Source organism: Anastrepha ludens, chromosome 5 (assembly GCF_028408465.1).
Source record: "Anastrepha ludens isolate Willacy chromosome 5, idAnaLude1.1, whole genome shotgun sequence".
Lineage (NCBI taxonomy): Eukaryota > Metazoa > Arthropoda > Insecta > Diptera > Tephritidae > Anastrepha > Anastrepha ludens.
The window spans coordinates 31206868-31278956 of record NC_071501.1 but is presented as its reverse complement, the minus strand read 5'-3'; the positions used below and the strand labels follow the sequence as shown (position 1 = coordinate 31278956).

The following is a 72089-nucleotide window of genomic DNA, read 5'->3' as shown; positions in this document are numbered from 1 at the left end:
CGTTGAAGCAGTACCGCAGGGTGAGTGATGGAGGAGACGAAGTTCAGGATTTAGTATGTAAGAGTACTTCTTTGCAAGTGCAGCACTGTAAGATAATTACTGATTGGGCGTGGTGCCGAACGAGGTGTATCTTGGTATGTAGTATGAATCGTGCATGCCATCTTTGTGATGGTATCTATGTATGAAAAATTCCCCATTCGAAAAACTAAAGTTAAAAAAGTTAAATAAAAAAATATATAAATGAGGCCAACTCCATTCAAATGTTAAAAAATAATATTCAAAAACTGTCGAAACCCCACTGTGCGCTGTAGATATTTTACGCGTAAATTTTCCGCTGATGATGTGCTCGGTTTAACTGATAAGCGTTGCACATTATACGAGTACGCACACATATGCCGGCGCATGCACCGACATATATACACATATATACATGCATACATACATATATACAATATATATATATATATACACATTACTCCTTTATGCATATGAATTTGAGCGCGGCGAATGCCTGCATATGCATATTCCGCACACGAGTGTCCTAATTGCCGCAAGGACATGAGGGCGACACACTCACTATGTGAACACACAGACTATGTGCGTGCTAGGATATGCAGGACGTATCGTATTTCGTTTAAATTTCAGTGTTTTTACGAAAGTTAGACCTAACACTTCTCTGGAGTTAAATTTATGTGTATGTACCTTACAAGGCATTGCCTGTTCAGTACATCTTTTAGAAATAATAAAAACCGTCACTAGTGGAAGTTGATAAAATTTTACTGCATTGCTCTGCGTAAAATAATCAGTATAGTCAGTTAATAATACACTTAAAAAAAATAAAAAAAAAATAGTCGTAACAACTACCCTAACCAGTCATTGTAAAAATAACATACGAGTATATACCAGTGATGGTAAATGTAGGGAAAATTCACTACATGTAGGGATTTTCGTCGAAAAATGTGGGTGTAGGGAAAAGGACAGATTTTTTTAAATTCTGTAAATGTAGGGAATTTTCAAGAAGGACGGAAAACATTTTAGAATAGCGGGAAAATTTAAAAAAGTTCATTTAAAATAAAAATCTGCAGAAAGATTTCATGTCAGACTTTTTTTGAAGTGAAAACTTCTTTAGAATCGTTTGGAGTGATTTGAGACTCGATGAAACGAAAAGGCGACACTAAAAAGAGACATACATATAGATCTTATAGTATATAGCCTGCGAGAGAATGAGATAGAACACAGTTATACAGCGTTCCCTATTCTCCGTCTCCTCTTTGTGCGGTGCTTCGTAGCCTCCCCACTCTTGGCTACGAAGCGTTATATGTTGATATACGTATATGTGTGTGGCTGCGTACTGCTGATCCACGGGAGTATAGTGAGTATTGTACCCAGCAAAACCTGAGTGACCGAAACTCTAACACAATTACACTTTTTTATTTGTTACAAACACATATGCACGCAGGTTTTGCTGGGGCGTGACCGAAACTCTAACACAATCGACTTTTTTTTGATTCTCCGTCACCTTTGGAAAATGTGTAAGCAGTAAGCAAACTTCATTCAAATATTTTTCCTCATTTTTGCATCAGTCAAAGTAAACAAACGCCGTAGCCGAATGGGTTGGTGCGTGACTACTATTCAGAATTCACAGAGAGAACGTCAGTTCGAATCTCGGTGAAAGCAAAATTAATAAAAACATTTTTCTAATAGCGGTCGCCCATCAGCAGGCAATGGCAAAACACCGAGTGTATTTCTGCCATGAAAAAATTCTCCTCATAAACATATCATAAAACAAAATAAAATAAATGTATAAAAAAATTTTTTTTTTTGTGATTCGAACCAAGGATTTTGGACCGGAAGCCCACATTGCTAGCGGCTAGGCTATCGCGCTGTGCTGCCGGCGCTGGCCTAAAAGTTATTTTGTTCGTCGCTACGTTTATATGAAACTGGCACTGGCAAACGAATCCATATGTATGAAAGGGATAGAAAATCACACGTACTCAAAGTTTTTGGCACGATTTTCCCAACGCGTTTAACAACGTGATTGTAAAGGGGCGTGGTTAGTGACCGCTTAACGGTCACGCGTGCAGGTTACGTGAAGGGTAACGTGACCGCCACTCTTCTTGCTGGGGTCATACGTATGTATGTTTGTATGTATGCTAGTACGTATGTGTGCGCGGTATTTCAAAGATATGTTGACAATATCGAAACCAAAGCATTTGTATCATATTTTAGCTATCACAAGCCACTCGTATCATTTGTTGAAATTGAAAACATTGAGGATGAATAATAATAAAATGAAGAAAATAAAATATGAACTTTATAGCAATATTATAATGAACCTATAATTATCTTGCTCCTAATGCTGCTTTCGTCTTATTCTCTCTCAGTTTGTTTTACGGAAGGTTTCACTTCTATCGCGTCTAACCGTTAGACTGGTATTTCCTTATGACAGCATACTTTTAAAAGTGTTAATACTGCAACATTGCTTTTTTTTCTTCGGTAACGCTAACGCGGTTTTTTCTTCGCGGGAAAATTGTGAGTTGTCCCCCGTTTTCTGGTGCTTTTCACTTTTTTATTATGTTTGCAATTATTTTAGTTGCACTTTGATTGCACTGCAGAACCTCTGTATGGAATTTTTAAAGAATCCATTTTATCTCTTGGAATTTCATTCAACAACATAATTGGTAATTAAAGTACATTTATTTAATTACAGTCGAACTTCTCTACAGTGAACTTCCATATAATGAAGCTCTCCTTATAATGAACTGGTTTCGAAGACACTGCTTTTTCGTTCTACTTTCGGTGTATTTTTGTCTCCTTATAATGAATTTCTATATAGTGAAATTTTCTATATAATGAACAAATTTTACAGCTGGAAATTCAAGCGTCCTAAGTTTTTGTCTCCATATAGTGAATTTTTTCAAAAGTTTTCTGTTGCAAAAAATTACAGTTAGATGTGGGCAAACTGTAATGAGGGGAATCCCAAAATTAAAACAGAAAGAGCTGAGCTATTACAGTTTTATTCAGTGATTGAAGTTAAAATGACGCATCGAAGCAGCATTTTGCTTGAAAAAAAGTTATTAATGATTAACAAAGTTAATGAAGGAAAGAAAAAAAAAGATATTGCCAATGAATTCGGAGTTCTTCCCAGCACTTTATCAAATATTTTAAAAAATAAGGAAGTGATTTTAAAAAATGCGGAGGATTTGGCAGTAAATACCAAACGCAAAAGACTTCGACCTTGTCATTTTGAGGATATTAACGAAGCATGCTGAAATGGTTACTCGTTGCACGTGGTAAGAATCTCCCTTTATCTGGACCATTATTGAAGCAAAAGGCCAAAGATTTTGCGGAAGCACTAGGACACCACGAATTTGAGACAAGTACAGGTTGGTTAGACAAGTTCAAAAGTCGGCATGGCATTATTCAAAAGACATTATGTGGGGAAAGTGCTGACGCCAACATAGAAAACCGTGATGAATGGGTAACGAACGTCTTACCGAAATTAATTGAAAATTACAACATTAACGACATTTTTAATGCCGACGAGACTGCTTTGTTTTTCAAATGCTTGCCAACTAAAACACTGGCATTCAAAAATGAAAAATGCTTTGGTGGGAAGCAAAGCAAGGAGAGAATAACTGTCCTGGTGGGAAGCAATATGACTGGATCAGAAAAGCTAAAATTGCTGGTAATCGGAAAGGCCAAAAATCCGAGGTGCTTCAAGGGAATAAAATCTTTAGGTGTCGATTATGAGTTTAACAAAAAAGCATGGATGACCAGTGAGATTTTTACGAAATGGATTGTAAAACTCGACAAAAAATTTTGTGATCAAAACAGAAAGGTGTTGTTTTTTGTTGATAACTGCACTGCCCACCCTAAAGATGTAAGAGACAAGTTGAGAAACATTCATCTCGCTTATTTTCCTCCCATTAACTACAACATAAAACAACATTACAGAAAAAGAAATTTTAACGAATATATTGACTCAAGTGGATGAGGGAAATTCTGTTATGGCCATAGACTTGCTGCAAATAGTTCGAAATCTTAGCAATGTATGGAATGTCTATGTTAAACCAGAAACAATTGCCAACTATTTTAAAAAGGCTGGATTTTCAAAAGATGCTATGCAGATTCCATTTGAGCATTGGGATGAAGAGGACCTTCTTTCAATATCGGATTTGGCTGCCTTACAGTCTTGATTTAAAAAAGTAGCAAATATCGAAGCATCGTTTGATGACTACGTAAATGTTAATAATGGTGTGCAGACTTCGGACAACCCACCCGAAGAAGATATTCTCAACAGCATTTTTGAAAGTCGCGGAGTTCCAGCTGAACCTGGTAAGCATTTATCTTTTTATAGTTAAACAAAAATTTAATATGTAAATATTATTTCAGATAACGATGAACACGATTTGACCGTTGAAGAATTGGTAGAAACTGAGGAGGCATTACCTACGTTGATACAAGCTACTTCATCCATTAGCGTAATTAGAACCTTTGTGGAAATGAGGAGGGACGTGCCGATTAATGTTTTCAACTCTCTACATGATTTGGAAGCTTTGCATGAAGATTAAATAGGGACATACCAAATGCTATAGTTGTAAAATGCAATTGTCATTCTGCAGTACTTATTACAAGTAAGGCTTGTTTAACGCTGCCCAGAGGACCTGAGGATCTTTTGCGGCAAATCGGTTCGTACGTTTCGAGAACTTCTACATAAAAGATACGCGCAATTAGAAGCTCTGCAGGAAGTGATAACGAGAAGAAAAAGAAAGTCCTTTGGACTTATGCAACCAGGTGGCTTTCTCATCACAAATGCGTCGAAAGTGTATTACAAAACTGGGATGTGTTATTGGCATTTTTCAACCAAGCTGTCACGCAGGACAAATTGAAATCAACAGAGGCGATTTTATTTGAGCTCAACAACCAGTGCAATAAGATTTATTTATTTTTCCTCAAGTATGTACTCAATTACTTCAATACTCTAAACGCACTTTTTCAGTCGAAAGTACATTTAATACAGGTATTCCAACGAGAATCGATCAAAATATTTTTTGGCTTAGGTCAAAATTTTATTAAAAAGTCTGAGCTTAACATTACTTGTGCCATCGCCACATACTACTTCTGGATGTCAAAGTTTGCCTTGTTTTAAATAGAACTGAATGCAATGAAAAGTCTAATTTTTAGTCTTTTTGCTGAATTTTTCTTTATATATGTGTTTATATATTAATATAATAAATATGTCTGTTTATATATATTTGAAATAAAATTTGTTTTTATTATAAAGTGTCAAAACAGCACCAAGTCCAAAACTTAAGCAAATAATTCAATTTTGACGTTGCCAGTGCCTCATTGTAGTGCAAGCACTGGAGAAAAAAAATGTAGGGAATTTTGTAGGGAAAATTTTTTGTAAGCGTAGGGAAAAGTAGGGAATTTTTTTGGGCTGTGTAGGGATTTTTCAAAAAATCATTTACCATCACTGGTATATACATACATACCTATATGTATGTACGTAAAGAAGTTAAACAGGGTAGTCGATTAAGCGTTGAAATTCTTGGAATTCTTTGACAGGAAATTTATTATTACTGTTATTATGTTTGCTTATGCAAAAAATTATACCTCAATCTTGGATTAGGCGCTAACAATTATGTTTTTCAGCCACCAGTTAAAAAAAAAACCGTGGTGTATTAGAAATGTCGTTTATGGTTAGAAATTCAAAAAATGGGTCGCTTTACTTTGAAAAAAGTCGAAGAAGATGAAAATGAAGCACGCTTGATTACAGATAAGCATTTTTAGTAAAAAAAACAATTTTTCAGTGGAAACTTTTTTTCACGTCGAATTGTCGCATTTGAGTCAGAAAATTCACACGTCGTGATATCCTCGTAGAAGCCATTGCATGAGTGTGAGTTCTGTTAGCCAGGACTCACACAAACGTAATTTAGCATCACTTAGGCCAACTCAACATACGAGGATCAGGTGATTGTGGTTATCCTAAATTTCACGTAACTTAGAGAGCTGTAGGTTTTAGATTCCTAAAGTATGCATTTTACTTAAATTGAAAACCATGACAGAATCATGCTGTCATATCAGTTCACATTAGGTCAAATGACCGTTTTTGCTGTGCAAAAGTGATAAGAATGAAAGTGCCGTGTTACTTTTGTTTTTGTTGTTTTGTAATTAGAAATACACCAATACCTTACATTGAGTCGTGTTTATATATATATAATATATATGTATAATTGGCGCGTACACCCGTTTTGGGTGTTTGGCCGAGCTCCTCCTCCTATTTGTGGAGTGCGTCTTGATGTTGTTCCACAAATGGAGGGACCTACAGTTTCAAGCCGACTCCGAATGGCAGATATTTTTTATGAGGAGCTTTTCCATGGCAGAAATACACTCGGAAGTTTGCCATTGCCTGCCGAGGGGCGACCGCTATTAGAAAAATATGTTTCTTAAATTTGGTGTTTCACCGAGATTCGAGCCTACGTTTTCTCTCTGAATTCCGAATGGTACTCACAGACAAGCCCATTCGGCTACGGCGACTGCCGTCGTGTTTACATTCCAAAAAAACCCAACACAAATTGAAACTACTCAAAGTGAATTAAGATTTTCTATAGCAAACCATGTAAAGATCGAAGATAGTTACCAGGGTTACGAAAATACTACTTTTTAAAACGAAAATTGAACAAAGTAAACATTTAAAAATAATATAAAATTTTATTGCATACATACAAAAAACAAAAAAAACAACGTATTCAATTAAAACAAAATAAAACATTCAATTAATTTATGAAAAAAAAATTTGAATGTATCACTGTCTGATGAGGCCATAGTGGCTTATCGTAAGTCGGCTTTTTTTCACACAAAATTGGTCAAATTTTTGCTGACAATTTTTTTTTTTCAGCATTAAATAAATTTTCTGGCAGGAATTGACATTTGTAGCAACTAAATTTTGTCCTTCATTAGCAAATTGCATTTCCAGTTGCAACAGTTCTTCATTAGAGAATTTTGGTTGTGCGAGGTTGGCAATTCAGTTATGTCAGTCTCCTCCATACCTTCAAAATTATACTCTCCAGCTAATTTTACAAATTTCATGACGAACAGCTGGTGTACCATCAACTTCTGCAGCGCATATTCGGTGAACACATTCAAACCAAATTTTACGCCAAATACCATTCATGCAGGATGGTTTAATCTCCTCCCACGAATTGGAAATTATTTCTATGGCTTTCATAATGTTGAACTTTTTCCAAAACTCTAGCAGGGCAGGCTTATTTTGTCCAAAGAAGTTTAAATGTTCGTCGAAGGTAATAACTTCTAAATACATATATAGTTTTTAATCCCCTTAACTTAACTGTTCTAAAAAGAAAAAGAGGTATACAAAATGGTTTTCGGAAAATGCTTGGACTTCACGTATATATGCCCCGAGTAGGCGCCTTCGGTTCTGCAATTGACGGCAACACTGCTCGTCGAGCTTTTACTGAACAGCTATTTTTTCTGAAAGAACTGATGTTGATAACGATCTTATATTTCGTTTTAAAATAATTGTGATTTGTTTATCCTGCCAGTTCAAAATTAATTCAAGTATATTTCAAGGATATTGCTTTGAGACAGCCAAATATTTTCAAGAGCTTTATTCCTGGGTTGCCCATATTCGACGGACCCGACGGATTTCGATGACTCTTTACGCCCATCCCAATCGACGAGGCTTGTTCGCAGGCAACAATCTTTGCGTCAATTGAATCTTATACGAGAATAAATGCAAATCAATGCGGATAATTCGTTGTAAAGTGGTCCGAGCAATGCCGAACTGCTGAGAACGGCGATTTTGGGATGTCCTTGGCGACGTCTCAACACTGGCCCGTACAAGAGCAATATTCTCATCCCATCGCCTTGGTCGGTTTTAATTTGGCGTCTTTAGATTAGAAAGAGCATCACCAGTCGAAAACCTTTCGTACAAACGTTTAATGGTGTTCTTAGAAGGCGCACTTTTCACATTATTTAATTTTTTATACGCACGTTGAGTTTTCACAATTGACTTCTTTTGTTGAATATAAATTTCAACAATTTGGGAGCCCTCGCGTGGCGTGTACTGTCCCATGGTAAAAATTTGCTTGGACTGACGCTTCCAACGCGGTATGTCATTAAGCGATCTGACGTCTCTGTCAAAAGATACAGGGTTGCCAGATGGGTCCGTCGAAAATTGGCAACCCTGTACATACTCAAAACAAGTAAGTATAGAAAACACTGTACTTTCATTTGGTTCTTTTGGTGAAGATGCTGCTGAATCGTGCCATAAAATAATCAAAGCTGACAGATTGCATCACGCTCGCAGAAACAACCGCACCAATAATCTGCTAGACATATTTAGTAGGACTGTCGACACTTCAGATCCATTAATTTCCACACTATTCTTAAAAAGACACTTACAAAAGCGCGAACGTTCCACACTTCCTTTGTTTTTTATTTTTAAGTTTTTATTTAATTTCTTAATTTGTTTGAAAAAATAAACGTCAAAAAGACACATTCAAGTACAAACTAAAGGGTTAAGATGCTCTACAAAAAAAGTTTTGTAAATTTTACTTTTCGTTTCATACGTAAACATTTTTAGCTTTCACCTACTGTAAACAGTTGTGGGCAGTTGAGCGCACTGTTTTGATACAAACAAATCAAAAAAGTGTCGAAATTTTGGCTAAAAATGTTTGAAGAACATTTTAACCCTTTAACTGCCTTTTTTATTAACTTTTACTAAACTTTTGAAAAAGCGTAGAGAAAGACAGATTCCAATGGAGACTAAACGGTTAAAATGCGCTACAGAAAATAGTTTCATAAATTTTACTTTTAGTTTTTGACTAAAAAATTGAGTTTTTAACCCACTGTAGAAAAAAATTTTGCGAAAAGCTTAGTTTCTTCTTTCTTTCGATACTTAAAAATTAAAAAAGTTTATTTGATATATCACACAAATACTCCATTGGGGGTGGTAAAATTAACAGTTGAAAATATTAGCTCTTACCTGTCATTTTTATTATTTTTTTTTAAACGTTAAAAAGACACATTCAAGTGGAAACTGAAGAATTAAAATCCTCTACAAAAAATATTTTTTAAAATATTTCTATTAACGTTTAATAATACTTGAAACTTTAATTCACTATAAAAAAATGTTTTGCGAAAAGTCCGAAAAGTCCATCTGGGGTCATAAAGTTATCTGTTTTAAAGTTTTGTAGAAAATTTTGACCCTCTAACTGTCCTTTTTATTAATTTTTTTGAAAAAAAAACGTCAAAAACGTTCAAGTAGAAACTAAAGGGTTAAAATACTTCACAAAAAATAGTTTTTGAAATTTTTAAATTGATTTTTACAAAAACTTGAAACTTTAATTCACTATAGAAAAAAAGTGATGTGATAGAGCAAAATAATAATGGGATTATTTTAGTTGAGCCACTAAAGCAATAGCGCTCATATTGTTCTTCCTGGTTTATCAAAAGTGAAATTTCAGGTTTTCAAGTCAATGCTTAAAAATTCCATAAAAATATTCCTTTGAAATAGGCCTTTGAATAGGAAAAAATTTAAACTGGCCTAACAGCTGTAACTGCCTTTAAGGCGCTGTTAATTAGTTAGCAGCAGCTGTTCGTCGGCACTTCCTCTTCGCGTATTTTTTCAAAAATATCCTCGAGTAAGTGCCAATTTGTTTACTTTTTTTGCTTATTCACTTTTGATACCAACAACAACTGTTCGATATTTCCTTATCCACTCAATGGCAACTCAGCAGACACGCCCTCAAGTGACTGTTGTCACCTTTCGTTCATATCAGACTCTTTACTATCTTATCGACGTATGTACATGTGTAAACACAATTCCACACACATACATCCATAGATTTACATGCATAGATGTGGACGTACTTTGACATTTTCTCTTATGCGGCTAGCATTATTTTTGCCGGTTGCCACTTTCTCGGTGTTTTTCTTCTTCTTCTTTCTTTTTTCTTGTTTGCAATGCGGCACCGATACTTACTCGTTCTTCGCACACACCGCCACATCCTTATCAAGGCACACACACACACACATACATATATGCAGAGTAAAGGACAACAATGTGGTTGCTGAGTATATTGTTGGTGCAAAAATGTTGCTTTATCATCAGATGCACGGACCAACAGGCAAAGAAACATAAATGCATACAAATCTACACTCGAACATACCTACGATTGCTTCCTTTCGCCGCTGATCAGCTTATTGCCGTTGATTTTGCTGCTCTACGCGCTGCGCTGCACTGCCATTTACAAAAGCGGCTTCGCTGAGGCTGCTTTTACTGCTGCCGCTGCCGCTGCTGCTGCTGCTGCTGTTGTCATTGTAAGAGCTCACTCTACCATTCTGTTGTTGTATGTAATAGTTGCTGCGTGCCTCAAGTGCAATTTTCAATCATGCAATTTTCTTTGCAACACACACGCCGCTGCCCAGACGCTAGCAAATGCGCCGGCTGATGCCGCAAATGTCGCATTGGCTATCAGCAGAATTCTATCGCGCCATGTTTCTTCTCTTTATGTTGTTTTTTTTTTCTTCATCTGCCTTTTGCCATTTTGTTGCGTCCCTTGTTTGTTGCCTTGCCCGGCCTGCTGCCAGCCTGCCGCTTGTCGTTGCTTTTCATTAAAAATCATTTAATCCAAGCTGCCATTGGCGCTTGCTGCTTCAACTGCGTTAATTCCCTCTTCTCGGCTGCGCATTACTTCCTCTCTTTCTTTGTGGCTTTTCTGATATTTCACTCTGTGCATTTGTGCATTTTCGCTCTTGTAAACTCTTCCGCACATCAATCAATGGCAATCGCTGTATGTGTGTATGTATCTGGATATGTCTCAATCCTTTTTTTTTTCTGGTTTTTTGTTTGCTGCGGCCACATGACCTAAGATAATGAAGATAGGCAAAGAGTTGTGGTAACAGAAAAAAAATGGCGATTATTAAAAAGCTGATTTACAATTCGACAAAGGAATGGTAATCGATATAGCAGGAAGCGGTAAAATGAGATATCAACATTTGAGCTGCCTTCAATTAAATACGAAATTTCAAGGGAAAATAAGCTTTAAAGGTTTCAAATATGTATTTGTTATCATTTCTGGCCTACAAAGCAGCAAAGTGCGTAGGTGATGGAGATTTTAAAAGTCGACGATAGGTCCCATGGGTATCCATACGATAGGACTTATAATGAATTCGAGCTCTTTCAGCGGTAGATGCATAGCGATAGTTGGATACATATCGACATTTCCCCGAGTTTTTTGTTTATATAAATTTTTTTCTTTGGGGTTAGTTTTCATAACTTGATCAGTAAAATAAAAAAAAGTACCAGTCTAACGGTTAGACGCGATAGAAGTGAAACCTTCCGTAAAACAAACTGAGAGAGAAGGAGACGAAAGCAGAATTAGGAGCGGGATAATTATAGGTTCATTATAATATTGCTATAAAGTTCATATTTTATTTTCTTCATTTTATTATTATTCATCCTCAATGTTTTCAATTGCAACAAATGATACGAGTGGCTTATGATAGCTAAAATATGATACAAATGCTTTGGTTTCGATGTTGTCAACATATCTTTGAAATACCGCGCACACATACGTACTAGCATACATACAAACATACATACGTATGAAGCTTGAACTAAACACCAAAGCAAGTAATAGGCAGTGTAGTATACATATTACAATACTCACTATACTAGCGTGGCTCAGCAGTACGCAGCCACACACATATACGTATATCAACATATTATATAACGCTTCGTAGCCAAGAGTGTCGCTTTTTCGTTTCATCGAGTCTCAAATCACTCCCAACGATTTTAGAGAAGTTTTCACTTCAAAAATAACAGCGAAAAACTTACATTTATTCGTTTTGGTAAGACGGTTCGCCAGCTGCTTGGCACGGTCAACAATTTCCTTCCGGACGAAATAAAGTTAAACTCTTTTATTAAGTAATCTCTGTATCTAGAGGCATATTTAATGAAAAGCAAAAGTGTATCCCAATAATCATTTTCCCCATTGAGAATCTCAATCAGCTGTGAATCATTTAAGGTAAATTTTCCGAAAAAGACTTTTCTGTATTCTCTTAATATTGGACAGCGCGCCAGGAAATGTGCTATGTTTTCAAGCTCGCCTAAATTACACATTGAACAAGTTTTATTTTCTGTGTCAAATCTGTTGTTATTTATAATTACCATGTCACTTTTAGCCCTCACTATCCACATGCTTGATTCTATATCATATTTTTTTAAATAAACCACACCTTTTGACCAATCTAATTCCTTATATACCCTACGAGTACATAAGGCTTTTTGTATGTACCCATTCATCCTTGCCTGGTTGTGGTTTGTTAAAAGCAATTTTGCATCTTCTATCCAGCTTTGTGATTGTATGTTATCTGTTCGCCAAATGACATCGTTTTTACTAAACAAGTTCTTTAGATCTCTTATCCAGAAGACTTCTTTCTTTATAACAATTTTTGACAGATAATGTGGCAGACGATGTTCTGAATACATATACAAAATTCTGTGCATATACTTAAGGAACAGTTCTAAGGTGAACAAATGGTGTTCTTGCATACCGGTTTCCGAAAAAAGGATGTATGTAGGCATATGCGATGGTAGCTTCAGAATTCGCTTTACAAAATACTTTTGCAATATATCAACTTCTTCAAACCACCCAAAACCCCACACCTGTGCTGCGTATGATTGTATTGAAGGACAAACTGCAAGAAAAAGTTTCCATTTAGCTTCAATTGAAATTTCTATCTTTTTTAAAAGACAAGTCCACGAAGCATTAATACCATTTTTAGCTGCAGCTGTTCTGTTTTCAACATGTTTTTTAAAATTCATCTGAGGTGTTATTTGCACTCCTAAGTAAGTAAAGTCGAAAAGAGTTCTCTGTTCTCTGTTTTTTTTTTTTAAGCAATGAAGCCTTTAGAAACTGCATACCACATACTGACTCGAGCTGGGTGCAATGCTGTTCCATAAAATTTTTCCCAATTAGAGTCGCTGTATATAAGACAATTTTATTTGTATCAATCACCATTCGGAAGACAATTATCGGCAGTATGTATATTTTCAGACAATCAAGCAGCCGTCTTAGCTTTAAAGTTATCTTCAACCAAATTAAAAACCGCCAGACAACGCAAAGAAGAACTTAATGACTTAGCGCGCACGACAGACATCACTCTCATCTGGGTACCTGATCATAGGTAACATGGAAGGAAATGAGAAGGCTGATGAAATGGCATGACAGGGGGCATCCTATAACAAATCTAAAACGATAAAAATTCAACTGTCCCCAAAGTGAGCACAGAAGGGAGATCGTCTCGCTCTTCCAGAAACAGACCGTCGACAGATGGACTAACACGGAAGCCTGCCAAGTAACTAAACAAATGTGGCCCAATTTGAACAAATCCTGAACAGACGACTTGTTAAAAAGTCACCAGCAGACAGACATTCAGAATTACGTAAAAAATAACCGACCACTGGCCTCTGGGACACATTGCCAGGAAGATGGGGTGACCATACAACAATAGATGTAGAAGCTGCAATCAAGAATAATCTAAGGAAACAGTCTTTCGCTATCTGTGTGAGTGCCCAATCCTGGGTGCTCTACGCAATAGAGTGCTGAGGGAATTCTGGATGGTTTACTTGAAAGAAATTTACAGAAGAGAAAATAGATGGCATAGGCAGATTCATAATCAAATCAAGATTGTGCAACTGATAAAAAGTAGTGGTTCCAGAAGTGGTGCATCAAAATGACATCTTTCGTGTTAATTGAGTCTGGGCTGTGTCACTCAGACAACACAACCACCAGCACCATTTGTGTTGGGCGTCTGACTGTTTCGTTCATTTCTACAATTCAAAGAATTATCTGGCGAAATGCCGAGTGGAATATTATTTTCAACAAGTTCAGCTCAAGGCCGGCGGATAGGTGAATCTCTCTTTTGTTTACTTTGCTTCGAATTTGAGCCTTAAAAGGAAAAAACCTCACATCCTTATACAGAATTGTCGGCACTGATTGTCTGCTTGTGTGGAGCAGATAAATTTTTTATCCAAATAGCTGGAGTGGCTTGTATGGCAGCAGTTCTAGCAGGAATTGTTTTCAGGGATCGAACTGTGTGATTTCGATGATATCGGGAATATAGCTCACTTTTGATAAAATAATTTATCAACCTGATAATAATCCATCCGTTCAGAGATGTGCTGGCAAAAGAGCGCCGAAAGCCCATTAGGGAAAAAGAGAGAAATTATAGAGTCCAGTTTGAAGAATTATTAACTGTTGTAACTTTCGTCTTTGACATACTAATTTATGTATGTATGTATGTATGTTAGGCCAGCTCGATTTGTGGGGAGGCAAAAAAATTGCCCATTGCTCTGTAGAAATCATATTCTAGGGATCAAAATAAACGAATTCTGATGTCCACCAATTTGGGTCGAACTATTTAGTTTCTTTTCTCATGTAAAGGCCAAAAATGGTGATATTTTGAAATGATTGTATGGGGAACCCCCCAGGGGAGTTCCAGGGGTTGTGCCACTGGCATGGGTGGATCGGCCGTCCAAAGTTAGTGGGGGTTGATCATACATTTGGACTAGATTGGAGCACTCTAAATGGGTCAAAGTGGGATTTTTCGTTCGACCCAAATTGGGGGACATCAGAATTTGTTTTAGAGGTATGGTTCCTTCGGCAAAGTTTCTTATTTTGATCCCTAGAATACGACTTTCACAGAGCAATGAGCGATTTTTAAATCGACCCGCCCTAATGTATGTATATATTTACGTGAATTGACTTTTCATTGTTATTGTATTAAAACTACGTCCAAATTAAATGTTGATATTGAAGTGAAACTATTTTAGGCGCACGCAAACTTGGAATAAGTATTTTTATTTATAAACTACCCAGCTAACCGAAAACTATGGCAACGTCATTAAAAAGTTTGAAATCAAATACGAAATCTTTTTCCTTAGCCAACTCATTATTTACCTTCGACAAATACACGCCCCCTCGGTGTGGCAGAAAAACGACGAGTGGCATGCCACCCCACAAAATATGCAAAACTTAATTAAATTACAAGTTATTACACGCTTGACATGCATCCAAGCAAATATTTAATTTAATAATTCATCAGATTGTAAGATAATATTTGCCTAGCGTATTAAGCGTAGAGCGATGCGAGCGAACACCGCCGCCAGTAGCACCAGCAGTACCACCAAGCAACCGCCGACGCCCGCTTCGAAGCCATGGGGGAGTAATCGAGCTCATCGGATGGCCAAAGGTCCGCTGCCCATCATTAATATACACGCCAGCACTCACTCGTTCACTCACTCACTGACTAAAAAGGAAGCCGGGTTGCCTGGTGACGCCGCCACAGCACGCGCTCAACACGCGACACGACGCGCGGCCCACGAAAGTGGAATGTTGGCAAAAAATAAAATGTGCGGCTTTTTTATGCTTATAATAATAAGTAAAGCAGCTTTTTGGAGGCAGTGAAAATGAACCAAAAGAAATGGATTTTCCGCATGTCGAAATGCATTTTAAAGATTTTCTTTTGTTTGTCTTATGCTAATTGACAAACGCTACGATTTTTCAATTTTGTTGTTGTTGTTGTCATCGAACAAGTTTTGAAAAACGCACTACTACTTTAAAAATTGGTTACGGCTACGCACCATCCCTTGCAGGAAGAGCTGGGGTAGTTTGTTTCCAATGGCCGTTAGGAACTCTACAGAGCAAAGCATCTCATAGTTAAGACGAAAAGATCAGACATATTTAAGCGCCTCTCACAGGCGAGTATTTGTAACGTAGACGGTATGTGGTTATGTGTCTCCTCAAGAGTAAGCATACCATGAACATATATTGCCTTGAGATCAAGCGAAGAGTGATTCTTCGTAAAGGTGGTACTAGGCCTTGGTATGCAATTGAAAAGCCAAAACACCTCTCTTATGGAACTGAAGCGCCGCACTCCGCAAGTCTCTGTTCTTATCTATATAAAGTGTATGGCCCGGGAGCATGGACGACACCAGACAAGGAAGATAAGGCACTGAAAGGTAGGTACTCTTAAACACAAAACCTTATTTTTAGCCAAGTGAGCGACAAGTGACTAAGAGTATATGGTATATTTGACCTCTATAATGAGTAGCTTCGAATCTCCGTGCATGAAACAGCTAAATAATAGAAAACGTTTTTTCTAACAGCCGTCGCTCCTCGGTAGACAACGGCAAACCTCTGAGTGTATTTCTCCCACGAAAACGTTTCTCATAAAAAATATCTGTTCTTCGGAGTCGGCTTGAAACTGTAGGCCTCTCCATTTGTGGAACAACGTCAAGACGCACGCCACAAATATGAAAGCTCAACTAAACATCTAAGAAAAAAGTGCGCTCCAATTAAATATTTTATTTATTAGAACAGAGTGCTTCTGTCGGCTTAATCACCATTTGGCTTAATAAAATTTCATCAGTTTGGCACTCATAATTGAAAAAGTTAAAGGGCACCTGAGAACCTAATAGGCCAAGTTCAAATGGAACATATATCACTTGTCATACATAATCAGAGATGGCGAAGTTGCATGGCCTCGTAAAAAAAGGACTGACTGTTGTGTATTACGAAAAAGAGGAAATGGGTAAATTTGTTTCTAAAGCCGAAATCTTTCAGGATCCAGACTCTCCAGGATCCTGAAGGCGGATCGCCTGGTACGATAGTACCTTTCTGAAGCACTTATTTGCTTCCGGGGTGGGATACTACCCGGGGCCGTGATAGTGTCAGAAGGGCAGGCACCAGGAGCCATTGGCTGAACCATGTTGTCCGATGCTGTCGACGTTGCTGTGGGTGTTTCTACCGGAATTCCCGTGTCACCTGGAGTGACAAAGGCAGCAAGATCCGCTTTTCTTTTGACAGGGCAAGAGTTGTGTTGCGAAGGGGAGTCTACTGCTGGCACCAGACGTGGAGTGTCGTCCCCAACGTGTCTTATGACAGGGTTGGCATTGTTACTATGGTGGCCAGTAAAAGGCCTCGCTGCCGTAGAGGCAGTCCCTGAAGCGACGGAGCGGGAACTAGGCCCGGGCTTAGCCACAAACTTCACTCCGCTTATGTTAATTCTTTTGTTTGTAGAAAGACCTGACCTTCCCGAGGGATTATTTATTGATTATGATGTGCCTGGATTATTATATGATAGGTTTTTTGTTCATTTTCATTTTCATAATCGCCCGCGCTGTTCGACGTGGAGAGCGTGGCGGATTAAGTTTTTTAGAGAGGGTAGGGGTCATTCTACCTGCTGAGGTGACCCAGTTTCAGGAGGGCCCCGTTAGAATACAGCCGGATATCCCTGACTGCAAACTATCCATTGGGTACGCGGAAGCATAACTACCTGGATTAGGAGAGGCAATGGGAGGAAATGATGGGATACCAGGCTAAGGAATAACAGTGGGATCGTACAGTAATCTCCGCACGGTGATTAGGCGCATTGATCCAATATCTATACGGGGCTTCCCTCTTAGTTTGTGGTGGGTTAAACTCCATGATATCGCGGTTAAACCACACTTAAGCCTCACCCTCGCGGCAAAGAGACAAACTTCATGGATAGTAGCTAAGATTTAATAGTATGTTTGGTAACAATTCTAACACCAAGAGTCCTCAGCTCCATTGAAACTTGTTCAAACCATGTTAGTATCGGACGGGCCAAACACCCTTTACAGCACTTTTGGCGCGAATGCTCTTAGATACAATTGATCTTTTTGGAAGTCATTGTTCAGCGTTCACAGCCTTATGCAAGAACTGTCCGTATTATTGACTGGTATAGACGTAGTTGGCAATCTCTCGTAAGAAATTTACATTTTGATTGTTTGGTATGAGCGAAAGTTGCTCTATTTCGTGCCGCAAACATTTGTGAGTGTCATGTGAGCTATTGTCGTTTGGCATCGTGACGCCCAGATCCTTAAACGTCTTTATGCCCACGAAGCGGTGAGTATTAATTACCATGTCGACTAGCTGTTTTCTATCCACCTTGCGTGATATCTTCAGATATTTGGTTTATTCGGCAATTATTTTGAGTTCTACGATTTCAGCAGCTTTCTCGATGTTGAGTATAAAAGTTCGACCAGGTACTTTTTATTCCGCGCGATTATCGCGATAAAGTTTTTGTTTATCGCACAATTACTCGTTACAATGATATTGGTAGTATCGCGAAACTTCATGGAGGTATTCATCAGAAGACGGCAATGTCACGTGAAATGGTTCAAAAAGTGAAGAAGCGACTTGAGCGAAATCCCCGACGAAGAGCCAATCAAATGACGACAGAACTGAAAATATCTGACCGCAGTATACGCCGTATACTGAAAAATGATCTCAAAGTCAAGCCTGACAAAATTCTCACACCAAAGCAGCAACAAGTCAGATTTGAGAGAGCGAAAGAGTTGCTTCGCTTGGTCGAAAGCGGTCACAAATTGAACAATTCGTAAACTACCAAAACGATAGGGTTTATTTAATCGACTGTTCATATGAGAATTTGAGTTATCGATTGGCCACCAAGAGGCATCAGCCAACGCAGGTAATGGTTTGGGCCGCTGTAACCGCAGCTGGGGGCTCTCCAATCGTTTTCACCGAGCCTGGCATCATGGTAAATGCGAAAAGTATTCTGGAGGCTCTGAAGCCGTGTGCAGACAAACATTTCCGTGGCAGGCCATGGACATTCCAACAGGCCTCGGCACCATCTCCAAAAGCTCGAGTGAACTAAGAATTGCTAAAACCCAACGTTTCGAACTTCATAACGTCCTCACAATGGCTCTCAAATTCATCAGACGCTAATCCGATGGATTATTCTCTTTGGGCCATTTTGAACAGCGCGGTCCGAACTAAAAGATTCACCAGTCCCGAAGCGCTGAAAAAAGTTATTGTCCGCGAGTGGACCAAGTCACATTCGGGCGGCTTGCGATTCGTTTCTGGACCGTCTTAGGGTCATAGTCAAGCAAAATATGGTCATATCGAGCAGAAGTAAATTTTGTATTATTTTCACACATTTTTTACTTTGAATTGAACTTTCCTAAGTAATTTTCCTACCTCAATTTATGGCCTTTTTAATTAATTATACTTCAAGTGCCGAACCCTGTAAAAGGAATCCAAATCCCTACTGGGTTTGCATTATTTGTAGTTTTTGGCGAACAATATTTAGCTTCTTGTCATATTCAATCATTTTTCGTTCGCGCAAAAATCCACCCCTTTATCCCACACTGAATCAGCGCAAAATACACAAGACCAGCGAGCACCAGCCCGCATCTTGCCTCAGGTACACGCACCAGCACAATTTTTTTTATAGTCAAACCATTGAATGCTAAAAATACTACGGCACGCAAGTTGCACGCACTCGTTTCGCAGAACCTGTGGCAATCGCACCGGGGAGTTGCCACGTTACGTGCAGCTGTAGTGTAGTCATAGTGTAAATGCAATGGCCGCACTGGGACCGCGCTGCGATGTGGAAAGCGCGTGCGAGTAACTTAAAAACATTTGAGTGAGTAGCCTGCAGGCGGAAAGGGAGGCGTACATGACCACCGTGAATACCTTCTAGATAAGCGATATAATATTTTGTGCTTGAATAGATGATAAATGTAGCTGGTGGAGAATTTTTACAACATTTTTAATTGAAATGCAAAAAAATTGGAAAAATCGAATACAAGTACAGTTAGACGCGTGCGAGCAGGGCGTGGAAAATTCATAAAATTCTCAAGCATTTATATTTTCATAATAGAGATGTGCGCTACACTGGCGCGCATAAGTAATAAAGTTAACTGTGGAAGTGCATTAGCCAGACACGCGTCAAGAGATCATTCTCACGTCGCAAGCGCGTTTCGCTATAAAAAGCAAACAAAAAAATGTAAAAAAAAACAAATAAAAAAACGAGTTCAAAAAACTCAAACTAACTTGTGACGATTACTTTTCCAGCATTCTTCGTTTTTCTATTTTTTATTTTTTTTGTTCCTAAAAACTTTTCCCCCTGCCATTCTTGCTTGAGCGCAATTGATTTCCAATCTTTATCTGCTTGCATTATTGCGCAGTTTTACTCCAAATTATCCACACCAACACATGTATACTTGTGTATATATATATACATAGGCACACACACACTGATATTTCGGGAGGCATTCAGTACACAGCGTCCTGCGTTGAGTGTTGAGCGTTGCGAATTACAGTTCACAGAGACACGTCCAAATTGCATAGAAATCGACACACTGCAGATACTTGAGTTCGATAACAATTACCAGTTAAGTTTGAAAATTAATTTAAAACAATTACACAAAAAACAATAGAAAAAGTTACTCTCGGATATTATAAGAGATAGCGAAAAATTTCCAGAAAATTAAGGGAAAACGTGAAGAAAATAGTCGATACCAGCAGCGATGTGGACAAACAAATTGGCAGGAAAGCTTGCAATGAGCAAAAGAAAATAGGAAAGACTTCAGAAGAACAGAGCAGTGGTACGTGGCAATTTTGAGAGGGATCAAGTTGAGGTGCTTCTTAGATGAATTAAACAGTTCTGGTCATTTTCCGCTAAAGGTCTTCACCTGGTATACATTGGGTCCCTACTGTAGGCCGATTTAAAGGTTATGATGTTAAAAAATCGTCAAGGTACTTCCGTACCCCTACTTGGTTCCGCTTCGCAACTTCATTGCATATCTAACAGCAAATGTGGTCAAGCAGTTACAAATTAAAAAATCATAAACTACTACTCATATTTCGGGAATCGGTCAATCAGACATAACCTGAAGTGAGTGTCCATCCGTTTTCAAATATCAGAAAATTTATCTTTTGATCGGCGTTAGTTTATTTTTTGAGCTGCTATGCGTAGGCCAAATTCGCATAAGCAAAAACCTACCAGTACTTCAAAAGACAAGGCTAGGTTGGGTCGTGCCCAGGAATTTCGATTGTGCCTCACAAATATCCGTATACTCCGTTGCTATTAAAAATAGGGCGCAGTTCGCCGTTAGGGAGAGTCAAACGATTTTGGGAGGTAGAAGAACACATTATGGAAAATGTGAAGCGCATTAAGGAGGTTACTTAAGGTGCCCAGCCCGCTGCATTTCTGGCAGTTCGTAAAATGCAGCAGCTCGCAATTGATGAGCCAACCGACTTCTTCTTCTCATTAATTGGCGCGAAAACCGTTTACGCGATTTTGGTCGAGTTTAACAAAGCGCGCCAGCCGTTTCTTTCTCGTGTTAACCGGCGCCAATTGGACACACCCAATGAAGCCAAGTCCTTCTCCACCTCATATATCCAACGCTGAGGAGGCCTTCCTCTTCCTGTGCTACTACCAGCTGGTACCGCATCAAATACTTTCAGAGCGGAGCGTTTGTATCCATTCGGACGACATGACCCAGCCAACGTAGCCGCTGGATCTTTATTCGCTGCGCTATGTCTATTTCGTCGTAAAGCTCATACAGCTCATTGTTCCATCGCCTGCGATATTCGCCGTTGCCAACGTGCAAAGGTCCAAAAATCTTACGCAGAATCTTTCTCTCAAACACTCCAAGCGTCGCTTCATCGGATGTTGTCATCGACAGCAGTGACAGTGACAGTGAAATCGATGAAAAGGTGTGTGTCGATTCTCCTTTCATTCTTCTTTTCCAAGATTTGGCGTATTGTGAATATTTAAACTTAAGATTGCTCTGGATGTCAGTCACCAGTTTGCCGTCTTTGTTCTTACAGGAAAACACCCCGGTCTTAAAACCTTTTGTAAGCCGCCGAGCTTTCTGGTAGAGTTTTCGGGCGTTGTTCCTGTTGGCAGGCATCACAAGCTCCTCGCACTCACGTATTTCGGCCTCTCGTTTCTTCTTTCGGATAATACGTCTCTCTTCCTTTTTTAGCTCTCTCTAGTTATCCCACATGGCTCGCGTTGCGCCTGATCGCAGCATGGCTCTATAGGCAGCATCTTTTCTTTCTGCGGCAGCATGACATTCCTCGTCGTACCAACTGTTTTTTCGAGCTCGCCGGAACCCGATTTCTTTTTCGGCGGCGGTACGTAGAGAACGAGAAATGTTGCTCCATTGTTCGTGGATGCCGGTTTGTTGGGCAGTACTCTCTGAGAGCAGGAGTGAGAGTCGAGTGGCGAATCTTCTGGCTGTCTGTTGTGATTGCAGCTTTTCGATGTCGAACATTCTTTGCGTAGGTGGATGCACGTTTTTTGCTGCACAGAGGCATGTGAGGCAACGAACTACCCTTCACAAATAGCCTCGCAACTAATCTAGTTTCTATGTCGATGATGTAATATCAGGCGGAGCGTCCGAGGAAGCAGAATTTTGCAAATAGTGACGCATATGGAACAGCTCCTAAAGAGGGGAATTTCGTTTTAAGTAACTGGTGCACAAACAGCGAAAACATTTTGCGAACTATTGACGCAGCGCATCATGAGAAATTCTTGCAGTTCGGTGATGGCATTCATATCACCAAGGCAATAGGGCTGGCTTGGAATCCTGAATGCGATGATTTTCTTTTCCTCTGGGATTCACTTCTTGAACGAGCTACGAAATGCAACGTTTTATCGATAATTAATAGATTTTACGACCCACTTGATTCCATTGGTCCCGTTGAGCTAAGGGTTACGGTATTTTTACAAAGCTTGTGAAAAGAGAAGCTAGCCTGGGACGAAAGCATTGCTCAAGCGAGCTTTTACTTGGCTCCAACTCTGCGCGAATTTTAATTTTGTGGAAAAAATGAGCTTTCCTCGTTTCGTTGGACTGTACGTAGATAATATTCAAATACACGTAATCTGCGACGCTTGTATGGCAGTCTATGGAGCCTGCGCTTACATTCGATAGCAAATTGGCTGCGAAGTTCGAGCATCGTTGCTCAGCTCCAAATCTTGTGAGAAACCACTTGCGATTCAAAAATTAGATCTGTGTGCGGCAATTTTGTTTGCCGAGTTGCTAAATTCCATTCAAGCTTTAGTTACATTTAACAGGGAATCCTACTGCTGGTCAGACTCCACTATTACCCTATAGTAGGTGAGTAATGTAGCCGCTAACTTTAATATACATATCTGTCGCCATCGCAAGCGTTTACTGAATACACCAGTCACGGTTTTTCTTCCTCCAATAGGCTAATACTGAAAGCGAATTGTCACTAGCACCGCTTGAGGGAGTGATTGTAGATCTTCATCTGTAAGCATGAACTTGTTTAAACACTTTTTCCTTCTATGCGTCAACCCCGGACATTCGATGATGAGATGTTCTATAGACTCCTCATCTTCGCAGCAAAATCTGCAGGTGCTGGTGTTAGTTACGCCTAATTTATGTAGGTGTTTGTTACAGGTGAAGTGACCCGTGAGGGCGCCTGTGAGAGTGCGAATGCTCTTTTTGTTTAACGTGAGGGCCATATTAGCTTTTTTAGCGTTGAAACTTAGGAACTTTTTGGAGTGTCTAAGACCCTCTACGTTGTTCCAATGCTGATTTAATAGAGTTTTGGCCCAGTATTTTAGTTTTTGTTTCAGGCTGTTTTTGTTGAATCCGAACATGGGACTAGGTCCGATGAAGTTTTCATCTGCCCCTTTTTTGGCTTGAAAGTCTGCCTTTTTGTTGCCGTCATATCCCTCATGTCTCGGTACCCAAACTAATGAAACATTGTTTTTGGATGCCTGGTTATTGAGTGCCTTGTGGCATTCTAAGAGAGTTTTTGAGTTGTAGGTATAGCTATCTAACGCTTTCAGAGCTGATTGGCTGTCCGAGAGTATTTTGATCTTTACGCTCTTGTTTTTTCTACGTTGCACGATGTTTGCTGCTTCCATTATTGCGTATAGTTCCGCTTGGAAGATGGTGGTGTCCCTGGGGAGAGTGTATGATTTGTGGATTCTGGGCCCCACTACTCCTGCTCCTACACCATAAGGTGTTTTTGATCCATCAGTGTACCATTTTTGTGAATCATCATTCATCCATTTCGGGTTTGTTTTCCACTCGATCCTCTCAGGAAAGGTAACTGTGTATCCTTTTGTGAAACAGAGGGTTGGGCCAATGTGGTCTGAGACTTGAGCCATGCTTATGGTGTTTTTGATTTTATTTAGGATATTTAGGTGACCAGTGAGGTTGCCTAATTTGAAATTTTCTTTCATGTGTAGCATGAGTGCTTGCGTAGCTGCTTCCTCTTGGATTGCTATATGAAGTGGTGGGAGATTAAGGAGTGCTTCCATGCCAGCTGTTGGGGTAGTTCTCATAGCCCCTGTGATGCATAGGCAAGCAAGCCTTTGTACTTTTCCTAGTTTGGTTATTGCTGTTTGTTGGATAGATTTGCTCCACCATACTAGTCCCCCATACAGTATAATTGGTCTAACCATTTGGGTGTATATCCAGAGGGCCATACTAGGGCTGAGGCCCCAGGATCTCCCTAGTGCGTGTCAGATTACTACCATTGTAAATTCAAGACTTCTCTGTTTCATTTCCGAAAGCCCAACGACATAGAAGTTTTGACTCCCGTTCATTTTCTTTCTGGTGAAGCACTTGCATCCATTGCAGAGCCCGATATGTCAAATATCGAATGCAGTCATTTAAGTCATAGGCAGAAGACTTTTCACATACGAAAAGGATTAGAAAATCATGGCAAGAACGCGGAGTGTAAGGACAATTATTGCTTTAACTGCTTAGATATTTATTTTTATTTGTTAGCACCGAAGGCCCATGCAGCTAGTGTGCTCTTTGATTTTGTTTTTAAGTTAGTGTAATATTTTATATTATTCTAATAATAGGACTATGAATAAGTTCGTGCGTTTTTTTTCGAAATTTGAAACTTTATTGACGTAAAATGGTTACAAATTTAATATTCAAAATATTGTCCATCGCTTACTACTACTTTTTCCCATCTTTCTGGCAATTCACGGATTCCCTTTGTGAAAAATTCGGTCGGTTTTGCCGCAATCCACGAATCGATCCATTTTTTGACTTCATCGTAATTACGGAAGTGCTGGTCAGCCAGGCCATGTTGCATCGATCGGAAGAGATAGTAATCGGATGGCGCAAGGTCTGGACTATACGGCGGGTGGGGTAGGACATCCCATTTGAGCGTTTCTAAGTATGTTTTAACCACTTGTGCAACATGTGGCCGAGCATTGTCATGTTGCAAAATAACTTTGTCGTGTCTATCGGCGTATTGCGGCCGTTTTTCTCGCAGTGCTCGGCTCAAACGCATCAATTGTCGTCGGTAGACATCCCCCGTAATCGTTTCATTCGGTTTCAGTAGCTCATAATACACAACACCCAGCTGGTCCCACCAGATACACAGCATAACCTTCAGGCCATGAATATTCTGCGCCGACGTCGATGTTGAAGCATGGCCAGGGTATCCATACGTTGCCCGACGTTTTGGATTGTCGTAATGGACCCACTTTTCATCGCCAGTCACAATTCGATGCAAAAAACCCTTTCTTTTGTGCCGTTGAAGCAGTTGTTCGCATGCCATAAAACGGCGTTCAACGTCTCTTGGCTTCAATTCATACGGCACCCAATGGCCTACCTTTCGGATCATTCCCATGGCTTTTAAACGTTTGGAAATGGTTGATTGATCAACTCCCAAAGTTTTTGCAACCTCTTCTTGCGTTTGAGCCGGATCTTGATCGAGCAATTCCTCCAATTCGGTATCCATGAACTTTGGCGGCGCACCCTCGCGTTCTTCGTCTTCCAAGCCAAAATCACCACTTTTAAAGCGTGCAAACCACTTCTGGCACGTTCGCTCAGATAGAGCATGCTCACCATAAACTTCCACCAAGATACGATGACTTTCGGCTGCTTTTTTCTTCATATTAAAATAATGAAGAAGAATTCCCCGCAAAAACACATTATTTGGCACGAAATTCGACATTTTCAAGTGTGGTAAAAATATTGTTGTTTACGCTTCAAATAAAAAACTTATACTGACGTTTGTGCCTTACGACAGTAGCTCTCCAATGAATGTTTGGAAATGTGGATCGATGGAATAATAATCAAGTTACGCCATCTGTTGTAAAACCGCACGAACTTATAAATAGACCTATTAAATAATAATAATAATAATATTTGTCTAATTCAAAACTTATGAACAACCTACCTATCGCGATTAGAACTAGACATTTGCTTTTTCCTTCCAAACACTCTGATCATCCGATCCCCCTCTGCTGCGACACTGCGCACTTCTGCAACGGATATGATGCGCTATACTTCGGTAAATGAGATTTTTCGCAGGGCCAATACTAAGAGAGAGCGAGAAGGATTCAAGAAATAAACGAAAAGAAATAAATTTCCTCAAAATACGAAAAAAATAAACACCAACAAATAAATGTAGAGCATGAAAAAATAGCGATGGCAACCGACAATGCCGCCTCCTCACCTCGCCTCCGCCTCGCACAGCAACCGACGCCGTTATGCTGGCCGTGTAATTTTCAACAATTTTCACCCACTTTTACACACGTTGACCCAATTGTAGCAATAAAGGAGACACTCTGCGACCAGCACACAACTGCTACCGCTTGCCGCCTTCCATTTTCCAATTTACTGGTAGCTTCTGTATGCGAGTATATCATTCGCCTGCCAACCAGGGCAGTCAGTGCTTTCAACAGTCTACTCGAAGGCGCCAGCGCATGGAAACTGTTGAATGCACAAATTTAATAGGAAGTTTGGGGAGAAATGACAGAAGCGCGTGCGAAGTAAATACACCTACTCGTAGTTCAAGAAAGGTTTGAGCAGCTTCCTGAGATGGTTGGTGGCTGGTAGCTAGTGGCTAGTGGCTGTCAATGCGTTTTAGTGCAGCTGCAAAATCAAATCAATTAGGTTGAAAATCAATTATATCACAAGTTCTGATGAGCAATGAAATGAAGGAGGTGAGCAAAAAAAAAAAAAAACGAATACGAATTGTGTGCAAAGTGAGTAAGTATCCTCCATAGGTATGTATGTATGTATGTATGTATGTTAACTAAGGTATGATAGAAAGCAGACGCCTGAGAATTGAAAAATACTTAGGATACACCAGCGCAAGCAAGGGACGTACGGAGTGGCCGAAGAAGAAAGTTGTTGACCAAATGGGAGTTTATAATGGCTGATGACACTGCGTGAACTGTGACTGAGTTTCATTGAAGTTGGTTAATATTGATTACGAACAGAGCAGAGGGAACGAGGGCTTAAGGAAGCAAACGTTGATTGATTTAATGTTGAGCAAAAACCTTCACGACTTATGCGAGATTCTTCAAAAGTATTAGAGTGAGTTGAACTATTAGCAGTTTAATCAAGCAAATTTCGAACTTTTTACTATTGTTATTATTAACGGACCATAGTGCACTGCTGCCTGCAATGTGGTCCATTGTACTTGTCCATCAGCATATAAATGAAGGTTTCTGATGAGTTTGAGCACCTCATCAGGCTTTTTGTTCAATGTGGATTTAAAAACGCACCACCGAAGTGTGCTAGTCTTTGTCTAGCGAGAGCTACACATTCACAGGGGAAGTACTCTGGCGTTTTATGCTGGAAATCGTAAAATCTGTAGATACTTTTTTTTTAAATCCTGCTTTTCTGAAACGTTCGCGGTAGCCGAATGGGTGGGCGCGTGACTACCATTCGGACGTTATAAGTCCGAATCTCCGTGAAACACCAACATTTGGAAACAAAATTTCTAACAGCGGTCGCCCCTCGGCAGGCATTGACAAAACTCCGAGTGTATTTCTGCCATAAAAAAGCTCCTCATAAAAAATATTTGCCGTCCGGAGTCGGCATAAAACTGTAGGTCGCTCCATTTGTGAAACAACATCAACATGCACGCCACAAATAGGAGGAGGAGCTCGGCCAAACACCTAATAAAAGTGTTCGCGCCAATTATTTATTTTATATTACTTTCCTAAAATGATTACGAAGACGATAATGTCCTGTATAGTATCCAGTGAGAGCTCCTAAGTTCTCTCTACCCAGACTTAAGGGCCTAATTGATGCTATTTTAGAAGGAAAGTTAAACTGATCTGCTCTTCTCTCTACTGGACTCTCCATCCAGTGGCGTCTGAACGTCTTATCTCCCCTATCTTTGTTAATTTCAAACCTCTTCTCTATTGGCAATTAAGTCGATTTGAAACAGAATCATTCGCTATAGAAAAGAACAGGTGGCAGTCATTTGGTCTCATGATCGGACTATAACTTCTATACACATAAAGTGGGTAAATAAGAACATTTGGATCGAGCTCAAGACACTGCCAGCTAGTCACTATCGCTTCTCTACTTCTGGTCTGTAAGAGTTTTGTTCAGGTGGGAGAAACCCGATGGATGATAGGACGCCAGCAAGGACGATAGAAGAGACGAAACAAATTACTCTTTAACCGAAATTCTCAGCGGACATGGTGGCTTTCTTGCGTAGCTCTACCGTTTTAATCTAGCACATAATTCAATCTGCCCTGAGTGCCACAGCGAAGATGATAATGCAGAACACGTGACTTTTCACTGCGGCTGATTTTACGAAGAGCGCATTGAGCTCGCAAGTGTCCTCGGCGACGTCCGCACACCAGATAATCTCGCAACGCAAATGCTAAACTCGAAAGATAAATGGGGAGCAGTAAACAAATTTGCAGCAAGGATAGTAATAAAACTACGAAACTTCGAATGGAAGCGTAAAGCGGAAGCAAAGCGAATGCGACCGATATAGAACACCCAATAGATTCATTGGCCAAAGATAAAACAGATCTCTTTTTGATGCGTTGAAACAGATCTCCTTTGGGGGTGACTGTATTCACGAACAGATGACAAGCAAGAACGCTTAAGGTAAAGCCTCAAGACGAACCCCAATAGACGTCAAGACGATATCGAGTAATGATATTGCAATTTTCCAATGCCCCATTGGTCACAAAGCAATGAAGGCTATCGATAGCATATAGCCACAATACACAATTAGGAGGGGATCCTGGATGCAGGTACCTGGTGTGTCTAAAAGGCATAAACACGGCTCCACCTTGATGAAATGTTGTTAGCAGTCCAAGGGTGGAATCAGTCGAGAGGGGAGGGATGTTATAGGGGTTTTTTTTAAGGTGGTTGAAATCATCAGATGTTAGAAACATCTTCTGGGTAGAGCCGCGTTTCTGTCCGAAGACACAACAGGTTCCCGCGTCCACGGTATGAAGGCTATACACCGTCGATAGTCTCAATTACTCCCACTATGTTTATAGGTGGTCTAAAGTAAAGAAGGCATCGGAAAGCTTGCAATAGTGTTATCTTAATTCACTACCGTCTTTACTTCTGTATGATACTGTATTGAGTGGTTCCCTCAAACGTCTGTGCTTTTTGTCGGTTCGTCAGAGACTGTCCGCCTTCTCTGTTGCTGAAACGTTTTGCGTTCCCAATCAATATGGCGAAGTCGCGTCATAATCTTACCTGCAAACGTTTTCGATGCCTCCCATTTACCGCTGGTTGCGCACATATCTCGTATGAGGGTGCTGGAGGACGGTTGATGACCCAGGGCTTGCTCCAGTATAGCTCGTTCCTCTCTAAAGCTGTCGCAATAAAACATGACGTGTTCTGCGATTTTGTCTGTATTCGGGCAGTTTAGACAGAAAGGGCTGTCTGCCAGCTTAAAACGGTGCCGGTATTCCTGAAAACAGCCATGTTCGCTGAGCAATTGTGAAAGGTGATAGTCGGTGTCTCCATGTTTTCTCATTAACCACTCATCAACACGTGGTATGAGGTTGTAGGTCCAACGTCCGCTTTGTGACTCATCCCACCGCTGCTGCCACCGGCCTATTGTCAGCAGTCGCTCCGCTGCTTCTTCTCCAGGTGTGGGCCGCGTTCCTTGTCTGTTATAGAGCCGAAACATTTCATCTGCAAAGAGGTTTAGGGGTATCTTTCTCGCTATTTTATAGAGTTAGTGGGAGCATGCGCCACATACCACTGATGTGACGGCACATTTGATGATGTTTCTGAAATTTTCGATTTTAACCTTCTTTGAACAAAACAAATAAAAATTAAAGTCAGCCCCTCAGCCGAGGAAGGAATTAACATAGGCGATGGCTGCGTTGATTTTTTTCGTATATCACCCACACGATCTCAGTTTTTTCGTAAACAAATCTCTATCATCCGATCCCCGATTACGTCAGTCAATCAGCTGATTTTTTCAAACTCGCTGGAAGCTGGTTAACGGTCTAATATTGGCCACACCTCTGAAATCTTTTGACTATGAGGGAAACCGCACTTATGCGTATTAAGAGAGCTGCTACTGCCTAGAACTTCGCTCCACTCGTTGCTTGCATCGAAAGCGAAGGAACGCGAACTATAGTCGAAATGCACCAAAAGCACACCAATTCGAAATCAGTTGGTCTCCCTGCAGTACAATAAAACTCTTACCTCCGCACAAACGCAACCCTCTGTAAATGCTCCAAATTGAAACAATGGGCATAAAGATGGCAGCAGCAGCAACAGCTCCAACTGCAGCAAATTGTCGCCGATGCAATAAATGCTGCTATAATTTCCCGCGCTCCCTGTTTTTGTTGTTGTTACGAAGAAATTACCATTGAAATCGTCAGCGATACTTCACCATATCTTTCTACGTAAATTATCATTCTCAACATCTTCAACTCCGTCTGCCTGTTTGTTTGTCCAACTGTCCCGTATTTGTGCGTCTGCCTGCTTCAGCTCATCTTTACACTTATTGAGCTTAGATTAAATCTTGCATACTTTGGATTCGATTACATTTCGTGCAACGTGACCAGCATGGCCGAAATGAAATCACCTTGCAGAGGTATTTCGTAGTGACATTTTAGAGCAAAATCGCTTCTCAGCTTCATCTGCTCTGCTGCAGGGGAAATAAGCAGCAGCGAAGTGCTGTACCAGCTATGTGACGGCGTACAACTCGCGACTGACCGCCTACGTGACATAGCAAAAGCAAGCGATTTTCGCGATATTCTCGACGAATTTAAATGGTGCACATTTAGCGCAACGCTTCTTTTTTTTTTGGTTTTTTGCTTTGATGGGATTTTGGCGTTACGCGCCATTTTGCCGCGAAGCAAATTTCACGGGCGGGAAATTTAAGAGCGTGAAAATTCAATTAATTTTTCAAATTCAATACAAATTTCTAATCAATATGCTCGACAGCAACGTCCAATGCCGCAGAGCGCTTCACCTATTTTCTAAAAATTCTAAGCAGCCAGTTTGCGCGTTGCCGCCTGCAGTCTTATGCTTGAACGAAGATTTTTGCGTGTTTTTCATTTTTTATTTAGTAGCTGGTGCGTTTCTTACTCATCTGCTCATCTGTTCATCTCCACCAAACTGCCACTAGCCACGCCTCTCATCAACATCACTTTCACGTGCGCTTTTTCAATTCATTTCAATTAGTTGCCATTCTCTTGTCATTTGAGCTCAGTTGTAAATTGTCATTTAATGTTCAAATTTGCTCATAAATTGGCGTAAATTAATGCAGCTATGGAAAGTGTGTGGGGTAGCAGACGTAGTATCAGAAAGACTTTCCTAACCACCTACATGGAGACATACAGTAATGAGTAAAAGTGATGCAACTTTTTTGTCTCTTTATTCAATATCTCCATTACGTATTTTTAGTTAGTTTTGCTCCGAAGTCGGAAGTGAAACTTGAGATGAAATATAGCTCTTTTACTTTGATGGCGCTCAAGGATAATCATATGAAGTACAGACTTTTTCTGTCTTGGAAAGACCAATAAGAGTGATGCTTGGCCTCACCTGATACTTCTAAGTGGCCGCAGTCAGCTCTAGAGAGCATAAGTGATTGGCCCACTTGGTTGAAAATTGCTTAGGTTATTAATACCCGAATAAAGAGCAGAAAGTATGAATGAAAGGATTTGATCTGGCCGAGATATCGTTAATGAAAACCACAGCACTCAGGTGCGGATATCTAGTAAACTGGAAACCTAAACAGAAAGCGAGGAAATTGAGACAAGGAAAACGGGAGAGATCTTACGACTTAAAAAAACGCAGGAAGTAGACAGGATAGGGAAAACCAGAGAGGAAGGAATATATTCAAAAACAACAGATTACCAGGTTTAGCCTTCAGCTAAGGTGAAATACGAAATTGAGCGAGTAAAAAGTTACTCCACGCTATGTCTTAGAGAAGTCGGCAGCAGAATCCTGCCCACTCATTTCATACGTATTCACACACTTGTCCAATTAGTCGTTGTTCCGACAGCAACGAAGGAGCGTAAGAGAGGGCTGTGCTAATTTCTTTGGTGTATCACCAACAAAATGCCATTTTTTGTTTTTAGTAAACAAACCGCAGTCATGACCTCTGTTGCGTCAGCCAATCAGTTGATCCTCTCAAATTCACTGAGAGCCGATTATCGGGCTGATATTAGCCACACCTTCCCAATTTTTTCCCCCATGTGTATTAAGAAAACGAGAGAGAGAGACTTTATGACTTAAAATAAGGCAAATCAGACAGGATAGGGGAAAGCTGAAAAAGAAGAGAATATTACGTTGTAAGCTCCTCTTCAGAGTTCCCTTACTAGTTGATGAAACCTGAGAAGTTTGTCAAAGAATGGATAATGTAGCTGGGCCATTTACAATGTATTTAATCCAAAAATGCGTTTTCTTAGACTAGATAATTCTAAATTATAATCCTTCTAACTACAGGAGATATATTAGTTTGCCAAAGCTGCCTCTGGTAGTCATATGTTGGTCGAATGCATTTTGCCACGTAATCACTTCAAGTAGTTATCGCAGTTCATTTATTCTAAGCTTGATTAGGAAGTCCGCTAAAACACTGTTCGGCTTTTAAAAGAAATATTTCAGTTCCACGTAGGCTACACCAACGGTTCCTTTGTCTTTTATTCAAGATACGACGGATCCATCTAACGATTCCTGCAATACCCGGGCCAGAAATTTTTTAGTGCTGCATATTTGCAGTTCTCCAATTTATCAGCCAATTCATTACTCTGAACACTCAAGGTTCCTGTTAGTCTCATGTACTTATGCACCGTAGCAAGGGACTTTAGTTCATTTAGCTTACATTTCTGGATAATTTGTTAGGAAATTCCTGTGTTTGCTAATATGTCTATAACAACCCTACTGATACTCTAATCCGCTATCCGCCTCATCCCATTTGAACTTAGCTGCACTGAGTGTGTGAAAACTTCCCATTCTCATACCGCGAAATCGTGAGAGAATCAATGAATTTAGTGACCGCCGAAGCCAAATGAGTTGGTGCGTGATTACCATTTGATAGTACATGGGCTCGGAACACCGGGCATGAAGCATCAAATGATAAAAAAAATGCGTGTAGCGTAGTACACATAACAGAAGTGAGACTTTGCAGGCAGACAAAGAAAGAGGGAGAGACCCGAAAGAGAACGAGAGAGACAGAGAGAGAGAGAGAGAAAAATTATATATCTAAATAAATTCACAACATTTGCAGAGAATACAAATAGACAAAATTTACAAAAACATAATACACGTAGTATATCAACTGCGTATATATATATAGCGTCTGTCGCGTGTTGGCGACTGCCACAGCATGCACAATACGATCTGTCGTATTCTAACTATACGTTGCTCTCTCTCTCGCTCCGATGTATTAGCGTGGCGTTAGAGCCGTGCGCTATCCTATTCTAACAATACGTTGCTCTGTTTCGCTCTACTATAGTAATATGGCGTTAGTGCTGTACGCTTACGCGTCCCTCTCTTTCTCTCTCTGTTATATTTTAACAAGGCTTTAGATAATGTATACGTGGTTCTCTCTTGCTCCTGCAATACGAGTAACGTCGTAACTAGAGCCTTAGCGTAGGAGTGGGAGAAAAGACGAAGGACCGCACAAAAGGGAGACGTGAATAGCCTAAAGTATATCTAAGATATATATAAGGTATAGCAACTCTCTATCCTTTTTCTCTACGTTATATCTTTTTTCTCTCTCGCGGAACGAAAATGCCCAAAACGTTGCATGGCCTTGAAATATTACTCTCCATGCTCGCTCGCCCATCAGCGCCTAAGAAGTTTCACTTCAAAAAGTGTTTGCTAATAGCGGTTGTCCCCTGGGCACTCAGTAGCAAACCTCCGAGTGTGTTTCTGCCATAAAAAAAGCTCCTCATAAAAGTCGCTGGCCAGTCCGAGTCGGCATGAAGCTGTAGGTCCCTCCATCTGTGGGACAACATGAAGACGCACGCCACAAATAGGAAGAGGAGCTTGGACAAAGGAACACCAAAAAATGTAGTTGCCAATTTACTTATGCATGTAAGAGAATCTGTAGTTTTATTGCAGTTGCCATTCAACATCCTTCAGTTTTCGGCCTTGAGGCTATAAACAAGTTTTAGTCAAGTCTCGTTTAGTTTAGGATAGTGTAGGTGCAGTAAGCAGAATGACGTTGAGTTTCCTTGCAAAATTCGTTTCTGACTCAAATGCATCACTTAGGGCTAATATAATATCTAATATAGAATATAGTTTACCAATTTTCCATAATTCCTTGTGCCTTCGAGCCCAGTCGGCGCGTCATAGTTCGTAAGAATGCGGCCATACAGCATCTTTATCGGTCAGTAGAATCAACTTAAGTAAAGCATTAAGAGTTTCTACTCATAGCGCTCGTTTTGCCTACTAATATACCAAAGCTAGTTTTAGGCCCCAGGTTTTCCACAAACCCCAGGCACTTGAGTCATTGACTTGCATTGACATACTACTTGACGTGGAGACACAAGAAGACGAGCCTATAACATGAGACTGGCTACAAATATCGTGGACACAGACGTGGGTGAATAGGGTTGGTTCTTTTTATGGATGCCTTTCTGGGCCTTCTGGGAAGTAAAGCAGAAAGTAGTCCCGCGAAGGGTGTCTTCTCGGAAGAAGAGAAGGAATTGCTTTAGAGGTCAGACCACTCAACGCAGTAGACAGTGATCGCTGTAAGTGCGAAGGCATTTGGAACCCTATCTCTTCGTGTTCTTTCACAGCATTGCAACGCGAGGTGCGTCAGAGCTGTCTTCACCCTACCTCATCCAGCAAAAAAAAAAAACTAACTAAAAACAAGAGAGCCCTGGTTTTGCTAAAGGTTCTCTGCCACTGTGCAACAAATGTGAGCGCTCGGTTTAGATCCACAAGACTCTTAAGTATCTGCTTCTTATTCAGAACTTCTCCTAAATATTTCTATCCCAGGTATCAGCTAAATCTTTTAAGCACTGGCTGGGTGAAACTTAACATTAACATCTTCCGCGTAAGCATACCAAGACTGTCGTGCTTGGGTTAACAGGAATCCACTGGGATAAAGGTAAGAGAAGGAAGGAAAAGATTGTTTTTTTTTAGATTTATTTCATATTTTTTATAATCACTTATTCTAAGTTACCAATCCAAATATACGAATTTAAACAGATTTAGAAACTTGTCCTGAATTGTATGCGAAAAGTTGCTGAGCTTGCGCTCAACACTGTACTTACTCGTCCGAAGCCACAAGCAGCAACTCTTCTCCCATGAACGCTGTTTGTCTCATTTCAGGCGTAAAAGCTCTTAAATCTTTGTTTTGGCGCCAACTTCGCGCGAATAGTTAACTCGTGGATTGAGGCATTTTTGCTGGTGTGATGAGGCATTTTTTCATCAAATACATTCAAATGAATTCAAATGAGCCTGGCTCGCTGTTACTTAGAGCATTGCTTTCCCTGGTACGCGAGACCAACTGAATATTTATGTATTTATTAAATAGTTGGACGAGTGCGAAATTAGTAATTCTTTCTAGTCCTTCGCACTCAGCTGGTATTTGTAATGTAACTTTTGTAGTCAGCCAGATAACTGGGTCATTGTGTGATTATCATTATGCCACATTTTAAATGGAAAAGTATGACTTTCACTTACTTCGTGTACAGTCTTATTAGTATAAAACTTTTTTTTAGTTACAATGAGAGTATTGAAGGGGCTTAGTCTTGTAGGGATGTAAAACTGTTAGGTATGTAAGAAATAATTTCATTTGCCTTGTTAAAGCATGCAGATTATATTGATTAGCTTTGGGAGAATTCGCGAATGTAGTAGAGAGGAGAGAGAGTGAGAAAGGTCAGTGTGAATTGTGAAGCTCGGAGAGGAGCCCATAGAGTTTGTGGGCATACGAGCAGCAGTTTCAGAAGTGTGATGCGAGTTTGTAAGATAAAGGCAGGCTACTGAAATCTCAGTGCTTGAGAGAGCCTGGTTGCTATTTCTTTATTAATTGGTCGAGCCTTACTACTTAGAGATTTCACTACATAGAAGGGCTTCATAGAAAAACATAGGATGGATAACCAACAATGGCCGATAGGAAAATAAATATAAGTAAGTATGTTGAATCCCAATGGCATAAGATATCAAATTAATTCTGGCTTTCGGTGGAGACTATATTCCTGTCATTGAATACGGGAAAAAAGGAGCTCATCAGGAGCGTAGGCTCATCATTCAAATTGCCGCTTCCGCTTCGCTGCGAATACTTCAAAGGGTCTGGATAGTTTTGTGCGGCTTTATTCAGGCAATAACACATCGAGTGTTGGTCTTCACCTCGTCCAAAGTGGTTAGCTTACTAAGCTAGAAGTTAGCTAACTAATGGTAACCTAACTAAATAAAGTCTGATCAGATTGGAGGCCCTTTTTCCAATAAGGGTTCTTTGACAGATGACGCGGGACACCTGTCAAACTAAATACAAAATATTTTTTGGTATTCATTGGCCTTTCATCATGCAAAGACTAAGGCCTCAACAATGTTTACAAATCGTACAACAGAATTATGAAAATCAACGCTCTGTAAAAACTGTCCATTGCGCGCTCATTCCATTTATGGTGTTCAGCAGCGAGGCCCATTTTTGGCTTAATGATTAATTAAAGATGGTCTATAAGCAAACTTGTCATATTTGAGCTAAAGAGCAAACCAAAGCCATTCAAGAACAGCCATTACATCCATTGAAAACACTCGTTCGGGGTGGCCTATAGGCTGCAGAAATCATCGGCCTATACTTCTTCAAATACGAGTCTGTCGTCAATGTAACAGTGAATGACGAACGCTATCACCTACTGATAAATTATTTTTTTATGCCGGTAATTGAAACCCGTTATCTCCACAACATTTAGTTTCAACAAGACGACGCTACTTGCCATACAGTCCGTGAAATAATGGATATTCTGCGTCGTCGTTTCGGTGAGTAATTTACCTCTCGTCTTGGACCAGTGGATTGTCCACCAAGATCGCATAATATCACAGCTTTGGTCTTTTATTTGTGGAGATCTACGTGCGTTGTGGATAAACCAGCTCCGATTGAGGCATTGGAAGCCAACATTACTAAAGTTATTCACGAGATACCGGCCAAAGTCCTCCAGCGAGTCGCGAGCCTTTCAAAATTGGTGTTTACGGATGGCCGAATTACCTTGCAGTTGCGGCCAACATTTGAAAGGGATTATCTTAGACAAATAAATGTCATGAATGGTGCAACACAAAACTAATAAAGATTGCCCAATCAATTTGAATTTTCGTTGTTTTATTTCAATTTAAAATCCAATTTGATCGAGCTCCTTCTCCTTGGTGTGCATCTTGATATTTTTCCACAAACAGAGAGACTTATAGTTTTACGCCGGCGCCGAAAGGCAGTCCAGGTTTATTATGAGGCATTCTTCACGAACGAAATACACTCGCAAGCTTATTATTGCCTGCCGAAGTGTGACAGCTATTAGAAAAAATCTCTAATAATTTGGTGTTTCTCACCCACAGTAGACTTAGAATCCGATAGTTACACACAAACTCATTTGCCTACGGCGGCCGCCAGAGTTGACAGATTTTATGTGTAGTAAATTTAAATTTCAATTAGATTACTCAACCTTAAATGCTTTGCTATTCTTATAAACCCATTTTAAATCTAATAAACAATAAGACAACATCAACCTAACAATGTTTTCGGTCATAAAGGAAATTTTAGTATACGAGGTGTTTTTAAAAAAATAAGGTGCATTTTCATTTTTCTCAACAAATCTTTATTTATTCTTCAATTTCTGTTTTATCTCCTTCAAAGTAGTCACCCTCAGATACAATAGATTTATGCCAGCGTTTTTTCCAACCCTCGAAGCAGTTCTGATATGCACTTTTTGGGATGTTCTAGAGCTCTCTCAGCGATTCGGTTTTTATTTCCTCAATCGTCGCAAAACGCCGTCCTTTCATGGGTCTCTTCAATCTTGGCAACAGGAAAAAGTCGCAGGGGGCCAAATCTGGTGAATACGGTAGCTAAGGCATGATAGCAGTGTTGATTTTGGCCAAATAATCTCTCCTAAGCAAAGATGAGTGAGCAGGTGAATTGTCATGATGCAAAATCCATGAATTTTTTTCCACAATTCTGGGCGTTTTTTCATATTGCTTGACGCAAACGGCACACAACTTGAAGGTAATACTCCTTATTTACCGTACCGTCATAGTAATCGAAGAAAACAGTGAGCAAAACCTTGATATTTGATCGAACTTGGTGTGCCTTTTTTGGTCTTGGCTCTTCTGGACTTTTCCATTGGGGCGATTGAGCCTTGGTTTCGATGTCATAACCATACTCCTATATCCATGATTCGTCTCAATGTTATGTCCCTTTTAAGCAACTCTGGATTATCGTTGACGTTATTCAACAATTCCTAAGCGATGTTCATGTGACGTTGTGTTTGGTAAAAATTCAACAATTTTGGAATAAGCTTCATGCCGCTATTTCCGAAAAGATTGCATGGCATGAGCCAACGGATATGCCAATATCCCCTGCAACTTTTCCTATTGTCGTTCGGCGATTCTCCACAACAATTTTCTTCACTTTCTCAACATTTTCATCGTTTGTTGATTTGCTGGGGAGTCCCACTTGTAATCATTTTTTGACTCGGATTACTCTCACCGTATGCAACTGTCAACATTTGAAGTGTTTTTGAGCACTAGTTTCATTTTTTACTCAAAATTTGATGCAACTTCTTTGAAACACAAACAGACTAAAGATGATTTCTGCACCTCAAAAATAATTTAAATTTTAATAGTCGTTCAATTAATTTTTGCTTTAAGGATTATTTGTTTGTATTTTTTTTTTTCGGAACTAAGAGAACTCTAAGTAATTAATATTGAATTTAGAACCTTCTTCATGGAAACGAGCAATATGCACATTCTTTACTTTATTCATACAAACACATGCACATACTTATATACATACATATATTTTTTATTTTACCTACACATCCATTGCTTGCTTTTGGTGCACAACTAATTCGTCATTGGCATTGGTTTCACTTTTGGTTGCCCTCTGTGCCTGCGCTTGCGTGTGTGTGTGTGCGTTCACTTCGCGTTTGACTTCATGCATGGTATTTACGGTTTTACGCAGCTTAGCAAATTGTATTTATCAATTAATTCGTTTATTGAATTCATCTGTCAATTTAATTTATTGATTTATTTTTCGTAGGCACAAATTTCCTTTCTGCTCCGCACTCGATGCAATATTTTTGCTAATTTTTATGGACTTTGACCGATTGTCATTAGGGCGTTGATCAGTGAGCGCTGATTAGTGGACGTGGAAAATGATTACTCATAGAGGTCCCACATATAGACTTTTATTTGGATTATAACGACTTAAAAATGTAATATTTTGCCGTTTTGCTTCAAAAATTGAAAATTGTTGAAATATTTACTGCTGTAGTCTTAGAATGGAGGGGTATCATTTTACAGGATCGCTTCAAAACTGCAAGTATCGGCAGGAGAAAATTTATAAGAAATCTTGATAATAAAATTCATATTCTGGATATTACTTTCATTGATAAAAATTGGATCTTCTACACAGCTTTCCATCTATACGCATGTAGAACTTATATGCACCGAATTCTTCTATTTTTGTGCATAAAATTTTATGTGATCTTTTGATTTTAGTGTTGCAAATTTTAACTCTCCAAGTTCAAAAATTCTTGGAATGCAGCTGCCGAATATCCCAAGTAACGGGGCAGCCAAAGTTCAATTTACCGGTTCCAAGTTCAATTTAATCGGTTTTTCATCCAAGGGGCATCCCGGTATATTTCGAATCTCAATTTCGTTTTTCACCATAGCATAAGTAAAAACCTCAAGCTAGACTAACCGGTTTTCTATAATATTTAGCTAAGATGAAAAAGAAAATTGTAAAGGGAACTTAGGCTGCCACGTCAATTGGGATATTCGCCAGCCGAACTCCGAACGAGCATTTCACAGTCATTGTTCAAACGTCAACGAATTGTCATTGGTTGATTTTTTTCGTATAACACTAACACAAGCTAAATTTTGATAAAAACACATCCCAGGTGTTGGCAGCCTATCAGTTGATTCTATCCAAATTTGCTCAGAGCCGAATAAAGGTATGTTAAAGAGCACACTTCTAAATATCTTTTCACCATGACCAAACCTAGTATTCTATCATTCTTGCCTATCATCTAAGCCTAATATTATTTCCAAACGAATACCCACACTAATGGGCTTTTCCATAACAATGCGTTTTTTTGTTTTTTTAAGAAGATTCGAACATTTTCAAGAGGTGTAGAAATGTTTTGTCCTACCTTCGTACCTAACTTCTTTTTTAATTCCAGGTCTCCACATTCTGTAATGTTTTTAAAAGTTCCATTTTAAAAACTTTAATTTTAGTTTTCAACAGGGTCCGGCACTCGAAGTGTAACCAATTATAAAGCCCATAAACTTAGTTTGAAAAATTACTTTTATTCAATTCAAAGTAGAAAATGTGTGAAAGTAATACAAAATTTGGAAGCAATTTACTTTTGCTCGTCATGACCACCTTTTGCCTTGGTTATAGCCTTGAGATGGTCCAGAAACGTGAATGTGAATTGCGAGTTTTTGGGCTCACTCACGGACAATGACTTTTTTCAGCGCCTCGAGACTGGTGAATCTTATAGTTCGGACTTTCATCACCAAAATGGTTCAAAGTAAATAATCCATCGGATTCGCGTCTAGTGAATTTCACAGCCATTATGTGCACGTTATGAAGTTCGGAACGTTGTGTTTTAGCCATTCTTGGTTCACTCGAGCTTTGTGAGACGGTGCCGAGTCTTGCTGAAACGTCCATGGTCTGCCACCGAAATGTTTGTTCGCCCACGGCTTCAAAGCAACCTCCAGAATACTTTCCCGATAATATTTCGCATTTACCCTGACGTCGGGCTCGCTGAAAATGATTGGAGAGCGCCCAGCTGCGGTTACAGCGGCCCAAATCATTGCCTGTGGCGTGTGCTACGTCCTGGTGGCCAATGGATGACTCAGATTCTCGTATGAACGGTCGGACCAATAAACCCTATCGTTTTGGAGTTTACGAATTGTTCAATTTGAAAAATTTTCTCGTCGGAAAACACAATGGTCGGAAATTTACCGCTTTCGGCCAAACAAATCAACTTCTTCGCTTTCTCAAGTCTGACTTGATGCTGCTTTGGTGTGAGATCATCCGCCTTTTGGATCTTGTAAGGCTTGACTTTGAGATCATTTTTCAGAATGCGGTGGATGGTACGGTCAGACATTTTCAGTTCTTTCGCCATTTGATTGGCACTTTGTCGGGGATTTCGCTCAAGTCGCTGCTTCACTATTTGAACCATTTCACGCGATGTTGCAGTTTTCTGGTGACCACCTTCGTGACGTTGCGCGATGCTACCAGTATCATTGTGACGAGTAATGGTGCGATAAAGCAAAACTTTATTTAATTTTAGGTGCTCGAGCTCACGAACAATCTCTGGTTGTGATTTTCCAAAAAAAAATATAATACAATCCCACTATTGCGTTTGAAATCCATTATTGATTTTCTTTTTTCGCGTTTACTCTCGGCTAAATGCTTGCACAAACTTGTTAACTTGGACTGTCTTTTAATCAACTAATAGACAGCTGATGCACGGGGCGATCTGAAGTTGATTACGCTTCGAGTGCCGGACCCTATATACCTTCTGCTCAAATATGAACGAGACGTTATCAATAAAACGGTCCGCCGATGACATATGGCAAAAATAAATTTTTTGTTTTTTGGTAGGACTATTATAAGCTTACGTGGCAAATTTCAGCGTGATATGTCACATATTTTGTTTTCTGTGCTACTGTAAACAAGACAAGCTCGAGTGTGATCTTCAAATTTAACGATGGAAATTCAAGTTGAACAAAGAATTTGTTTTTCCAACAAAATTTCGGCTTCAGACGCCTTAAAAATGTTGCAGACAACCTATGGGGACTCTGCTCTATCGCGTGCACCTGCCTTCCAGTGGTACAAATTGTTCAAAGAGGGCCGTACATCAACCCAAAAAACCACGCCAAAGTCGCTCAAAAATTAAGGTTATGCTGACTGTTTTTTTCGATTACGAAGGTGTGGTGCACTCGGAGTTCCTTCTGCAAGGCCGATCGGTTAATGCTGAATATTATTTAGATGCTTTAAAGCGTTTGCGCGAGAACATTCGTCTTAAAAGGAAGGAATTGTGGGACAACAAGTCATGGTTCTTGCTTCACGATAATGCACCAGCTCACACATCACGTCTTGTTCGCGATTATTTGAACAAAAATAATGTTATATTAATATCGCTCCACAAGCACTGTATTCGCCTGATATGGCTCCATGTAGGTAGGTAGGTAGGTATAGTGGTTGTCGGTTGACACACCTAGGCCTGCTGTAGGCCCATTGTGATACCACCAGGGCTGTCCCCTCTCCTCACTCTACATTGTCCTCATTGAACCAACCTGTGGCTTTAATATATTTAACAAGACTTGTTATTTTTACATTGGCTACTTCTGCCAAGTTATTCAGGGAACTTTTTCCTTAAATATTGAACCTTCTTCCATCCAGAGCCATGCACCCGCATAGAAAGTGTTCTATAGTCTCTTCTTCTTCAATATCGTTACAGCTTCTACAATAGTCGTTATAGGGCGCTCCCAGCCTACTGGCATGTCTGCCAATCAGACAATGCCCTGTTAGGACCCCGAGTATTTGTTATTCCTTCAGAATAAATGCCTCCGCCTACTTGATCATTTAGCTTGGAACCGTCTGTATAGATGCTGATTCCGCTTTTATTGTCCATTACCCCATTGTCCCAATCTTCCCTCGTTGGGAAAGTTATGGTAAAGGATGTGTTTAAGTGCAACTCTACTGAGCTACAAAAGTCTGTCGCTTGATGTAGGAAGGGATATTCGTCTAGTATTCTAGCGTGACCCCTTCTGTTAGTGGCTAAGTTAGAAGATTCTCTTAGCCTAAGTGCCGATTTCGCCGCCAGCTGCTTGCTGTAGGCCTCAATCGGTAATAAATGCAGCATGACATTCATCGCTGCCGTGGGTGTAGTCTTTAGTGCCCCGCTTATGCAGAGACTAGCACCTCTTTGAATACTTTCTAGGCGTTTTACTGTTGTTCTTTTCTCGAGTATTGGCCACCAGACCAATGCACCGTATGTCATGATAGGCCGTACCACTGCTGTATATAGCCAGTGTACTATTTTTGGGGTTAGGCCCCATTTTGCCCCCACAATTCTTTTGCATGTATAGAGTGCTGTGGCTGCTTTTTTTACTCTATCATTAATCGTTTGTTTCCACGAGAGCTTCCTATCTAATATCAGTCCTAGGTAGCTCGCCTCTTCCCCAATTGATAGTGTGATACCCTCAAGAGTAGGGGGGTTTAGGACAGGTAACCTGTATTTCCTGGTGAACATGATTAGTTCTGTTTTGCTGGGATTTACCCCAAGACCACTCGATGCAGCCCACCGGCTTACATCGTTCAAAGCATTTTGCATTATATTGCAGAGGGTATCTGGGAATTTCCCTCTTATTAATATTGCAACATCGTCTGCGTAGGCCACTACGTGTATTCTCCTTTCCTCTAGATTCTTCAACAATTGATTCATTGCCAGAATCCACAGCAGAGGAGAAAGTACACCGCCCTGAGGGGTGCCCCTCCTGACGGATCTGCGTATCGTCGAGGGGCCCAACGTCGAAATTACTAACCTGCCTAGTAGCAACTGTTTAGTGAATTTCACAAGGCCCTCGCCGACCCCCAAGTCAGTCATTGCGCTTGTTATGGCCTCCGGTAGGATGTTGTTGAAAGCGCCTTCTATGTCTAGGAAGGCTACCAGAGAATACTCTTTGTCCTCTATTGATTTCTCTATCTCTGAAACTAGTGAATTTAATGCTGTCTCTGTGGATCTACCTTTACAATAAGCGTGTTGTGATCTCGCCAGTAGCGACGGGGTCAAGTTTTCCCTTATAAAGGCGTCTATTAATCGCTCTAGCGTCTTTAATAGGAATGAGGAAAGGCTAATAGGTCTGAAGTCTTTAGGCTTTGTATGCGAGCTCCTACCAGCCTTTGGTATGAAAACTACTTTGACTTCCCTCCATCTTAGGGGGACGTAGTTTAGTCGTAATGCTGCTCTGAATATGGTTATCAGCCATTGCATAATGTTGTCCAATGTTTGTTGTAGTTGCGCAGGGATTATCCCGTCTGGTCCCGGTGTTTTATATGGATGGAAATTTTCTACAGCCCAAGTTATCTTGGCTTCTGTGACAATGTTGGGGATGTCGGTACCTAGTACCGCATCCGAAGTTGGAATATTGGCGGTTATCGCTTCCTCTAAGTTACCTGGGAAGTGGGTATTTAGTAATAGGTCTAATGATTCTTCGCTGGATTCTGTCCAGCTGGAGTCTGGCTTCTGAAGATACCCTATGGGTTGAGCAGACTTGGTTAGGATTTTCCTCAGTCGAGATGCCTCCACCCTAGTCTCGATCTCCCCACAAAAAGTTCTCCATGAAAACCTTTTTGCTTTTCTTATTTCTTTCTTATATATTTTTAATTTGTCATAGTATAGGTCCCATTCACATTCGCTTTGGGAGAGTTTGGCTCTATTGAATTGTTTCCTGCAATTCTTTTGTAGCTTTTTCAGTTCGGGTGTCCACCAGGGTGGCTTATTCTTCCCTCTATACCTGGCTGCCGGACAAGCCTTATGCAGGGCTTGGTTGCAGCAATTAGTCAGTCTATTGACCATATTGTCTAATGCCTCTATGCTAGAGGGGTTAAAGGGGGGATCCATGGGCAAACGTTCTGCTAGTTCTTGGGAATATCTTAGCCAGTTTGTTTTCCTATGGTTCCTAAATTTTAGTGCTTTAGGATGAATGACCTCTTCTTGGAGCGTGCATTCTATATATCTGTGATCAGAGAATGAATGTGCATTAAGTACCCTCCAATTCACTATTCTATCTATAATTGAGTCTGAGACTAACGTAATGTCAAGAACTTCCCGACGATTACGTACAATAAAGGTAGGCTCATTACCGCGATTGCAGAGCAATAATTTGGTACTCATAATAAAATTAAAGAGTGACTCACCTCGCTCGTTAATATCTGAACTACCCCAGGTAGTGTGATGAGCGTTTGCGTCGCCTCCCATAAGTAATATCTTGCCGCAGGCTTCGCTGTCCAGTATTAGCTCTTTTAACAGCTGCGATGGGACTGGATCCCCGTGTGCCATATAGAAGGACGATAGCCGGTACTTGTTACCATCTGTCTCCCAGCTTATCGTAGTTGTGTCTTTATTGCTATATTTATAAATCATAAATGTGGTTAGTTCTGTTTTTGCCATAATACAAGACCTTGATTTACCTTCACAGTCTGCTGTATACAGCTTATATTTCGGTGTCCTCGCCAAAACCATAGTTTATCATACCTTCGCTTTTCGCCAAAGGTTCTAGAGAATCGTTTGTTAGTAACAGCATTACTTGCGTTGTGGCACGTTTCGTCACCACACCGTCTACTGTTACGGTATTGTCAAAGGCCTTGACAAATTTCCAGCTCCCCGTAGGAAGGCCTGGGTTGCATGCACTTATTATCTGCATGACTTGCTGTGGGTCAGAGGGTGTAGGGACCCAAACTCGTGCCCTCGGTCGAGACGGGATGTCTTTTTTGTCTACTACCACCAGCTTCGCTCCAGAGTAGACTTCCCCGATCTTCGCTATTGCAGTCTTGTATAGCTCCACCGATCTTTCGTCGTCGCAGGCTATAATTTTAATCTGGCCTTGGTACCAGCCAGCGTCAGTGCATGATGGGGGCGGACCTGGATTGCTTAGTAGCACTTCCAGCGTTACGTTGGTCAGAGCGGCCTGCACCCATTTCCATTGGGCTCTGGGAATTCTTCCTTCGGGATCACCCTCATCCAGGACACCAATGATGATGCGATTGCGGGCCACTTCCGCAAACGTTTTATTAGGCGATATGCCTCGATTTTTCGGTCTTTTCGCTGACGGTTTAACCTCTTCAGTAGACCTCTGTCTTTTGGTGGCAGCTGACGATGTGGTTGGCCTTTCGAGGGTGAAGTTAGGAAGAACCTTCTTCGCCCACTCTATCGACTCCCTTACCTCCTTCGTCAGCTCCTCCGTTGTTGGTGGAGATTCGTGCAGCCTTTTGAGTATCCTGGCGGCATTACGCCTCTCCAGGTACCCTGCTTTAGTTGGATCAGTGATCCTTACTGTCGGCCATTTTCCGGCAGGAGCACTGGCCTCGGTGCTACCTGTGGCAGTCTCTTCACCAGCTCTCCGCATAGCCACAGGACGTCGACTAATTGGTCTGGTTCCGATAACCACCGCAGGAGGTGCCGATGTACTGGGGCTAGGCTTAACCTCAGTCCCAGTGTCAGCGCTTGCCGCCGGTCCACTCTGACTAAGTTTGACTACAGTCATCGTGGTGGCAGATTGAGAGCTCGTTTTGAACGCTGCTCGCTTCTCGGAGCTTGCTGCCCCTTCTGATTTGTTTGTTCCTTTTGATTTTTGGTTTTTATCTTTTGAATTGTTCATTTGTTGGTCCCACGAGTGTCGGAGAAGAGATGTTCACCTGTGCATAGCTCCGAACTACACAGGCAAGGCTAGTTATTACGGAGGGCGCCAGGTATCCGTAAGCTCACGTTAGCGACTGGGCTATTTTTGAAAAGGGCCCCCAGCCAGGCTGATCCTCGGCACGGGTCGCATGACACCTTGATCCGGCCCTTTACCTCACACCATGGTAAAACTCCATTTACAAATGCTGTACTATTAAGGAGTAACGAACACTTATCCGTGGAGTCTTACCTTAGCTAGCTACCTCCCAACTGAGTGCAGGATGAGAACTGTGGTACCTATTTCCAGTCGGCACCCTCGGGGAGGGTTCAGTGGAGGGGTTTTGCTGACCCATGTGACTTTTTCCTGTTTCCCAAGCTCAAGTTGCCGCTCCATGGAAAACATTTTGAGACAATTGAAGTCATAAAAGAGAATTCGAAGAACACACTCGAGCTTGACTTGTTTACAGTAGGACAGAAAACAAACTATGTGACATATCAAGCTGAAATTTGCCATGTAAGCTTATAACAGTCCTACCAAAAAACAAAAAAATTATTTTTGCCATATGTCATCCGCGGACCGTTTTATTGATACCGTCTCGTTCATATTTAAGCAGAAGGTATGTAATATTATAATAAACTAAAAAAAAAAATATTATTTTATTTAAGTATGCTTGTATGAAAATAAAAGCCATGTAGTAGTTTGGTAAAACTGTTTGCTGTAAAACCTGAGTATGGATGTAAAACAAGCCGCACGGTATGTACGTATTAAAAATTGCCCACCAGAAATTAATTAAATGAAAATAAAAGCAAACAATTTTTGCAGCGTCAGCAGCATTGAAGAAAAGGACAAAAGTGAGTTAAGGGCGAAAGGGGCGCAACAGCTCCCAAAAGGGAATACAATGCGCACAAATATGTATGTGCATGAGAGTATTTAAATGTATATATGTATGTATGTATGCGCATGAATGTATTTTAGAGAAATGAGTCTGTACGTTTATTTCTATGCGAGCGCTGCGTGCCTGCCTCATCTACCGCTCGTATACTCATACAAATTGCCATGGGGTGTTAAATTGATTCGATTTGCGCAGCTGCGTCGTTGCATAGATAATAATAAGTGCGTCATAGCAATAGTAACGATAGTAGAGAACATCAATACAGCAATACGTGCAAAAACAACACCAACGGCAATGCCACTGCGCTGACAATGATGTGCTAGCATCACTGATGCCGCTTCCGCTTGGAGCTGAAGGTGATGGTCGTGATGGTGGTTGTGATGGTCAATGCTAATGGCACATAATTCTGTGCCTGGCAACGCTTGGTGGTGGTTTCACAGAGCTGACTGATACTGATTTTTCCTGCCGATCGCGCATGCCTTCGTGAATATCCTTGCACACACATACATACATACCTGTAGTACTTCAATCAATCTATACCTGCTAGCCGATATTCAATAAACGCTTTTGTCTGCAGCATACGAACTGAAATGTCACCGAAACCGACACATAATCAATATGTTTGTGTCTGCGATTTGACATGTGTGCCACTAATTGTTTGGTCAGCATACGAAATTTTGTTGTTGCCTTCACCACCCAGTCTAGCAGTAAATAAATATTATAAATTTGTATTAATATTGTTGTTGTTATTGTCCCCGCGAGTACATGCATTCTATATATTTGGCTGTGGACCAACACACATACATAGAAGCGCTTGTGAGTGAGTGTGTGTGCGTACGTACGCGTGGCTTCGAGAGTCCCACATTCGCGGCTGTGCTTGTGAATGAATGGTCTTTAATGTGATTTTCGTTGTGGCTGCAGTGGCATTTGATTTATAGCTGTGTTGTGGCATTGAAAGTCGACGTGGCTGTAGCTCTCTTTATACCTACCCTGCAGAGAGATTTGCGAACTGTAGTATATGAAAGACGTATGTTCCGCTTGTTTCAGAAAGATGTGGATCAAGGCTTTATTTAACAATGTACACACAAGCTCTATTACTGAGGTTCTTAATACGTTAGGCAAGGACATAGGCAGGTCTCAACGACTGGATAAAAAATATGCTTAAAACTAGAATAATCATCGGAGTTATGGGTAGTACCCCTTTGCAGTCAAAATTATACTTCCATGTTCCAGTGGTGTATGGGCATGACATAGTGATTCTAGTTTCTGGAATGTTTCCAACAATAACCAGCGAGTTTATGGAAGGAGCTTTGGGATTACTCAGCAATTGGGCCGCAGACTATGGTTTACGGGTAAATCCGAATATAACAGAATTGATGCTATTCACTAAGAAAACCAAGATACCAGACTTTGACCTCCCAAAATTACACGGAGTTAGTCTCATGCTAGCCCAACAAGCAAAATACTAAGGCGTTATCCTTGATCCCAAACTCAGCTGGAACCCCAATGTAGAATACAGGGTGAAGAAAGCTAATATAGCACTTTACACGTGTATGAGAATGTTGGGTAAAATATGGGGTCTTCAGCAATTGTAAGACCGATAGTAACATATGTCGCACTAGTCTGGTGGTCCGCTATCGAGAAGAACTACAACCAAACTAAGCTAAACAAGATATAAACATCGGCATGTATCTATCAAATCAGACTTCACAACTCCCGACCTCAACTGCAAGAAATTCTTTACAGTACGTTTTCCACCGAGAACCGAATGGAGGAAAGGGAAAGTGATTGGTAGATTCGATATCGAAATCTAAACTGGCGCTTCTAAGATGAACTCTGGTGTGGGAGCTGGCGACTATACGGAACCGGTAGACTTATCCGAATAAATTCGGCTTCCCGACTATGCCAGCGCGTTCCGGGCAGAACTACTAGCAATTAGGAAAGTTAGCAAATTACTGAAACACTACAAAGAAATTGGTGCAAGAGTTATCTTTAGTGTTTATCACACGGCCAAGCAGCTATCAAAGCCTTAGACGCCAATTAAATTTCATCCAAACTAGTTTCACAGTGTATAGAGGAACTAGAATTGCTTGGTCATTGGCTTCAAATTTCTCTGATATGAGTTCCCAAACACAGAAATATGGAGGGTAATGAGAAAGCAGATGAGCTTGCAAGAAAATGTTCGCCATTAGACATAGCAGAGGCGGTGGGAGTTGCTAGCCACGGGCTAGGCCGTCATTAGAAGAAAAAGCTGTAGAGAGACGACATTCGATAGGAGAAAGACAAAGCAGATGAAATTCGTCAACTAATGGACGCTAGACTCATAGGCTTATCTCAAATATTACCCAATATTTTCTAAAGCACCTCCATCGGCTTAATCTGGAGAACATCCCGTACTGCCCAAACTGCAACAACGCGGTAGAAAGTGCGGAACACGTATTCTTCTACTGCAATCGTTTCAGAGAGGAGCGCCTTGAAGCACTTCTGGGTGGACAGCTGTGCCCGGAAAATCTAATCACCAAGATGATCGCATAAAATATTTGCTGGAATGCAGCAAAAAATGTTGCAGCAATTATAGCGATATATCTTCAACGCGCAGAGTGGCAACGCAATATGCAGCGAAGAAATCAACAGCAGCTTTTCACTGGAGGTGGACTGCCCACGGACTGACGACAAGCCACAAACGCCTGAGCCTAGTGCTCTCGACGGTATCAGACTACGACATGTCGGTAGTACTTACGACACCTTTTCCGGTGTTCCATTTGTTGCGGTACCACTTATGAAGTGGAAGCAATGGCTACTATCGATAGCGTATAACCTCCATACGCCCATGTGAGAGGAACCTGGAAGGCACCTTTTGATGATGTTTCTGACATTTTGATTTTAACCTCCTGCAAAAAACAAAAAGTAGCTAGCAACTACCAACACAATGGAGACATCCACTGCATCATGCTACTATGCTTTAGCCGAAAGAAGAGAAAAACATGGCCGTCGTACAAAATCCAGAGGACGAATTACCAGTTAGGATGCTCTCGCGCTCTAACATTTCACGTATTACTGCAACCCTTACAGGTCAATGGAAGGTAGGGGATCATGCAGCCAAACTTAACTTTCTTTTCAATGACATCTGCAGTAGCTGTCAGGCCGAGAGGATAAAAGAAGGTCTTTTCCAGGTTTAGCCAGAGCAAAACTTCGCTCTTTCGGTAAATCTTTCCGACAGTAAATTAATGAAATAGGGATACAAAATTTACTGTTAATTCTGGATCTCACGAAATGCATATGACTTAAACAAAAAACAAAACACATCACATCAGCGGTAATAAAATGCTCAACCACTTCAACAACAACGGAAAAACAGTCTTCTGCTTCAAATGTGCAGAATGAAAAAAACGTTGATTAGCAGGTAGAGAAAATCATAGTGAGGAACTCGATCAAACTCGGCTGATTCACGACAGTCCGTACCCACTAATTTAAGACTCTAAGCAGGCTTGTTCAGTAGTTGGCAAGAATCTTTTGTTAGTTTGACTAAATAAATAAATGAATAAATATGAAATATGAAATATAATATCTATGCTCAAATTTTCCACCAGGGCATGCACTTTAATTTGTATGTGTGCATGAGTAATTGATTTTTGTTATTGTTAATACAAAGATATGCTTGTTCTTACTTTTCGCCTCAGACACTGCTGCTGTTGTTGTTGTGAAATTAAAAGCATTTATCCAATGCAGCTAACAATTAATTTTCATTTTGTTGTTGCCGCTGACAATCTACAACTGCTTGTCTCTGACAAATCGCTAAGTAAATGATTAACGCTTGGGTTGCATGCACACACACAAATAATATTTATCTGCTTTAAGCAGGCGTCTTATGCAATTAGATCTATTCAATGCACATATAGATATTACACACTCACACACACAGTACGTGGTAATGACTACTTAAATATGAGCCTTTGTATGTATATTTATTGATTTGCTAATTTCTAATAAATTCAATTGAATCCCAGTTGAGGAAGTAGCTGAAATATAATATCGAAAGATATCAAAACTGGATCAGAGAATTATCAGAGTTTCTCCAATCCTTTTCCACATTACTTCGGCTTCCCTCTCGATCACTATTAACATTTTAATATATTTTTTCCTTTATCTAATCTAACAGTGTATAGGTGTGTGTTATAGTACTGAGCGCCTTCCAACATAACGAAATACGAACGCTTGATACAATCGTTAAGTAAAATTACTGGATTCAATTCGCTTTGCTTCGTCAATACAATTCCACTTCTCGACCTTTTCTACGTGTTAACTTTTCTGTACGCCTTACACAGCATCTACTCCCCTATTGAATGCATTCAAATTCTTTAAACGTCACTGATAAAAAACCAGGCACTTAACTTCTACAGTTAAAAATGAAGTGAATGTCGAACTATTCTAGCCAAAGATCTCAATTTTTCCGCGAAGGTTCGTACGGCTGAATTAAATGTATTAGCGAAATTATGTCCAAGACCCTCATTACTCAAAATTCGCCTCTACCATGGAATGCGCCATGAATCAATTACTTGTATTTCTTATTTTTGTTTTGTTCAACGCCGTTTGATTCGTAGATAGTTATATTGGAGTGACTACGAGATGTGTTCAAAAAATAAGGTGAATTTTTAAAGTTCGCGGGCTATGTAAAGGGTGGTTAAATTTCAAATTTGTTTGACAATTTTCAATTTCACACTAACTCAATTTGAACTGTGGAAAGATACACAATCGAGCAATGCGTTAAAGATATTCAGGCTTGTTATGAAAACGGACGTTCAAATACAAATGCATATCGCGCACTTCGTGATTTTTTCGGTCAATTTAATAGTCCAAATGTGCGTACAATCAGAAAAATTGTGCAAAAGTTTGAGCCTGTGAAGATGCGAAAACCCCAGTGTGGTTGAAGAGCCGTCCACCTCATTAAGCATAAAGACTTGCATTTACACGCTTACAAGGTGCAATTGACTCAAGAACTAAAGCCTCTTGACCATTTCAAGCGTCGTCAATGGTCAGAATGGTGGCAGGAAATGGCAACAGTGAATGACCAATTTTCGAAAAAAATCATTTTCAGTGATGAGGCACATTTTCACCTCAGTGGATTCGTCAATAAGCAGAATTGTCGCATTTGGGCGAATGATAATCCAAGAGTGATTGCCGAAAAACCAATGCACCCACAAAGAGTGACTGTTTGGTGCGGTTTATGGGCCGGCGGCATCATTGGGCCGTATTTTTTTCAAAATGAGGCCGGTCAGGCAGTTACTGTGAATAGTGTTCGCTATCGTGAGATGATAACGGAATTTTTATGGCACGAATTGGAAGATATGGATGTGGACGATATGTGGATTCAACAGGACGGTGCCACTTGTCACACAGCTAACGAAACAATGGCTATTTTGCGCGAAAAATTTGATGGCCGAATAATCTCACGTCGGGGCGATGCCAATTGGCCGGATCAAAGCAGTTGCATCAAATTTTGTGTAAAAATTGGAATTAAGTACGCAAAAACACTTGAAATGTTTACAGTGGCAAACGGTGAGAGGACTCTGTGTCAAAAAAATGTTTACAAGTGGGATAAGCTTTTCACAGAAGGTCGATAAGATGTGAATGACGGCGCTCACTCTGGACGCTCCAGCACATCAACAACCGATGAAAATGTTGAGGAAGAGAAGAAAATTGTAATGGGGAATCGTCGAATCACAATTAGAGAAGTTGCTGAGGATGTCGGGATATTGGCATATAGGTTGGCTCATACCATGCAATCTTTTCAGAAATTTTGGGCATGAAGCTGGTGGCAGTGAAACTCGTTCCAAAATTGCTGAATTTTTACCAAAAACAACGTCGTATGATCATCGCTCAGGAATTGTTGAATAACGTCAACGATGACCCAGAGTTGCTTAAAAGGGTCATAACTGGTGACGAATTAGGGGTATAGAAGGATGGTTATGAAATCGAAACCAAAGTCTAATCCTCCCAATAGAAGAGTCCAGGAGAGCCAAGAGTCGATAACAGAAAATCGCCCAATACGCAAAGCAGTTCTCTTGCCTATCACAAACAAACTAAAGATGCAATATTGCTAAAACCGTGAACATATGTATCTTCGAGATGAGTGTACCAACTTAAAAAAATAATAACCGCCGAACGATGAATGTACGTAGCTTGAGGAATTTAAAGATTCACCTTATTTTTTGAATGAACCTCGTAGGTACATATACACTTTACTTGTAAGCAATGAATAATGTACGAAGCGTCTACGCGAGATAGGCGACATGCTTTTTGGTCTGTTTATAGCAAATATTATCCACGTACGTATGTATTTATTCAACTAATAATATTCTAAGAGCTGCATGAATTGTAACCGGCAACAAATCAACTAAGTATAACGCATATTTGTAGTTGGATTGTAGCTGGTATTAAATCAAATTTAATTAAATCGCATTTACTGGACGTTTACTGGTTGTCCTTGCAGTCTAATGGTGGTGTTAGTGAGAGCTCAGTAGTATAATAAGTAGTAAGGAGCAATGGATTAAAAAAAGTTTTAGTAATAAATGATCATATCTGTCTGCTCAAACGCTATTAGATGTAACGTAACTACTTGAGGTCCTACAAATACACGCATACAGCTGCAGTCCTACAAATGTGTAGTTATGTTTATTGATTAACATATTTAGAACTGGAAATGGGAGTGATAATGGCAATGGTGTTTGTAATCGAAATGGTAATGGTAATAGTAACATATGGGGCGCTGACAGTCATTAGTAGTAATGGTATGGTGTCAGAAGTAGTAATGTTGATGGTGCTGGTAATGCTGAAGTGATGTCAAAGTCGATGGTAATGCTATTTGTAAGGGTGATTTTTATTGTAATGGTAATAATTGTGGTACCATTTTATTTCAATACTATGGCAAAAGTAATGATAATAGTATTAGTAATAGCAATGCTCATGGTAATGAATACAGTAATAGTATTTTTACTGGTAATGGTAATGATACTGGTATTGACAATAGTAATGGTAGATGTAATATAGCGATATTTTAGGATCCAGTAATGCAATGCTAATAGTAATAGCAACTGTAATAGTAATGGCAATGGTATTGCTAATGGTAATGGCAATGGTAATGGTAATGGTAATAGTAATAGTGGCGGTTACACATAGCGATGATGATGGACTTAGTGATGCAGTAATAGTAGTGTTAATCGTATTGGTATTCGTAATTGAACCGTAATGGTAATAGTATTGATAGCGATAATATAAAGTAATTCTAATGGAGTTAGTGTTGTAAATGATGGTTATGGTATTAGTAATGGCACCAGGAATGCAAATGAGAGAGATTGTAATGGTGTTGGATTTGGTAACTTTAATGAGAAAAGTAAAAGTAGTAGTAAGAGTAGTGGTAAAGGTAATTCAAATAGTAATAGTAACAGTAACAGAAGCGGAAATGGTATTGATAATATTAATGATAGTAGGGATGGTAGCAGCTATGTACAGGAATATTAATAGCTAAAATGGTAATGGTACAGTAATACAAATAATAGCAGAGACCGCCAACATTTGGTCATACTTCCGAACCAAAAGTCTAACTATATTTTACGCGCTAAATTTTAAGTATCGAGTGTCCGCAATATCTTGTCTTAACATGAAAAAACACACGTTTTTTAACTATATTTGAGGTTATGTAACGTCTTGAGATATATGTTAAAAGTTGATATCGTTGTAATCTATCTAAGCAAAGGCCTAAAAAGCTTGATAGACACTTCTTGAAGTCGCTTGAAGTGTTTGCGGACCATAATATTAGGGTTCTTATGAAATCTATAGCGAGTAAATATCGATTTTAGGGAACATAGTTAAGTGTAAATATCTCTGTGGCATCACAAAGTTTCTGGCGATAAATATATCTCACTATGGACGATCGCAGTTGTATTGAAAATACTCTCTTGTGGCAGCTCTTTGAAGAAAGATGGGTGAGGTAGGCACATCTTAGCTTTATTTTCTTAGCTGTTTCACCTTGTTAGACTAAGATTCAACTATTTCAGATCGTTCTTCTAACTACGTGACCGTTCTGAGGATCTATGACAGGATCTATGTCTGAGGAATTTTCTTATCGGCTTGCAGCGGTGACCTAACTATTTTATTTTTATTTTTTTTACCTTAATTTTTGTATTTTATTTTACTTTATTTAATTAAGTTTTTTTCCTGGTGATCTCACTATTTTGTTTTATTTTACTTAATTTTTTGTACTTTATTTCACTTTATTGATTAAATTTTTTATATTTTATTTATAAGTTTTTTGTTAACTTTTTGTTCATTTACTTACTTCATTTTTCCTCTTCACTTCTTATTTAAATTTACTTTTTTATGTTATGATTTTTTTTTTATTTAACTTTTTTGTTATTTGAAATTTTTTTCTGTGGAAATTTTATTTTATGTTTTTTTTGTTTGGCTTTTCTATACTTCTTCAAAGTTATTTTTAAGTTCTATTTATTTTTACTTGTTTATGTCGTTTTAATTCATTTATTTCACTTGGTTTTAATGTATTTTATTTTATTTTAATTCACTTTTTTACTTAACCTTATTTCTTACATTTATATTTTTTTAATTTATTTTGTTTGTTTATTGTATTTATTGTTACTTTATTCTATTTCACCTCATTGTATTTCTTTTTTTTTTTTATTCATACTATTTTTATTTTATTTTTTACCATAATTTAAATGACGAGATGAAAATCCAGCCAGGTACTCCAATTTGTTTTAGTTATTTCTTGTGTTTTATTTTTTATATTATTTTTATTTGATTTTACTTTATTTTTTATTTATTAATATTTTTCATTTAATTTAATTTCATTTTATTGTCTCATTAAGAATATTTCCCATATATTCTCTAATTTTTGTTGTATAAGTGTTTTTGATTTGTTTTATTTTAGTTTACCATTTACCTTACTTTTCATATTTATTTTTGTATTTATTTGATTTTATTTATTTTTTCTTTAATTAATTTTGAGAAATTTTATTTTTTATATTTTCTTTCGTTTTAACGTATCTTCTTTTTACTGATTTTACCTAATTTTATTTAGTGTTTTTATCTCATCACTCCTCATTTTTTAATTTTTCTTTATTTATCTTATTTCGTTATTTTAATTTTTTTCGTTTTAATTCATTTCATTTTATTTTAGTTTAATTTTTTGGAATTAACTTACTTTTTTATTTAGTCTATTTTTAAGTTTTTCTTAATTACTTTAGTAAATTTTTTTTACCTCAATATTCTTTATTTTTTATCACTTTTTATATACACTTTTTTTTAATTTGTTTCATTTCTTATTATTTATATCTGTGTTTATTTCATTTTAATTGTTTTCTTTTCTTTTAATTTTAAATTTAAATTCTCAATTTAATTTTCATTTATTTTTATATTTTTATTTTTATTAAACTTTTTTGATTTAATTTTATCCTTTTTTATGTAGTCTATTTTTAAGTTTTTCTTAATTACTTTAGTAAATTTTTTTTACCTCATTATTCTTTATTTTTTATCTACCTTATTTCGTTTTATTAAAAGTTTTTTTTTAAATCTCACTTTTTATATAAACTTTTTTTTTAATTTGTTTCATTTCTTATTATTTATATCTGTGTTTATTTCATTTTAATTGTTTTCTTTTCTTTTAATTTTAAATTTAAATTCTCAATTTAATTTTCATTTATTTTTATATTTTTATTTTTATTAAACTTTTTTGATTTAATTTTATCCTTTTTTATTTAGTCTATTTTTAAGTTTTTCTTAATTACTTTAGTAAATTTTTTTTACCTCATTATTCTTTATTTTTTATCTACCTTATTTCGTTTTATTAAAAGTTTTTTTTTAAATCTCACTTTTTATATAAACTTTTTTTTTAATTTGTTTCATTTCTTATTATTTATATCTGTGTTTATTTCATCTTAATTTTTTTCTTTTAATTTTAAATTTAAATTCTCAATTTAATTTTCATTTATTTTTATATTTTTATTTTTATTAAACTTTTTTGATTTAATTTTATCCTTTTTTATGTAGTCTATTTTTAAGTTTTTCTTAATTACTTTAGTAAATTTTTTTTACCTCATTATTCTTTATTTTTTATCTACCTTATTTCGTTTTATTAAAAGTTTTTTTTTAAATCTCACTTTTTATATAAACTTTTTTTTAATTTGTTTCATTTCTTATTATTTATATCTGTGTTTATTTCATTTTAATTGTTTTCTTTTCTTTTAATTTTAAATTTAAATTCTCAATTTAATTTTCATTTATTTTTATATTTTTATTTTTATTAAACTTTTTTGATTTAATTTTATCCTTTTTTATTTAGTCTATTTTTAAGTTTTTCTTAATTACTTTAGTAAATTTTTTTTACCTCATTATTCTTTATTTTTTATCTACCTTATTTCGTTTTATTAAAAGTTTTTTTTTAAATCTCACTTTTTATATAAACTTTTTTTTTAATTTGTTTCATTTCTTATTATTTATATCTGTGTTTATTTCATTTTAATTGTTTTCTTTTCTTTTAATTTTAAATTTAAATTCTCAATTTAATTTTCATTTATTTTTATATTTTTATTTTTATTAAACTTTTTTGATTTAATTTTATCCTTTTTTATTTAGTCTATTTTTAAGTTTTTCTTAATTACTTTAGTAAATTTTTTTTACCTCATTATTCTTTATTTTTTATCTACCTTATTTCGTTTTATTAAAAGTTTTTTTTTAAATCTCACTTTTTATATAAACTTTTTTTTTAATTTGTTTCATTTCTTATTATTTATATCTGTGTTTATTTCATCTTAATTTTTTTCTTTTAATTTTAAATTTAAATTCTCAATTTAATTTTCATTTATTTTTATATTTTTATTTTTATTAAACTTTTTTGATTTAATTTTATCCTTTTTTATTTAGTCTATTTTTAAGTTTTTCTTAATTACTTTAGTAAATTTTTTTTACCTCATTATTCTTTATTTTTTATCTACCTTATTTCGTTTTATTAAAAGTTTTTTGTTAAAACTCACTTTTTATAAAAACTTTTTTTTTAATTTGTTTCATTTCTTATTATTTATATCTGTGTTTATTTCATTTTAATTGTTTTCTTTTCTTTTAATTTTAAATTTAAATTCTCAATTTAATTTTCATTTATTTTTATATTTTTATTTTTATTAAACTTTTTTGATTTAATTTTATCCTTTTACCTCATAACTCTTTATTTTTTATAGTTTTTCCTATTTTTTATTTATTTTATTTAATTGTTTTTATTTTGTTTTTGCTGAATTTACTTTATTTTATCTTAATTTGATTTAATTTATTTAGTTATTTATTTTATTTGGCTTTTCTTTATTTTATTTTATTTTATTTTATTTTATTTTATTTTATTTTATTTTATTTTATTTTTTATTATATTAAATAATTTCAGTTCCTTTTTTAAACCCCAACCTTGTATCTAGTGGCAGCGCAGGTAGCTTGTGCTCCTGAAATGTACATATGTATGTATGTAGATGCTTATATTTTTGGGATAGCCACGAAACCTAACCTAACTTATTCCAAAGTGCGACGGAACGTAGCAATAGCCACACGACAGAGCCGTGAAGTGAAAAGCGTATCGTTCCTAAAATTATTAGTTGTGGACTAATGCTTCATACTAGTTTTAGACTAGTCCTATTTATAGTTGGTATCGTGTTTGTTTTGTGTACAAAAAGAACTGTTGTTAAGCCTTTTCTCGTACTACTTTGCTCAATGTTCAACATTTCGACATACCAGTGGAGCTGCCACTGTGACGATGATGAAAATAATGAAGGGAATGACTTTCAATTTTTCCCCCTACTTAAGAACAACCACAAATGTCTATTTGAGTTGTATACAAAAAGGAGTAAAAAGGAGTTTTCTTAAGAAATTTCATATGCAAGTTGGAAGGCATTGAAATGTTGACAGCCAGCGAAGAAGAGGAAGAAATCGGAAGATGAGGAAAATACTCCCAAAGGTAATGTGATATTTGCTTTTTCTTTTTGGACTTGTCATGCTGCTCGAATACATATCTACACATGTACATACGTTCACTAGAAGCATGCAACATGCCACAATAAACGATTGTATTCATACTTGCACTTGCCGCATGCATTTTTCACGCTTACTTTTGTCTGGCATACCGCGCGCCCCCGCATTAAATTCCGCAGTCGTTTGCCTCCTGCCGACTGCCGCCTGATGCCGTTTCAGTGCGTTAATTACGCGTTAAGCTGTCAAATGACATGGGTACGTGCGGCAGGCAGCGACGACGTTTATCGCAACGCCGCATCTATGCACATAAGAGTAAAATAAACAGCAACAACAAGGCAGTCAACAAAATGTTGCATATGCTTGCAAGTAGGAGTCTTGAAAATGTCAAAGTTGCGTGAGATAGAAGCGATATGGGGGACAATTATTTGACAGCAACAACAACAGCAACAGCAGTAGTAAGAGCAAAGTCAACTCTTTACATAAAAAGCACAAAATAATCCGCACAACAACAATAACAACCCACAAATAGTTGTAATTTCAGCGTACAACTACTTATCTGCCTACCTGTGCGCAGGTTTCTACCAAATATTTGTATGTATGTGTGTGTGCGTGTATGCTTTGACAGTTGAGTGGAAACACACGCTTTCACACGCTCACGCTCACTCTCCACCGCCAACCACTCACTCGCCTGTCATTTGCATAGTTTTCTGTCAATTTGTTGCATTTTTAATCGGCTGTCAACAGCGCAACTAAGTGTGATGTACATAAATCTTGTTGTTGTTGTGTGTGTTGATGTTGCCGTTGTCCGGAAAAGGGGCGCAAATTATTGACAGTTGATTTACAAGTCAAATTTGACAAACTCCGAACTCATTTCCTGCATTCTTTTCCATTTCACTTTTTGTCACGTTTTTTGATTGTTTTCATTTGCCTTTTAATTGTGGAAACTCGAGTACCTGAATGGATGTTTTTTTTTAGTATTCGTGGAGAAAATGCGTTCAATAACCCTTGCCCAACATTCTGTCAGAATAATGTGAGAATGTGGTGAATGTGGGATATCCATGCACATAAATAACACAGTTCGACAGTATTTGACTTTTGCTAATGCACATAGGAAATTCTTAAAAATTTGAAAAAAAAACGGATGTAAAATGGAGCTGTAAATGTAAAGTAAAATCGAAGATTCTGAATCATACATAGAAGGGTTTTCCACTATCAAGAGAGCAGTCAATGGAGCTGCCTATGAGTGGAATACCCATGAGCATGATAAATATTTATTTTGACAACCAAGCGGTAGTCAGAAGTCAGAGTCAGGCCCACTGTAGGTGCACAGTATCCCTTTCCTTCGCATTCGAACACTTCGCAATAAAGCTTATATGGGTGAGAAACTACAGTGCACGGAAACTGAAAGCCCGTTGAGCTTTTAAGCCAGACCATATTTGAGGTAGTTTTTCTGTACATATCGAAGGAGATAGTCTATAACCGACTACCTCCAGCCTGATCTTTCACCAGTGTACCTAGAGTCATCCCAGCGTGTGCTGGCGAAAAAATTGGCCTGCAGGTTTACTAAGGGAGCTCTGCGGTGTTCAAGGAATCTGCTGGAGCTTATAAGTGCTAGTCTATCTTTGTATCACTACACATATGCTTCACAATGGAATAAAATGAAATATATGTATCATTGAGTTGAGGAGCCTTAGCTGGATATGGGCTAATGGGAATCCGGTCAGACTCAATATAATTGTGAGCCAGTCGAGCAGGTAACCACGCAAGAAAGTTAGTATTCCCTTATTATGATTTCTGTAGAAGCTGTCTTAATACAGGAGAAGAAGAAACAGTCAGACAATTTTTATGTAAATGTGAAAGCATAGCCATAAGGAGCCATAAGGAGGCTCTTGGTACGGCATTTTTAACTGATGTAGTGGACATAGCGCATCTAAAACTAACGAAGCTTTGCTCTTTATTAAAACTACCGGATGGTTTAAAAAGGAACCCATAGTGTAAAGATAAATTCCAGTGGTATCTCAATGGATCTACGACAGGTTTAAGTGTGTCATTGTGACAGCCACCCTACCTACCCACCTAGTTGAGCAGAAGCTTTATTGAGAATGATGAAGCGGAATAATCTCAACACGTAAGATGTTCTGCTCTCGCAAGGCCTAGACTGTTCTATTTTTTGGTTAAAACTGAACTGTGGTATGACGATGGCTCGGCTACCCTCTAAGTGCGCTGGTTTAGAGATCGACTACCATTTCTACCTACCTACATAGCTAAAACTGAGGGGCTTTAAAATTTTTGTCCTAATTTCTTCTTTCTTGTCTATCATTAGTTCCCACTTCGTAGTATCTCAATCGACGGTTTCCTTTTCAACTCTTTAAGTGTATTCTTTTCTTTGTAAACTAACTTAATTTAGCTACTCACCTTCTGATGTACTGAAGAGATCAAATTCATTTTAGTGGGTCATTGAAGTTTCAGATATACTTCCACAATGAAATAAAAAGTCCTATGTGTAGTAACATACGACGGGGAACATTTTTGTGGAATATTTAAACACCTCAATAGATAGGCCTTTTTTGTTTCTTTTGTGGTTAAGGGCAAAAAGACTCTTAATGGAGGAATGTAATGGGTTGAAAAGTATCACACAAATATTTATCTACCATAAATTAACTGCAAAGCAAAAATTTATTATTAACTGGTTCAGGTTAGAGTCTTGTACAAAACAGATTACTCCTTTTAACCACGCTATGTGAGTGCTGAAGGTGGCCATATGGAGCATAGTGACGGTTGTTTGTTCACGACATATCCCGGCGTCGCGGCATATCTCTAGTTTTAAGTCCACAGACTCTTATCATCTTAACTGAGTGTCGTGAATTGAAGGCATTAAGGCATTGGAGTCAAAGCTTCATTGCAAGTTCATGAAAAAGCGCACCTCTTCATCCAATTCAAAGCGAAGTTAGCGCGTTGTGACAGGCCGATATGCATTGAGTGACAAGTGGCAAATTGCTAATTTTCCGGGAATGCCCAAAAACATTCGCTGATTTCCCGAGAATGCCAAACAGAATACCTTGCAGAAGAGCTCGTGAAAATCCCATGAGCAAATTATTTAAATTTTCTCCGTTTATTTCTATGGAAGACATAGACCTGGACTCCAAACCACTGTGTCCATCCACTAGAAAGGGGATTCTGAAGTTGAAACAGCCATGAAATTGAAATTGGAATAGGTTGATCCAAGGAGCTCCAAGAGATTTGCTGGCTCCAAACACTCAGGCTAAAAAACCTATTGTATTTAGAGCTCTGGAAAGAGTGTAGATAGGCAAACAGGAACGGAAAAAATTATCAGAGGAAGAGATAGGAAAGAATAGAGGTAGAGACAAAGGTAGTTAGTCCTGTGAAAATTTTCCTGATTCTTTGGCAAATCTGTAAATATCCTCCAGTTTTAAGAAAGAATATTACTAATTCTCACGACATCTGAACACTCACAGGGAAGGTGCTCAGTGCTATCCGCCTCCGACGTTTGTAAACATTTTCGCATCGCCCGGCAAATAGCAGATGGAAGCGATGGATGTGCGAATATTTGCCATGGCAAAGAAGGAATACGCACTGGTTACAATCACGGAGACTCTTATAGCTGGACGATGTCGTTATAATTGTAGATGAAAACACGAAGTGCAACACTTGGATCAGAGACCGGGTATTCGATGTGATAGAAGACATTGACGGGCACATCAGCAGTGCGGTGATGAAGAAGTCGAGCGGATTGATGACTGACCTGATGAAAAGCTCGCCTGATTTGATGTCGATGTGGCGAACCCCGTTGCCCAGTTGGAAACTCGAGAGGAGGGGTGAAGAAAACGAAGAAGTGGAAGAAAGAAAAAGGGGAAGAAAAAAAGATAGAAAATAATTAAAAATAATAGAGAAAAAGTAACAGAAATGTAAAAGAAAAGAAGCCATAAAGAAGAAAAATAAGAGACGAGGAGTAGACAGAAAGAAAAAAGTAAGAAGTAGGGAAAGAAGAAGAAGAAAAAAAGAAAGAAGAAAGAGGAGACGAAGAAGAAAGAATAATAAGAAGGTAGGTGCAAGCAGAAGACTGGAAGAAAGTAGAAGAAGAAAAGGGAAGAAGAAGAAAAGGGAAGAAGAAGAAAAGGGAAGAAAAAGAAAAGGGAAGAAGAAGAAAAAGCTAAAGAAGAAGAGGAAAAAAGAAGAAAAAGAAGAAGAAGAAGGAGAAGAAAGTAGAAGGAGGAGAAAGGAGAAGAATAAGCATGAAAAAGGAAAAGAAAGTAGCAGAAGAAAGAACAAGAAGAAGAGGAAAAGTGAAGAAGAATAAAGACGAAGAAAGGAATGAGGAAGAAGAAGAAGAAAGATGAAGAAAGGAATGAAGAGATAAGAAGGGAAGATGAAGAGAAAAGAAGAAAAAGTAAAATCATAAGGCAAAAGGAGGAGAACAAAGTAGAAGAAAATAAAATAATAGAAAAAGGAAGATGAAGAAAGAAGAGAATAAGAACGAGAGGAAAAAAGAAAACAAGAACGAGAAGAAAGACGAAGAAGACAAGAGAAAAATGAAGAATAAACAAAAAAAGGTAAAGATATATTTAAAAGGAAGAATTAGAGGAAGAAGAAGAATGTAGAAGAAAAAGGAAGAAGTGTAGGAAGAAGAAGAAGAAAAAAGAAAGAAGAAGGAGAAGATGTGGAAAAAAGAAAGAGAAGAAGAAGGAAAGATATCTAAAAAAACAAGAAGGAAAAAAGAAGAATAAGAAAGAAAATAGAAAGAAGAAGAGAAGTAAAGAATAAAAAGAGGAATGAAGAGGAAGAACAAAGAAGAGGAAGAAAGAGAAGACGAAGAAGAACGAAGAAGAAGGTGATAGTCCCTCGCGTGCTCTTCATCCAAAGAAATGAATTGTGAATCCTTTGTGCATGCAGCGGTATGCTATTTCCCTTTGCTAAACGTCAACTACCTTTGTGCTCTGCACATTCACGAAATTTCATTTCACTTTGAACATTGATGGACAAGGTCTGTAAGCCTGCAAGCGCAATCTTAAGTGTAAAAACAAATATTCAATTTTGTATATTTTCTAATAAACGTTTTTTTAGTTGCGAAGATATAAACGCTTCAAGGTAGTGCAAGCCAATCGCTCTTCTCCTCCTCCAGCAAAAAATGCCCTTTAAGGCTGTACCAATGGAAACTTTCTATTTTTCGAATCGTCGATATTAAAAAAAAATAATAATAATAAATTTGACCACCCATCATACAAGTGTGTGTGTGAAAAATTTCATCCATTCATATCTGGTTGTCTTTTAATACACAAATTAAAACGAAATTACCCAAACCGATATTTTTATTAACAAAAAGTTTAACTATAAATGTCACTTTTACGACGATTGTAACAAGCAAACCCATAAACCGTTGAAATAAAGTGAGAAAGTATTGGGACAAAGCACAATGAAAGCTGGAGTCAATGTAGCGAAAGACGAAGAATGAAATGAACAAAATTAAAAAGAAAACAAAAACAAAGAAAACACAAAATCGAAAGCAAAAACAGTCAAATAGAATATCTAAAAGCGGAAACTGAGCCACCTGCAACTTGCAGGCAGCAATCAATAGAAGAGAAATATTGACGAGCAGTTGAAGAAAAGCGCACACACACGCACACGATTCATTGATGATGCTAGTGTATCAACTTATGCATGCACATAGAAATTTAATTTGTGAAATTACACAGGTTGCCACTCGTATGCGTTTAATATGTATGTGGATGCCACACTGACAGCAGCAGCAAGGCGGAGCCAGTGGCAACAGTCGGCAAAATAATCGTAACTTAACGTGAAGTGATGGTGCCGAAAAGGCGCAATAACAAAAATCTAGACTGCCATTGCTCCACACAAATACACACATAAGCTCATGGAAGTGCACACACACACATACACATTCTTCACGCTCGTAAATGGCAAGGCACAGCAACGTAGAAAGAAATGCATCTGTTGCAGCGTGTCGCTGACAGCGTCCCCTAACGCCTAGTTATTCACTGATATTGGCAGCTGATTGCTGACATTTGCTGCTGCTGCTCTGGTTGGTGTTGTTGCTGTCAATACCTACCTATGAAGTTTAGTTGCTGCTGTAGCAATAAAATTTTATGACAATCACCAATGAGTGTGCAACGTAGCAAATCGAATGTTGGCGTTGCGGCAGCACCAGCAACAGCAGCAGGCGTTATGCCTTTAAGTGGCCGGGCGCGTCGAGGCATCACACTCCGTTATGCTTACTATGTAGATGTGTGTATGTGTGTGTGTGCATGCCTGTATGTTTGCATATGCGCAATGTGGCATATCACCGCCTGCAGGCTTTACTTTGAAGTTGCCTACTTTTTTTTTGTTCGTTCTTCTTTTTTTTGCTATGCAGGTGGAATTGTTTGATGGGATATGTAGACAAGTTTATTGCGCTCGCTTGATTGTACTCCTATGTGTACATAAATATTATTGGTATGGCAAACAAATTTATTATTGCAAGCAGCTGAAGCTGAGAAAGTGCTCACATTTTTAAGGGCAATTGAATGGGTCAACAAATGTTGGCAGTTCCGGGTTGTTTTATTTTCAAAAAAAGGAAGAAAAAAAAAACGAGGCAATAAACCATATCGCCTATTTATGTGCAGCCTATAAAAATGTTTAAGCTGCTGTAAAGTTTTTGTTCTAAAAATGAACTTTACATTAACTATAAGTAAGGAACCTGTAAGTTGGGTAGTTATTATTGTTGTTGTTACTTTTGATACATTCATTTGGCTATGTGTACGGGTAGTTGCTCATAAAACGAAAGATCAAATATTGGGCACACGAGGGGGGACTATCGAATAAGATTACGACTGATGGTGTAGGAAAAGTAACTAGAAATGCGCTGAATGCCTGCTACCACCTGCTATTTAGTGTGGAGCCTTCTCTTTCTAATGCAGTACGAGGGGGGTTCAAAAAGTACCCGTGTTAGAAGTGAGGACGCCACTTTTTGAAAAAAAAAAAAAATATTTTTCAACATAATTCCCTTTTAGAAAGATGATCCCAACGCTCCGGCCATTTTTTTAACTCCCCCAAAAATAGAATTTGTTGAACTCTCCAAAATATGCCTCCGTCTGGGTGATGACTTCCTCGTTTGAAGGGGGGAGCCTGGTTTATGAGGTCTAAAAATTGCATCTCTTTGCGATTTTTTTTTTAAGGAAAAAATTAATTTAGCACTACAAAGTTAATGAACATTTAAAAAGTATAAAAAATTTTTGTACTGGTTAAAATAAGATGAAAATAATGTTTAACATAGAAATTAGTAGAGAACTGCAACGCTGGAGTTTCCAACTGGCGTACAAGATACAGCTCGTAATTATTATCTAAAGCAAAAAATTCAAATGGATTTCTAATTATCATGATTTTTTATTCTAGATGAACTAAGAAAACTGAGAGAAATTCCAAAATTTCAACTTGTTGGTGGTGTTAAAGAAAAAAATGCCTTTCTATCAAAAAAAAATTCACTTCAACTTGGTATAAAAATCTTGAAAACATTTTTTTTATCTATTTTGTTAGTTCAAATGGAAAATAATTTAATACTGAAGGGAACAAGCTATGATTCATTTCGAAAGATTCACTAGTTTTTTTTCATTCATGTACGCCAATTCAAAGAAATCATAAAAATGAAAAGTCGAGAAACGAAGATAAAGTTTGTACTATAGCTGTCCGGTCACAGCGTAACTATCTAACTCTCGCCTACCTTTGGCTTTGTATCTGCGGATATATTGAGAATTAGGCTCTGTAACTTTGTGTGAATATTCTGAAATGTATTAGGAATCGCTTAAAGCGACAAAAAAAAATTGATTTTTTTGACCTTATAAACCAGGCTCCCCCCTTGAAGTAAATTGTATTCCCGCGAGCCATTTCTTCACGTTAGGGAACAAGAAAAGTCACAGGGAACCAAATGGAGTGAATACGGGGGATGCGGCAGCAATTCATAACGCAACTCATGGAGTTTGGCGGCGACAACTCAAGATGAAAGTGCTGGTGCGTTATAGGGGTGAATCAGCACCTTCTTTTTCGCCAAATGCGGCCGTGTCTCCTTGAATTTCTTGTGAAAGCAGTCCAATAACTCGCTGTAGTATTATACGGTGATCGTCCTACCTTTCTAAAAAATCTATGAGGATTACGCCGTTCGCCTACCAAAAAATCGTCGCCATGACCTTTCCGGCCGATGGGACTGTCTTCGCCTTCTTTGGAGTAGATTTATTGGGAGAAATCCATTGTTAGAATTGTTGCTTAGTTTCTGATGTGTAATGATGAATCTAGGTTTCATCAACGTTGACAACTCGACGCAAAAATTCTCTTGGATCTGGCATAAATTGCTCCAAACACTGCCTCGAAGTTGACAGCCGCCTTTACTTGTTGTCCACCGTGAGCAATCGCGGCACCCATCGAGCCGACAATTCTCATCAAAAACGGATGTTCACCCACGTTGAAATTCGTTGAACCAATATCAACCGTGCCGGTCAACACACCTATGGCTTCTGTTACTTCACGCACTTTCATTTGTCGATCAGCGCGAATCATGTCGTGGACTTTTTGAATGATTTCCTCGGTTACCATGTCTGCCAGGCGTCCTGGTCGCTCTTCATCAAAAACGGATGTTCGCCCACATTTAAGTTCGTTGAACCAATGTCTAACTGTGGTCATAGTCGGCGAAGCGTCCCCATAGACAGCATCCAACTTGATGTTATCTCCTCGCATTTTTTCCCATCCAAAAACAAAAAGCGAATCACCGAAAGATCCTGATCTTTTTCCATCTTAGCGAAAATCGCGAAACTCGTTTTACTAGAAAAGCTGCCAAATCCCCACTAACCTATCAATCAGTCCGAAATTTATTTTGCTCTCGTTTGATAGATGACATCACACGATGCTAACACCAATTTCTCTCAGAAACGCCCCCTGTCATCAATCACGGGTACTTATTGAAGCGTCTTCGTACTTCTTGTGAGCATCCGTAAACAAATCAGTAAGGCCATACACTTCATTTCAGTTCGACTTGTTTTTTTTATGCTTGGCTGAAAAAAAATAAGAAATTGCTGCAAAGTATCCCATGGACTTCAAATGGATGAGCATTTTAGACCTTCTTTATGGAAAAACCGACTCGAGTTGTCTAAATAATAGGACTATGAATAAGTTCGTGCGGTTTTTTTTCGAAATTTGAAACTTTATTGACGTAAAATGGTTACAAATTTAATATTCAAAATATTGTCCATCGCTTACTACTACTTTTCCCCATCTTTCTGGCAATTCACGGATTCCCTTTGTGAAAAATTCGGTCGGTTTTGCCGCAATCCACGAATCGATCCATTTTTTGACTTCATCGTAATTACGGAAGTGCTGGTCAGCCAGGCCATGTTGCATCGATCGGAAGAGATAGTAATCGGATGGCGCAAGGTCTGGACTATACGGCGGGTGGGGTAGGACATCCCATTTGAGCGTTTCTAAGTATGTTTTGACCACTTGTGCAACATGTGGCCGAGCATTGTCATGTTGCAAAATAACTTTGTCGTGTCTATCGGCGTATTGCGGCCGTTTTTCTCGCAGTGCTCGGCTCAAACGCATCAATTGTCGTCGGTAGACATCCCCCGTAATCGTTTCATTCGGTTTCAGTAGCTCATAATACACAACACCCAGCTGGTCCCACCAGATACACAGCATAACCTTCAGGCCATGAATATTCTGCGCCGACGTCGATGTTGAAGCATGGCCAGGGTATCCATACGTTGCCCGACGTTTTGGATTGTCGTAATGGACCCACTTTTCATCGCCAGTCACAATTCGATGCAAAAAACCCTTTCTTTTGTGCCGTTGAAGCAGTTGTTCGCATGCCATAAAACGGCGTTCAACGTCTCTTGGCTTCAATTCATACGGCACCCAATGGCCTACCTTTCGGATCATTCCCATGGCTTTTAAACGTTTGGAAATGGTTGATTGATCAACTCCCAAAGTTTTTGCAACCTCTTCTTGCGTTTGAGCCGGATCTTGATCGAGCAATTCCTCCAATTCGGTATCCATGAACTTTGGCGGCGCACCCTCGCGTTCTTCGTCTTCCAAGCCAAAATCACCACTTTTAAAGCGTGCAAACCACTTCTGGCACGTTCGCTCAGATAGAGCATGCTCACCAGCATGCTCACCATAATAATAATAATGTGGATCGATGGAATAATAATCAAGTTACGCCATCTGTTGTAAAACCGCACGAACTTATTCATAGTCCTATTATAAGTGATGAATTGTCTGTACAAAGGCTTAAGCCGAGTACGGTATTTCAATGACCATGACCATGCACTCTATTAGCTCCCAAAGTAATAGACCCTGCTCGCTTAGCGACTTCGTTAAATGACATCGGCTGTTCTCCACCAGTCTTTAGTTCCTTCACTAAGGGTACTTCCTCCTTTTGAGAGCGTTGTCGCTTGACCGCCAATTTCAATGGCGGTGCTGTCGCACCCTCACTTTTTACGTAGCCTTTTTCTACGCTATTGAGCACTTCTCAGGTACCTGTTAAGCATTTTGGTTGCAGTAGTGTTACAGGACCTTTGAAGCTATGCGCTGGCCAGAGAATTCTTTTCTACTCTGTCCTGGCTGCCTTTTAGGCCTAAGAGAGGACTTCTGAATAGAGGTCCCCGAAGTCCCCGGAAGGCTTGGGGAGAACCCCTTACTAGTGCTGGCCATCCCCTCCAGCCGTATATCACCGCAAACAACGAGCAGTTTCGCATGTGGCTGCCTACCTCAGTTAAGCGTATTCAGACTCACACCTTCTAAGGGCTCGAAGTCGACTTCCTTCGAGTCGAGCCAGTTAGAGGAGGTGTTTCCGCCCTCTTCCCATAAGTGAGGAGACTTTGGGGTTCAGCTTCAAATACCAGGGCTTGTTTGTATGTCTTGTTCATTTGTATTGTTATTGTTCGTCTTCATGCTCTTTATGTTCACCACTCGGCGCCGCTATCCACAATTCGAAGTGTAATCATCCTTAAATGATTCCATGGTTATATATGCCCAGATAGGGAGGCTATGCGAAGCTTGATGCATACCCTTATGAGGCATGCGGAAGTCAACCTCAGCCGCACTTACACCACCATGTCAATAGCGACGCATTTGGAACCTTCTCCGAAGTCTGTCAGGGTTTTATCGAAACGGGGCAATCACGGCATTAGCCTATCAGCCACTTGTTACGCACCAGCTAAGTTTCCTCCCAACGTACTCAGGTGGCAGAATTCCGCAACCACCAGCTTAGGGATCAACGATCCAGTTGAGGTAAGGAAAGGAGAGTCCAAAAGAAAACACGATCGTTACCGTTTAGGTTTAGAAAGCTGTTAAGTCCGCAGATCATTTGGTGTTACCCAGGGAGCAACCAGGTGATCTGCCCCACATCTCCGATATTTACCTAAATCGTTAACGAATTGTTGGCATAACTTCTGTCTTTCACGGCGCCTCACGAAAAAAATTCTAACAGCATGGAATCGCAGCTGTAGAGTGATCAATTGACATCGCCGAGACGGCTTGTAATACGTTACCGTACAAAATATTGATTGGAACATGGGTTTTCTAGTATGGCGCGCCATCCTGCTGAAACCAAAGATTGTCCAATCCATTTCTTAGATTTGAGCGGAACCGGGAATATCCAGTGTCTTAATGGGAAAAGTGTCTCTGCTTCATTGGTTGCTATTCGCAGACGTCAAAGTCAGCCAAAAGATGCGATAGGCCACACAAGACGAGGCTTACTATAGCTAGCGTGTAAAGGAATGCAAATTTGGTTTGTGATTTGCGGTAGGAAAGAGACTTTACTGTCAAGTACTCTCGTTAATTCTGGTATTTAAGCCACTCGCCATATCGCGCATCAGTTTGCGATCATGCTCAGCTGGGACAAAAGGATGACACCACCAAAGATGCCCTATTTGTGTTTCTGGAATGTCATACAAAATTGTGCTTGATCGACTTGAATCCCAGTTTGTGCAAGGAACAAATGTTTGGTTGCAGAGTCGTTAAATTTAACCTGCACGCGGATATTCCATATGCATTAACGCATCGAGGTTGATCGAAACGGATAGATCTGTATCACTAAGCTAAAGCCCAAAAAAGTTCATCAAACTTCGTGAATGTTTCCCATCAGAACCACTGATCCGGTTTAATCATGCTTAGATGAGTAGAAGGAGCAATGGTGTGAGGTCTGAATTTTGTATTCTCGTAGTACATACTAATCAGGTTTTGTGATTCGACGCTGACAACGTAATACCATCAGCTCCGTCGGTTTCAAAAAGTGAATTTCCAATATTGTGGCGTCTTTAAACTGAACTCAAACTGTCAGACGCCATTGGCTGGTGTGTCATAATTACCTCCGCTTAGCACTAGAAAAAATAACTGACGCAGTTTGTGAAACTCGGTCAAAGTCGTTTAGGTGGCTATAGTGCCAATTAAGAAATAGAATAATATGGAATGAAA

General features: G+C 38.9%; 1 protein-coding gene across 1 annotated transcript; it reads right to left on the bottom strand.

Annotated features, from left to right (window-relative positions):
* Positions 1-45555: 45555 nt before the first annotated feature.
* Positions 45556-46570, bottom strand: LOC128864621 (uncharacterized). Its single transcript, XM_054104381.1, has 2 exons — positions 45614-46570; positions 45556-45561 (listed from the first exon to the last, which is right to left on the bottom strand). The coding sequence occupies exons 1-2, from the start codon at positions 46568-46570 to the stop codon at positions 45556-45558; spliced, it is 963 nt and encodes a 320-aa protein (XP_053960356.1).
* Positions 46571-72089: the final 25519 nt, after the last annotated feature.

Bases quoted from the DNA above. Each gene is read 5' to 3' on its own strand.
- LOC128864621 (XM_054104381.1), bottom strand. From the start codon at position 46,570: ATGACTGTAGTCAAACTTAGTCAGAGTGGACCGGCGGCAAGCGCTGAC.